The sequence below is a fragment of the Hemitrygon akajei genome, chromosome 3, assembly GCF_048418815.1.
Source record: "Hemitrygon akajei chromosome 3, sHemAka1.3, whole genome shotgun sequence".
NCBI classification, from domain to species: Eukaryota; Metazoa; Chordata; class Chondrichthyes; order Myliobatiformes; family Dasyatidae; genus Hemitrygon; species Hemitrygon akajei.
Window position 1 is genome coordinate 142,156,861 of NC_133126.1, and position 72,089 is coordinate 142,228,949.

The window sequence follows — 72,089 nt, forward strand, 5'->3', positions numbered from 1 at the left end:
CTTCTGTACTTCTTTCCTAATGGTACTAATGAGTGCAAGGCATGCCCTGGGTGAAAGGGGTCTTTAATGATGGATACTGCCGTTCTGAGACATCCTTCCTTGATGATGTCCTGGATACTGCAGAGGTCAGTGCTCATGATGGAGCTGACAAAGTTTACAACTCTCTCCAGCTTATTTCGATCCTGTGCAGTAACCACCAACCCCCCCCCCCCCCCCAAACGCCATACCAGACTGTGATGCAGCTAGTTAAAATGCTTTTCACGGTATAGCTGGAGAAATTTGCAAGTGTCTTTGGTGATACACCAAATCTCCTCAAAAAGGGTGAATACATTAATTCACCCCTTTTCTTCCTGCCTCTGTTTTTTTTTCACTCTTTGTCTCTATTTCTTTGCTCTTCCACTCTCACTCAATGCGCTTGGTTTGGAACTGAATTCGGCTTTCTGACACTTGCTTCCCAATCCACGGCGCCGTTAACGACTCTTCGCTCTGATCGATGCAGACGTCGCCTGCCCGGTTCACACACCTCGGATGCTCTGTAGGGGGCGTCGCGAACAACTGGAGCAAAAGCCCACAGAGAGTCTCCAGGGTCAAGTGCAAAGTAAGAAACGGCGATCAGGAAATCAACTGTGGACGACGCCTCTCGTCGATTGCCGGGTTGTTTGTGGCAGAGGAAGGGGCATTGGAAATCGTCGCCTATTGCACCAGAAATTACCGATCCGATGTGAGTTTGAAGCGAAGTAGTTAGCGTGCCAATAACTCAATGCCTCCTTGTCCTACTGTCACCAACTACATGGAGTTAAACCTCAGTGTCCTGGTTGAAGATGGTAAGTGTTTACACCAAGAGATACATTGAAAGCTATGTATATCATTGGACCATAAGCGTCCGGACAATGAATTCGCTCATTAATTGCCAAACACTGTGTGAGAGATTGCTTATTTGTTAATAATTTTTAAGAAAGACTGGGTGTTATTGTGAATTGATATTTCCTTGACCTGGCGGGTTGTTATTTCGGAGTATGTAAATATATCACGTCTGCAGACATACAGGTCACATCACAACATTCTGTGTGCGATAGATTATATTTGTCCTTTATTAGATGCTGGGGTACATTGTAATGGAAATAATTGCACTTATCACATCGTAGAGTAGAATATCTTGACAGTAATAGAGAGACGTTGTGAATTAACGTTGATCGTTCGATTGTGTTCCGGAATAAAATTTAAATAGGGCACGTGCTTGAAAAACGCAGCCTAAAATGGCGAGCAGAAGAAATGTAAATCGAAAATTAATTTTCCCACAGGCAAGAACTTTCAGATGAAAAATCGCATGATATTATAAATATCAGTTGGAATATAAATGCAGGCAACATAACTAAACGACACTTGCATTGCAGGTTCCGGTGTAAATCTAAAGCTTTTTGACATTTGTACACATTAAAAAGATAGTGACGAGGGTGGTTCATATTTGAATATATTTGATAAAAGCAAATAGAATGTGGACTAAGGTGAATCAGCCGTAAGAGTAAAGGGGCTTGAAGGGTTGTAGCTTCTTATATCGAAATGGTAAGTTATGAAGTACATGTGATTTTCGTTCTTGAAATATAGTTATTTTAACCAATAAAATGCAAAAATAGATTTTTAATGTTAAAATACCTTACGCGATAATTAACTTATACATACACACTTTCTTTTTATAGTATGGATTTATTAACAAATGTTTGAAGTCTTTGATCATAGAAACATTTGGAGAAGAAAGTTGGGAGAAATTAAGGTAATACTTGATGCTGTTACTTTTAAATGAGATATTTATTGTTTTCTTACACTAACCAAAATATAACCACAAACATTGTTGAACTACCATTTTAACATGGGAATGCTGTTTGAAATGGGCAATATTTGTGATTTCCCAGTTTCAGGGCAAATGAGTGTCTCAGACTTCTGTTGATTATTAAAGGCATACTTGTAATCCAAGCCTTTATTGGTTAAAAACAATGTAATCAATGAAACTGAGATCTGTTGAACAGATTCCTGTTTATAGCTTGTGTGTATCTACTCAATTTGCAGACGCAGGGAATTCTTTGAGCTCAGATCATATATAATACGAGAATCTATGAGAGGTACTGCCTCTATGAGAGTCAATATTTTGACGGTATAGGTGAAGCTTTGGCTATTTTTGCTTACACCTTATGGATACAACTACAGTTTTGTGTTAGCTTAAAACAAGACAAGCATTTCTTTCAAGTGGTCCACATACATCTTCAAAGTAAGCCAACAGCATATCTTCAGTTTAGCACAATTTGTATATTTGAATGGTTATGATTAGTGTGAAGATAAAACTCACTTTTCTATTTATTCAGCCCATTGCTTACAATTGTGGATATCACCTGCCTAAGATACCTGTTGTGTGACAGGTCCAGTGGGAAAGTTTAAATATTTCAGCAGGTGGAACTATTCATGGGCTGTGTAATTGTGTGAAACAGGTGACAGACTGCAGTCTCTTGTCAACGTTTCAATCTACAGCTGTGATATCTTTACCTTTCTTAGGCAGCATTGACAGGAGTGCTAATATGTAAGAAGTTTTAATATTGTAACTTTATTTTCAAATTAACATTATTCTCTCTATAGAATAGCAGCTGGAGTGCCAGACAATTTTATGAATTTTAAAGTTTACTCTGATGACAATACAATGCGGATGGTAGAGGAAGCCTGCAAATTATTAGGTACTGTATGTTCTATGTTATTTTTACAGAACTACTACATTATATATTTAACATTGCAATAAGTTCAAATGTATACTTAAAAATAACATATCAGATCCAAATATTGCTCCTAAAAACTGGAAATGTGTATGTTGCGAGTACATGACAAGGAGAATCCTTACTTCCTGAGATTTAAATTTAGGTGATACTTCTCTGAAAAAGCCACAAAGATCCAAATAGACCTCATAAGCACTGTGGAAACCTGATTTGTCACATAACTGGATTTTAACTTGTGCATTTTCATAGCATCATAGTGTTAAACAGCACAAAACATGCCTTTTGGCTCAACTCTTTCTTGCTATACAAGGTGCCTGCCTGAGCCAGTCATATTTGGTTGCATTCATCCCATATTCCTCTAAACTTTTCTTATCCATGAATCTGCAAATGTTTTTTAAATGTTCTAGTTGTACCTGCCTCAACCACTTCTACAGGCACCTTGTTTCATATACCCACTAATATCTGTGTGTAAATCTTGCCCCTCAGGTTCCCTTTAAATCTTACACCCCTCTCATCTTAAATCTGTGCCCTCTAGTTGTTGGCTCCCCTGCCTTGGGAAAAAAGCTGTGACCATCCAATTCCCTCCACTCCAGGGAAAACAGCCTCAGCTCTCTTTTCTTGTAAGTCAAGTCCCCCAGTTCTGGCAACATCCTTGTGAGCATTTTCTGCACCCTCTGTAGGTTAACCAAATACTTGTTACACACAGTAGTCTATTAACAATCTCACCAATATCTCAGAAACATAGAAAACCTACAGCACAATACAGGCCATTTGGCCCACAAAGCTGTGCAGAGCATGTCCCTACCCTAGAACTACCTATGCTTTATCCATAGCCCTCTATTTTTCTAAGCTCCATGTAGCCATCCAGGAGTCTCTTAAAAGACCCTATCAATTCCGCCTCTACCACTGTCGCTGGCAGCCCATTCCATGCACTCACCACTCTTTGCGTAAAAAAACTTACCCCTGACATTTCCTCTGTACCTACTTCCAAGCGCCTTAAAACTATGCCCTTTCGTACTAGCCATTTCAGCCCTGAGGAAAAGCCTCCAATTATCCATATGATTAATGCCTCTCATTATCTTTTACACCTCTATCAGGTCACCTTTCATCCTCCGTCGCTCCAAGGAGAAAAGGCCGAGTTCACTCAACCTTTTCTCATAAGGCATGCTCCCCGATCCAGGCAACATCCCTGTAAATCTCCTCTGCACCCTTTCTATGGTTTCCACGTCCTTCCTGTAGTGAGGTGACCAGAATTGATCACAGTACTCCAAGTGGGGTCTGACCAGGGTCCTATTTAGCTGCAACATTACGTCTCAGCTCTTAAACTCAATCCCATGATTGATGAAGGCCAATGCACCGTATACCTTCTTAATGACAGAGTCAACCTGTATAACGGCTTTGAGTGTCCTATGGACTTGGACCCCAAAATCCCTCTGATCCTCCACACTGCCAAGAGTCTTACCATTAATGCTATATTCTGCCATCATATTTGATCTACCAAAATGAACCATCTCACACTTATCTGAGTTGAACTCCATCTGCCACTTCTCAGCCCAGTTTTCCATCCTATCAATGTCCAGTTTTGCATCCTATCAGGCTCCCTCTGACAGTCCTCCACACTATCCACAACACCTCCAACCTTTGTGTCTTCAGCAAATTTACTAACCCATCCCTCCACTTCCTCATCCCGGAAATATCTTGTAGCATAACAGCCCAACTTGGGTACTCAATGACCCATCCAATGAATGACATACACCTTCTTGATCAGCTTGTCTACCTATGTTGGCACTCTTGTTTCTCTGGATCTCTGTATTCTGCAGCTCTCTCCAGGATGCTCTCGCTCCCTGTGTTAGTCCTACCCCACTTTAAACTCCCAAAGTGCATCACTTTGCACTTAACTGAGTTAAATATTATTTTCCATTCTTTTGCCCATTTTTCTTCAGTTAATCTAATCCTGCTGTAACCTTAGGCAACCTTCTTCACTGTCCTCACATCATCAATTTTGATGTCATTTGGAAATTTACTCATCATTCTATCTGCATTCTCAACTAAATTTTAATATATATGACAAACACTAGGTCAAGATGGGAACTTCAGGTCAGGATGGTGCAGAGCTGCAGTGTCCATCGACGTTGTGGCTCTGACATAGGTTTTTTTGGGGTCAGTGCAGGATGCTAAGAGTCAGGTTAGGGACAAGAATGAGGGAGTATTAGAGGTGGGTAGGATCCTTCATAATATTGCTGGATGTTTTCTGGCACCTTCTGTATACGTGCTCTGATGGTAGGAAGGTTACTTGTTGTAGGGACTTGCTGACCACTGCAGAGTAGTTTCCATAGCATGCAATGGTGCAGCATGTCAGGATGCTCTCTACTGCGCATCTGTAGCAGGTAGTGAGAATTGATGTGCACAGTCCAACTCTCTTCATCCTCCTCAAAGAGAAGAGGTGTTGGCAAGCTTTCTTAATCGTGTGGGATGTACTCTGGGACCATAATGAATTGTGCAAGATGTGTACTCCCATGAGTTTAAATTGCTCGCAGTTTTCACTGTTATAGTACCAGTGTAAAGAGGCGTGTGAGTGGAGCGAGTTCTGCTGAAGCTGATAGTCATCTCTTTTGTCTTACTGACATTGAGGAAGAGGTTTCTTGCCTGACACTCAGTCTGGAGCTCTTCCACCTCCTCTCTATAGGTTGTCTCATTGTTTTTGGTAATGACTCGTACTGTGTGTTCAGTATTTCAGTAGTATTTGAGTAATATTGTAAATACATTGTTTAAGCATTCTTGTTCATTTAAATGATTCATTACGGGTTATATGTAAAAATACATGAATTGCATACATCATGACACTACCGTGTTATATGAGTATGCCTCACTTTAAGTAAAGAACAGAGAGTCCCGGCTCTCTTGTTTTTCTTCTAATTAGTTTAATGATTTGGAGTTACACAGCATAACAAGTCCCACCACTATTATGTCACTGGCAAACGTTACAATATGTTTACTCTGGTGTTTGGCTGTGCAGTCGTGCGTGATCAGTATGTACAGCAGTGGGCTCAGCACACGGCTTATGGGGTGCCCATGTTGAGGATGATGGGAGGGAGGAGCAGTTGTGCATCCTGACTATCTGAGGTCCGTTGGTTAGGAAGTCCAACACCCAGCTGCTCAGTGGTATATTTAGACTGAGGAGTACGAGTTTGTTCACCAAAATCTGTGCAACCATAGTGATGAATGCCGAACTGAAATCCAGAAACTGCATTCTGACATACTGTAAGTGTCCTTGTTTTCTAGGTGTGTCAGGGCCAGGTGCTTGACGGATGCCATAGCATCTGTTACCGAGCAGTTCTGTCGGTAGGCATATTGGTACACGTCCGGTGTGTCAGGATAGGAGTTTCAGATATTTGCCATTCAAAACACTTCTGATGATTGGCATCAATGTCACCGGGTGGTAGTCACTTAGTTCTGAATGTGTAGAGTTCTTTGGTACAGGGGTGATGATGGCTGATTTGAAGCACGTGGGGACAGTAGCCCGGTTGAAGAAGTCCATGAAGACGTCAGTGAGCTACTGTGCACAATCCTGAGTACTTGGCCTCATCCAAACAAAATCCAGTTTGTTTACCCAGTTGGGTGGGGGGAGGGGTGGTGGTTGTGGATGTGCAAAGTATTTTAAAGACATGGATTGTTACATTTTTTTAGATGTTAAGAGAATCAATGGACATAGGATTAGGGAAGGAAAATGATGTCAAAGTAAGAAATCAGCCTTAATCTTATTGTATAGTGGAGCCACCTGAAAGCTTGAATTGGCCTACTTCGACCTCTACTGATATTCATGTGCAAGTTTTCACTCTCTAAATTCTCTCCCCATGACTCAGGGTTTTCTCATTATTTTTACATATTTCCCTTCCTTCTTTAAGTACCTTGGGATATTTATTTTCTGCAATAGGATTATGATAAACAGTAGAAGTTGTTGCTGAAAGCCTTTTGATGTTTTATCTTGTTGTGAACTCCAGGTATGAAGCCAGATGTGTTGCTGAACAAATTTGGGGAACATTTTTTTGTATTTTGCAAAAGATCTGGATATGATCGTATGCTCCGTACCCTGGGAAGTAATCTCATGGAGTTCATCGAGAATCTTGATTTTTTACACCGTTACCTCTCATTGTCATATCAGGCAAGTTTACTGAAGTTTTCTGAGGTTCACTGCGATCAACATGAAGAAATTTGTATATTGAAGAAGAAAGTTTGCAACAAGGTTAACCTTATTGCCGCAGAATAAACTTTTAGTTTTGGGACTGCATGATTAAATTAACTTGCAAGCACTATTAAATCCTTAGTAATTTGTTAGTATTCCATTTATGATGCCTATCCTATTTACAATTAATAATTGCTCTACATGAAAGGATGTCATATAAAAAGATTAAATATTGTGTTTCATTAATACAGACTTTTTACTCTTTTCATCAGCAGTGCTAAGAGAGGAGGTTTGGTTACATCCTGTAAGGGTAAATAGGCTCCAAGATAACAATCTAGCCACTGGAGAACGAACCCCAAACCTAACATTAAATAGAAAATGTTGCACACTATTTTCCCTTTGCTGATAGTTAATCAGACTATGCAGAAAGAAACATAATGTGACCACAGAAAATGTTGGAGGAACTCAACAGGCCAGGCAGCATGTGTAGAAATGAGTAAACAATTGACATTTTAGGCTGAGACCCTTAATCAGTTCTAGCCTGCTGAGTTCTTCCAGCTTTTTGTGTGTTTGCTTTGGATTGTCAGCATCTGCATATTTTTTTCATATTTGTGAAAAAATAATGTGATATGACAAGAAAGATCTGCTAAAGAAAGGCTGGATGCTTTACATTTGAGTCTTTGTAAATATTGTAAAACCCTTTGGATGAAAGTCCTTGAACAATGTGTAGGAACCTGGATTCAATCCTATTCTCAGATGGATCAATTATAGGTTCTCCCTGTAACCACATGGCTTTCCACTGGCTGCTCCAGTTTCCTTTCATGTCCCAACCATGCGCTGGTAGATACTGGAATCTGGAGCAACCACCAATCTGTTGGTAGAGCTTAGGGGGTTGAGCAGCATCTATGGTGGAAGGAGCGGGAGGCGAGGAATTGTTAACATTTCAGGTTGAAAGTCTGCATCAGGGCTAGATGTAGGGTTTCAACCCAAGGCATTAACAATTTCTTTTCCTTTACAAATGCTGCTCAATCTACTGAGCTCATCCAGTAATGTTGTTATATATCTGAGCAACCTGTGAAGCATATGTAATCTCATAATATTCCTTGTGAATTGTTAGATTTGACATTTAATTTATATGTATTAGGAGTGCACTTGATATTCTTTAATCAGAAATGTTTCTTTTGGTAACAAGGAGCAATGTATTAGATTTTAATCCCGACAGTCCTTTGGGATTAAGTATGACTTTATTACTGAGAGTAATGTTGGAATTAATCTAATTAATAAATGCAATCTGACAAATATTCAGTTTTAATACTTTATTCATATTATTAGGAGATGAATGCACCATCCTTCAGGGTGGAAAAAAATGAAGACAATTCCATGCTATTGCACTATTACTCTGACAGGAGAGGACTATATCACATTGTCCCTGGTAAGAATGGTCAGATATTATTTTTTATCACAGTGCACAATTTAATAAAGATTGTATCAATTAATACAAAAATAAAGATGGAAACATTTTTGTCCATACCAATTCACATGAGCATTCTGTTGAGCGTGTATTATATGACACTTTTATGCAGCATTACATTTCAAATGCAAATGAAGTGATGCACTACTTAAAGAATATAGGTTGTACTTATGCTGAAGCATGCAATCTTTTCTCAGCTTTTTAAAAATTTAAACTATTGGCACTAAGATTAGACTGTCACGTGATTTTTCACCACAACCCACTTCCGATCTAAAGGTTTCCTTTATGTCATGGTGATTGGAACTAGCCATTTAAAGAGGTGAGGTTAGAATCTGTCTCTGCACTTAATGAATGGTTAGGTCATTTTAACTATTCAAGACTCTACAGTAAAGTACACTAGTTTATCATTCAGAATGATAAATAGTTGAAAATATTGTTCTACCACCTGTGTTAACTTGGTGACTGCTTTGCAAGAATAGCACCAACCTTCATGCACTTTTAGTGCGTGTGTCACAAAAAGCTGGTAGGCAGAACCAGAAAGTGGTTAAGAAGGCAATTGATATATTCCCTTCACTGCAAAGGAGTAGGAGTTTAAAAATAGGGAGGTTTTATTGCAGTTGTATGTGGTTTTGGTTGGGGCCTCACATGGAATATCTGAATAGTTTTAGTTTTCTAACCAGAAAAGAGATAGATTAATATTGGAGGCAGTACAATGGAGCCTTGTTAACGCAAAACTACAAATTCCATGGCAAACATAGATCAGTGATAATAAACCTGATTCTGATTGTTGTTCCTGAGGTGAGAGGATTGTCTGATCAAGAGAGATTAATAGTTTGTTCATGTATTCCTTGGAACTTGGAAGAATAAGCCGTGACCTTTTTCTGAGCACTTCTGATCTTAAGGGGCTTCATATGGTAGATGTTAGGATGTTTTCACTTATGGGAGGATCTCAAACAAGGGGACATGACTATAAGATCGGGGGCCAATCATTTAAAGCTGAGGTACTGAGAAATGTCTTGCAGAGGTTAGTGAATCTATAGAATTCTCTACCCTGGCAGTTGTGAAACCTGGACTATTAGGAGCAGTTAAAAGTATTTATAGTGGAGCTATTTGGTAGATCAAGGAATAAAGGGATATGGAGAACTGCTGCATGTATACTCTCGGCTCTTAAGTCACACCTGGGTTTTATTTGCTTTGTAACGGGTGAGCAGAGGTCTGCTGGAACTTCAATAAAATTAGGAACGTAACAGATATGCTGAACAGACATTTATTATCTGTGTGCTCTGATCAGCTTTGCTGCAGCAAGGTGTGTTACTCTCGCAAAGAAAACAATGTGCTGTTTCCAGCACACACTACGGAAGAGCACAAGTTGACGTTAAGTCGGTAACTGCTGTTACTGAAGGACTGCACTCCATTACAGTAGTTCTTGCATAAGAAATCCTGTATGAAAATTTTGGGATGACATTTTTTTTGGTACCGCTGCAGGCTTGACTGCTGATCTTGCTTCTTCTGACAAATGCTACAGTGTTACTCCTTTACAGCTTGGTGCTTCAATGAAAAAAGAACTTGGTATAACTCTGGTCAACGCTGGCATCTGCTGCCAGCTTCTCTGGTTTCCAACTTGATGGACAGTGTTAAAATCAAGATTGGGAAAATATCCTGTCAGCTTATTTAGGTATTTGACCTCTGTCTATTGCAAGTGCAGATATGTTCCAATGTCTCCAGGTCATGTGTAAAACTTCTGAGGAGCATGGGAGAAAATTGTGACCAGTTTGCCAACTGGAAACCTATGGGATCAGATGGAATGCCTGCTTTTCTATCCATCCCAATTTTACTTTCCAGTGTCTACTTGGATTAAACTAGTCCAGGACAGTAAATCCATTTTTTGGAGGGAAGTTGGGGGGGGGGGTAGGGTGGGGGTTAGAGAATAGTGATATTGCATATTTGTAGAGTGAATCTTGCTGGATCCCATATTATATGGGCATTATCATGCACAGTGGAGAGTAGACAGATCATCAGTTCACCTCATATACAGCAAGCACACGAGATGCTGGAAATCTTGAGCAACACATGCAAAATGATGGAAGATATCTGCAAATCAAACATCATCTATGGAGGGGAATAAGCAGTCGAGGTTTCGGGCAGAGGCCCTTCATCAGCTGTATAAAAATGGCATTTCTTTGTTCAAACTTCAAAACGGTTTAGTGACATGGGCCATGCTGTTCTTGCGCACAAGTAAATAAAGTATGGTTGAGGAACAAGAGCAAGTGTATACCAGAATATAGTATTAATGGTAAAACTCTTGGCAGTGTGGAGGATCAGAGGGATCTTGGGGTCCGAGTCCATAGGACGCTCAAAGCAGCTGCGCAGGTTGACTCTGTGGTTCAGAAGGCATATGGTGTATTGGCCTTTATCAATTGTGGAATTGAATTTAGGAGCTGATATGTAATGTTGCAGCTACATAGGACCCTGGTCAGACTCCACTTGGAGTACTGTGCTCAGTTCTGGTTGCCTCACTACAGGAAGGATGTGGAAACCATAGAAAGGGTGCAGAGGAGATTTACAAGGATGTTGCCTGGATTGGGGAGCATGCCTTATGAGAATAAGTTGAGTGAACTCGGCCTTTTGTCCTTGGAGTGAAGGAGGATGAGAGGTGAGCTGATAGAGGTGTACAAGATGATGAGAGGCGCTGATTGTGTGGATTGTCAGAGGCTTTTTCCTAGGGCAGAAATGGTTGCAACAAGAGAACACAGGTTTAAGGTGCTGTGGCGTAGGTACAGAGGAGAAATCAGGGGTAAGTTTTTTACTCAGAGAGTGGTGAGTGTGTGGAATGGGCTGCTGGCAACGGTGGTGGAGGTGGATATGATAGGGTCTTTTAAGAGGTTTTTAGATAGGTACATAGAGCTTAGTAAAATAGAGGGCTATAGGTAAGCCTAGTAATTTCTAAGGTAGGGATGTGTTTGGCACAACTTTGTGGGCTGAAAGGCCTGTATTACGTTGTAGGTTTTCTACGTTTCTATGTAAGTGGTCAGAGTCCAGTTGACCGGCGAACACATCACCAAACCTCATAAAAGCAAGCAGCTGAATAAGAGGAACATGAGATTAAATAGAAGAAATAAGAGTGAGGAGTCAACCCAGAAGGTGAGAGTCATAAGGATATGCAGCATAGACACAGGCTCTTCAGCCTGCCAAAATTGTGCGGACTGGGAACTATCTATCTATACTGATGCTTCAATAATCCCAATTTTTATTATCCCCACATTCTCAACAACTACTCCTAGATTATACACTTACATACAGACTAAGAGCAATTTGCTGTGGCCAATTAATCTAACAGCCCATATGTCCTGGGGATGTGTGAAGAAACCAGGGTAAGATAAGGAAAACAACATGGCCACAGAGAGAACATGCAAACACCACACAGACCTGCACTTGGGTTGTTTACTCTGGGGCAGTGGGGGCTGAGGGGAAACCTGACAGAAGTTTACAAGATTATGAGAGACATAGATAGAGTATCTTTTTCCCAGAGTTGAAATGTCTAATATTAGAGGGCATGTCTTGAAGGTGACTGGGGTTAAATTCAGAGAAGTGTGGGACATGTTTATTACACCCACCATAATGGGTGCCTGGATTGTGCTGCCAGGAGCGATAGTGGATGCAAGTACAATAGGGCATTTAAGAGGCTTTTAGATAGGTACATAAATGTGCAAACAGTGGAGGGTTGTCAACATTGTGCAGGCAGAACCGATTAGTATAGTTAGGCATCTAATTACTCGTTTACACAAAGTACACTGCAGATGCTGTGGCCAAATCAAAACATACAAAAAAACTGGATGAACTCAGCAGGTCGGGCAGCATCCGTTGAAATGTGTACATTTCAATGGATGCTGCCCGACCTGCTGAGTTCATCCAGCTTTTTTCTACATCTTAATTACTATTTAATTAGCCTGGGACAACATTGTGTGCCAAAGACCCTGTTCCTGTGCTGTAGTATTCTATGTTGTATAACAACATCCCCACACACACATTCACCTGCCCGTCTTGTTTCATTCTCCCCTTTGTTCACTTCTCCCAAGACTCCTGCCCCCTCCACTGGGCTCCATCCACTCATCATCCCTTCCTCATCCGGTTCCAGATATTATCTACCATCCTCTTATACTGTTAATCTTTCCTCTTTCCTCAGTCCTGAATTGTTAACTCATACCTTATGCCTCCATAGATGCTGCTGGAGCCACTGAGTTTTCCCAGTGTTTTTTTTGTTCTAGAATGACTTTATTTATGCACCAGGCACAATGTCTCTTCTTCAGTCTTGTTCACAAATAACACAAGCTGGCTTTCTAGTCGCTCACTACATTGATCTTGCAGATGCATTCTGCCGACCAACAATGCACTTGAAGCTCTCTCAATGCAGAAATCATTAAAATGAGTATCAAGTAGAAGATAACATATCATCTTCATGGCAACCAACCACTATACGTGAATTTCATGGTATAGATATTCAATCTTTTGCACAACTCAAGATTTCTACATATTGCAAGCATTGGTAATTAGTTTCAACTTGGCTCTGAACAGGCTGAGAAATCCTGGCTAATTTGTACTGGATTTTGACATTTTTCTGTGTCAAATGACATTAAGTTAGGGTTCCCACTGGAAGGTTGAAATCCTAACTCGATGTCAACTGCTTTTGTGGTTCTGCTGAATGCACTCAGAAAGAGATTCCTTGAGGAGTCCAATATGAACTTGCTTCATTTCCATCCCACAAAGACTGGAATGTTTTCCTCTTAAACTTGTGTACGGGAACAGCAAGACTTTCAATGTGAGTGGAGGAAAAAAGATGACGGGCAAGGGTAAATGTTTAGCTTGACTTTTAATTGTTTAATTTAGTTATGTTTATGTCTTTTGGTGACCGTGCTTTTGCTATTGTAGCCCCAGACTGTGGAACAACATTCCCCTCCCTATCAGATCTGCCCCCCCCCCATCGATTCTTGTAAATCCAGGCTCAAAACTTACTTTTATTCACTAGCGTTTGAATCCTCCTGATGTGGTTGATTTTTGGCTGGTGCCTATACCCTTGTGCTGTCTCTTTTGTGCCTATAAGCAGTTTTCTTTGTCGGTTATGTCTCCGTTTCTTGTATTTGTGATTTTAGCTATCTGCTCTGATCTGTACGGCACTATGGTCAATGTGGATTGTTCTTAAATGTGCTATATAAATAAATTTGACTTGACTTGACTTATGATCTTAATTTTTAACATAATCCTGTTTTAAATTTTGAATAGTTTTTGAATGTTTCTGAAAACCAAGGGCCACAAGGAGCACATCTTTAAAACCTATTACAGTCGTAGAAAGCATTGAAACAGGCTTTTTGGCCCAATTGCTCCATGCTGACCACAGCTTTTTCCCTGCTTGTCCTATTTTCTGTGCTAAGCGCATAACCATCCATGTACCTATTCAAATGTATCTTAAATGTTGCAATAGTACCCACTTTGACCACTTCTGGCAGCTCACTCTGAGCACTCATTACTTTCGGTGTAAAGAAGTTGCCTCTCGAGTCTCTTTTAAATCTCTCCTGTCTTATCTTGTAACTGTGTTGTCTTGTTTCAGACTCCCCAACATGAGGTAAAGACTATGGTCAGCCACCTGATGCATACCCCTCATGACTTGCTAAACTTCTATGAGCTCACCTCTTATTCTTGTGAGTAAAAGAATAAGAAATAGAGTCATAGCACAGTAACAGGCCCCTCAGTCCATCTAGTTCTTTCCAACCTGATCTTCTGCCTAGTCCCTTCTACCCGCGTCAACACCATGTCCATCCAAACCCCTCCAAACCATGTATCTATCTCTTAAAGGAAGGGTTAATTTTACAAATGATACCAAAGCAGGTGGGGGGGGGGGGGGGAGTGGTGGAGGGGTGAAGATATCGAAGAGGTACCTAACATTGAGGAAGAATTCATTGGAATACAAGAATTGAAGGTGTTTGGAAATGTAAACAGTCCTTGACAAAACTGACAGACAGTTAAGCCTTGGACTGTGGCTTAGCCAGTTGACTGAAGTTGATTTTGTATGGGTGATAGCCCATCACCTTACATTGTTTCCATTCAAAGCACAAGAAGCAGCATCTTGAGGCATATCATTAGGATGAGAAAGGCATTTGCCAGATAGTTCATAATGATGTACCTACATAATTTATATAAGTACCTTACCAAAAAGTGCAGTAGTTCAAGGTGGCTGCTCACCTTCACCTTCTGAAGGGCAATTAAGGATGGGTAATAAATTTTGGCTTTGCCAACAATGCCCAGATCTTTTAAAAAAGTGAATTTTAAAATGCAATTGATTTAAAAAGATAATTTTTGACGAGCAAACAAATTGCAAACCAAATGAGCATTTTATGGAATTTTAGCTGGGCTACTCTTCTTGTCTCCTAGCAACTTTACTGAAATTTGAGAAGTAAATTCTCCATGATTGTCTAGAAATTTATTTAAATGATAAAACAAAACAGTCATGCCAGAGTTTCAAATAATACTTTTTAGTAGTTGTTCTCCACATCAAAATCAAAGTCAGAAGTTATTGTGTAATAATTTAATAAAATTAGAAAATGTCTGTGATGCACTATGAATTGTTAGAAGGTGATGATTTTATTAGTGTCAAATTCAGTTGCACCTAATAATTATTTAGTGTCAGAAAATAGTTAAAAATAGATAAAAGCTTCAGTTTTTGACATACAGTGACAGCAGCAAGCACGATACAAATAAATGCAGGTAAAATATCTTTTCTGTGACAATGTTCCTTGACACCAATTTTGGAAGGGCAACAGAAAATTAATTTTCATTTTACCCTTTTGTGATTGACATTGCAAATTTAGAAAATTTATTACAACAGGGACAATGTGGTGTATTCAAACAATATCAGTTCAGTTTTCATTAAAGACAAACATAGAGCCTCTTGAGTTCTTCCAGAAGGTCCATGTCCATCTGTATCCTCAGACCCAGTTTACCTTGGGTCTGCTTCTTTATTCAACATGGCCATAGCTGACTGCCCAATTTAGTACTGCTTCCACCTTCCCATGTCCCTTGATAACTTTGGCACTAAAAATTTTTTTCACCTCCTTAAATATGTATCTTGATAGTGTACTCTGCTATCTGTTCTCTGGTGTGAAAAAAAATTCTCCTGTTCTGGTATAAACTGAATCCTGAGAATGTGACCTTTGGTTCTGGACAGCACACCTTCCCACTATCTTGTTTATAAGGCCAATGGTTTTCTATGAAACTCCCACATTCTCTTCTGAAAAGTGAATATAGACCTCATTGATCCAACTCTCTTTGTATGTCAGCGTTTGGGTTATAGAGGTGAACATGTTGGAATGGGCTCATCATGTCTATCATGCCTGCCTATATTCATCCCATTTTCCTGTATTAATCCCATATTTCTCTATGACATGTTTATTTAAGTAATTGTCAGGATGCCACCTAAATGTTGTTACTGTAATTGGCTACATCATTTCTGGCAACTCATTTTAGATACCAAATAATCTTCGTGTGAACAGTTTATCCCTTAAATCCCCTTTAAACATCCCCCCCCCCCAACTCACCTTAAACCTGTAATCTCTAGTCTTAGCTACCTCTACCATGGAATTCAGGCAGTGAGTATCTATCCCGTCTATCTCTCTCATAGTTTTATACACCGCTGTTGATGCACCATCAATAACTCTGAGACGTGGGTTAAGGTAGGTTTTTATTGGCTGGAAGAAAGCACAAGCAGCAAGTGACCACCACACGACATCCTGGAGACTGAGGAAGGGTCTGTGGCTCCAATCGCCTTTATACCGGGGTCTGTGGGAGGAGCCACAGGAGCAGTCAGTGGGGGGGGGGGGGCGTGTCCAGACAGGTATATGTAGTTCACCACACCTGTCTTTTGACCTCTCAGCCCCCTTCACTCTAAGGGAAATAGACCAGGCCTCTCGTACCTTTCCTTTTTCCTATCTATCACCATTTAGATAGTAATTTGCCTTTCTATTTTTAGAATCTAAGTGGATAATCTCATATTTCCACCATACAGTTGTTCATCCACTTGTCCATATCACTTTGGAACGTCCTTGCATCCCCCTCACAGCTCTCGCTCCAGTTTTTTGTCATCTGTAAACTGCAGTATGTATTATTTAGTTTCCTTACTAATCTATTGATGTGTATTGGATGAAAAGTTAGAGCCCAGGCACTGAAGAAAGAATCAATGGTTTTGAAATTTCTTTATTCACAATACTAATTTCCCATCTTTCTGAAGGTAGAAAGTTGCATCGAAAAAGTGCAGCTCCCAACACTCGGAAACGTGGGATATTTTTCTATTCACCTAGTTAAAGATACTTTTGGAGACTTTTAAAATTCTCTGCATGTCTCTTCTCATTCTCCACCTTTCCCCTCTTATTGTGGTTTTTTATCTCTACTGTGCTGAATTCTAAACTTCTCCAGTCCTTAAACCAGCTGGTTTTTTTCTGGAAATTCTATAGTTGAACCCTCTTTCCTGGGACTATTTTATGCCAGATAAGAATGAATCATTGCTGTAATTTACATATGCTCTCTTTAAATATCTATTTCCTACTCATATTCAACTCATTTAGTGAAGTTTCAGAGCCTATCCTCACCAGTTATGCCTTATATTCTATATTTTCTTTTCTTCTGATACAAGAATCCAGTATTTGATTTTAGTACTGCACTCCACTGTAGTGAAGAATTCTATTAACTTATGGTTGTTCCCTGAAGGGCCACACACAACAAGATAGACCATAAGAACATAAGACATATGAGCAAAATTAGGCCACAATTCTCCAAGTGGGGCCTCACCAGTGCCATACAAAGCCCCAGCATTGCATTCTTGCTTGTATATTCTAGTTCTCTCAAAGTGAATGCTGACGTTGCATTTGCCTTCCTCACCACCAGCTCAGCCTTCAAGTTAGACTTTAGGGAATTCTGCACGAGGATTCCAAAATCCTTTTGCCCTCATATTTTTGAATTTTCTCCCCATTTAGTAAATGGTCCACTTTCCTTCTACTAAAGTACATTTCCATACACTTACCAACACTGCATTCCATCTGCCACCTCTTTGCTCATTCTCCTAATCTATCTGACTTCTTCTGCAGCCTCCCTGCTTTCTCAACACTACATGCCACTCCACCTATCTTTGTATTGTCCGCAGACTTGGCCATAAAGCCATCAATTATGTCATTCAAATCATTGGCATACAACTTAAAAAGAAGCGGTCCTAACACCAAGCTCTGGGGAATAACACTAGTCACTGGCAGCCAATCGGAAAAGGCTCCTTTTTATACACACACCTTTTCTCCTGCCATTCAGCCATGCTATATCCATGGTATTATCTTTCCTGCAATACCATGGGTTTTTATCTTATTAAGCAGCCTCATGTGTGGCACATTAACAAAGGCCTTCCGAAAATCCAAGTACACATCATCTTACCGATTCTCCTTTGTCATTCCTACTTGTTTTTCTTTCAAATAATTCCAACAGATTTGTCAGGCAAGACTTTTCCTTAAGGAAATCATGCTGACTTTGGCCTACTTTATTCTGTGCCTCTAAGTACCCAGAAATCATACCTTTAACAATTGACTCCCACATCTTCCCAACTCCTGAGGCCAGATAAATTAACCTGTAACTTCCTTTCTTCTGACTTCCCCCCTTCTTGAAGAGTGAAGTGACACTTGCAATTTTTCAATCCTCTGGAAACATGCCAGAGTCTAGTGATTCTTGAACAATCATTACTAATACCTCCACAATCTTTTCAGCTAACTCTTTCAGTTCATTTGGTCCAGGTGACTTATTTACCTTCAGACCTTTCAGTTTCCTAAGCACTTAGTCCCTAGTAATAGCAACTGTATTCACTTCTGCCTCCTGACACTCTTGAATATCCAACATACTGCTAGTCTCTTCCACAGTGAAGAATGATGCAACATCTTATTCAGTTCATCCACCATTTCCTTGTCTGCCATCACCACTTTGTTTCCAGCAGACTCATATCTCCTCTTGCCTCTCTTTTATTCTTTATAATAGATCTGAAAAAAACTTATGGTATCCTCTTTGATGTTATTGGCTAGCTTACCTTCATATTTCATCTTTTCTTTCCTGATGGCTTTTTAGTTGCCTCCTGTTGATTTTTAAAAGTTGACCAATCCTCTAGCTTCCCACTAATTTTGCTCTACTATTTGCCTTCTCTTTTGTTTTTAATTTGCTTTGACTTCATTTGTCAGCCAGGGTTGTACTATCCTGCCTTTAGAATATTTCTTCCTCTTTGGAATGTATGTATATACCCTGTGTCTTCGGAATTGCTGCCAGAGATTCCAGCCATTGCTGCTCAGCAGTCATCCCTGTAGGTGTCCCCTTCCAGTCAACATTGGCTAGCTCTTGTCTCATGACTCTCTCATCCCTCCTTCGCTTCACTCCACTGTAATACTGACACATCTAACTTTAGTTTCTCCCTCTCAAAATGCAAGATGAATTCTGTGATTTATTTCAGTGAAGAATGAGACAATGATAATTACATTAGGATTGTTTTGGGTGAGACTTAGAGCAGGGCACACCACAAATCAAGAAAATGTGAATGTTAAAAATCACACCTTGAGTGTGCCTGTAGAAAGAAAGTCAGATTTAACTTTAAGAATCTAATGGAAGGTCTTTAACCTGAAATATTATCTCTATCTCTTTCTACAAGTGCTGCTGATATGCTGAATGATCCAACATTATTTGTAATTAACATGTGAGTTTACTGATAATATTCCACCCAAGCTCAGTGGTAGTGTGAATTTTGAGGAGTATCCAGAGGTGAGAAAGGAAAGATGGCTGGTAGAATATAATGCAGTAAAACTTGTTTTGATAGAACAAGATAGAAAAACAGAATTGTCTTTAAATGGTGAGAGATTGAACAATGAAGATATTCAGATGGACTTGACAGTCCTTTTCCATAAAATACTGAATGTGAGCATGCAGGCAGGCAAATAATTAAGCGTGAAACGGATATATGCAAATGCACCTACAAGCAAAAGAGGAAAGAGTAGTTTTTTTTCAAAATTCTGAGCTTATTGTCACATACCCAAATGCACATATGCAGAACTGCAATGGAAGGCTTACTTGTATATGGCATCATATAAGCAGTATTCACATGCAAAACATGAATTACATGTTAATTATACACTATGTATAGAAGGAAACAAAATTAGAACAAAATATAACACACACAAAATGCTGGTGGAACACAGCAGGCCAGGCAGCATCTATAGGGAGAAGCGCTGTCGACGTTTCAGGCCGAGACCCTTCGTCAGGACTAACCGAAAGGAAAGATAGTAAGAGGTTTGAAAGTAGTGGGGGGAAGGGGGAAATGCGAAATGATAGGAGAAGACCGGAGGGGGTGGAATGAAGCTAAGAGCTGGAAAGGTGATTGGCAAAAGTGATACAGAGCTGGAGAAGCGAAAGGATCATGGGACGGGAGGCCTCAGGAGAAAGAAGGAGTGGGGGGAGCACAAGAGGGAGATGGAGAACAGGCAAACAACTAAATATGTCAGGGATGGGGTAAGAAGGGGTGGCCACTGGGAGATCCTGCTTTTTCTGGCAGACCGAGCGTAGGTGTTCTGCGAAAGGGTCTCCCAGTCTGCGTCGGGTCTCACCAATATGTAAAAGGCCACACTGGGAGCACCGGACACAGTATACCACACCAGCCGACTCACAGGTGAAGTGTCGCCTCACCTGGAAGGACTGTCTGGGGCCCTGAATGGTGGTGAGGGAGGAAGTGTAAGGGCAGGTGTAGCACTTGTTCTGTTTACAAGGATAAGTGCCAGGAAGGAGATCGGTGGGAAGGGATGGGGGGGGGGGGCGACAAGGGGAACCCTATCACGAGTGGGGTGTCGGGTGGATGGGGTGAGGGCAGATTTGCGGGAAATGGGGGCGATGCGTTTGAGAGCAGAGTTGATGGTGGAAGAAGGGAAGCCCCTTTGTTTAAAAAAGGAAGACATCTCCTTCATCCTGGAAAGAAAAGCCTCATCCTGAGAGCAGATGCGGCAGAGATGGAGGAATTGTGAGAAGGGGATAACATTTTTGTAAGAGACAGGGTGGGAAGAGGAATAGTCCAGGTAGCTGTGAGAGTCTGTAGGCTTATAGTAGATATAAACGCATCTCTCCCATTTCCCGCACATCTGCCCTCACTCCATCCACCCGCTACCCCACTCGGGATAGGATTCCCCTTGTCCTTACCCACCACCCCACCAGCCTCCAGGTCCAACATATAATTCTCCGTAACTTCCGCCACCTCCAACGGGATCCCACTACTGAACACATTTTTCCCTCCCCCCCCCTTTCTGCTTTTCGCAGGCATCGCTCCCTATGCGACTCCCTTGTCCACTTGACCTCCCCATCCCTTCCCACCGATCTCCCTCCTGGCACTTATCCTTGTAAACAGAACAAGTGCTACACCTGCCCTTACACTTCCTCCCTCACCACCATTCAGGGCCCCAGACAGTCCTTCCAGGTGAGGCGACAATTCACCTGTGAGTCGGCTGGTGTGGTATACTGCGTCCGGTGCTCCTGGTGTGGCCTTTTACATATTGGTGAGACCCGACGCAGACTGGGAGACCGTTTTGCGGAACACCTACGCTCGGTTCGCCAGAAAAAGCAGGATCTCCCAGTGGCCACACATTTTAATTCCACGTCCCATTCCCATTCTGATATGTCTATCCATGGCCTCCTCTATTGTCAAAATGAATCCAAACTCAGGTTGGAGGAACAAAACCTTATATACCGGCTGGGTAGCCTCCAACCTGATGGCATGAACATTGACTTCTCTAACTTCCGTTAATGCCCCTCCTCCCCTTCTTACCCCATTTAGTTGTTTGCCTGTTCTCCATCTCCCTCTGGTGCTCCCCCCCTTTTCTTTCTCCTGAGGCCTCCCGTCCCATGATCCTTTCCCTTCTCCAGCTCTGTATCACTTTTGCCAATCACCTTTCCAGCTCTTAGCTTCATCCCACCCCCTCCAGTCTTCTCCTATCATTTCGCATTTCCCCCTCCCCCCACTACTTTCAAACCTCTTACTATCTTTCCTTTCGGTTAGTCCTGACGAAGGGTCTCGGCCTGAAACGTCGACAACGCTTCTCCCTATAGATGCTGCCTGGCCTGCTGTGTTCCACCAGCATTTTGTGTGTGTTGTTGTTTGAATTTCCAGCATCTGCAGATTTCCTCGTGTTTGCTCTTAAAACAAAATATGCCAAGTTTATATTAGTGCAATTTGCTCCAAATGGTCATAGTTTTATGAAACTGTAGTGATGAGGGTTTGATGGTTGGTTCAAGAATTATTGGTTGAGGGGAAGCAGCTGTTTTCGAACTTGGTGGTGTGTAGCTTCAGGTTTCCATACCTTCTGCCTGATGGCATAGCCTGGTTGGTGAGGATTTTTGATGATAAATGTCGCTTTCTGGATGCAGTGCCTCCTGTAGATATTACCAATGGAGGGCCATGGTTGTGCCCAAAATGTATTGGGCAGAGTCCCTACTCTCTACAGCTTCTTACATTGCATGCATTTGAATTGCCATACCAGATCATGATGCAGCCAGTGAGGATACTCTCAACAGCACCTCTCAATGACAAACCAAACCTCCTTATCCTCATAGGAAAGTAAAGATGCTGGTGAGGTTTCTTTATGATTGCATCTATGTGCTGGGTCTAGGACAGGTTACCCAATATGTTAAAATCCAGGCAATTAAACTTGTTGAATCTCATCACAACTGATCACCCCAATGTAAACTGGTGCATGTCCGCGCTCCTCCCCCTTGCTGAAATCAACAATCAGCTTTTGAGTTTTGCTGACAATGAGTGAGGGATTGTTTTTGTGGCTCCACTCAACCACATGAGTAACACGTTCCGGTAAGCGGATTCAACACTGTTATGTATTTAGTATTGAGATACTGTACGTTCACAGTCTCAAGTCTCACCTGCCAAGCAGAGTGAACCCCCTTGTCAGGAAAGGAGTTATCCATGATGACTAAGAAATCCTCCACAGCAATTAAATCTTTAGGCCTGAATGGGACAACTTAAACTTTACAATGCTGTATAGTAATTGTATAATATGGTGTACTGTGTATATTTTTGAGATGTATTTTCTGTTGAGTTAGAGTTTATAGTTAAGCGGGGAGGAATGTTGTGTATTTAGTATTTAAGTAAAATTTGAGTAATCTATATTTTGGTCAATTAAGTATCCTTGTTCAATTAAATAACTGATTACAAGTTATACTTATAAATATGTGGATTGCATATGTCATCATGCTACCACGTGAAACGTGTGCACCTCCCTTAAAGTAAACATGAAGTTAGACCTGCATTTCAGACTCCCATGTCTTCCTTTGAATTAGTTTAATGTTCTGAGGTTACAACACATTACAATCACCACATGTGATTCATCCATCACCAGCAGTGTCATCAGTGAACTTGAAGATGGCTTTAGAGCTGTGCTTAGCAACACAGTTGTGTGGGTGTAGGGAGTGCTTTTGAAGTGTTCCTTCCAATTGGCAAGACTGCTTCACGATCCGTGATGACCCTATCCCATTCCTGGCTCTCAATAGAATGAGCTCTTAGGATTTAGTCCATAGATGGCCATCTCTATATAATGTGCTATGAGGCAAAAAAAAAAGACAAAAAATAGGGACGTGACTTTTAAGTGTACTGCCTCACAATTTCCTGCTGCTTATTTATTGCTGATATTTATGACAGCTGTTTTGGCTCATCTCAGGATGGTCTTTTGATCTGTGCAAAACTTCGTAGAAGACAGAGTTTAAATATTTTGTACACTATAAGTGTTCTTGAACCTGGGTAATGTAATGTTTGCTGGAAACCCTTGTACCACTTTTATTGTACTTTTCCTTTGTATCCCCAAATTCTTGTTTATTTATGTTTTCAGTTTTTCAGTTTTCAGTTTTCAATTTTCAGTTTTTTTCAAGAGAACATATAGCCTCCATAACATTGCACAAAAATCTGCTTATCTTCCACAGGGATAATCAGAGCAGCAGCAATGGACTTCTTTAACAGTGAAGTCACCATGGAAATTGTGAGACATATGGAAGAAGAAGAGCAAACGGGTAAAAAGGAGCATGTTGTATTTTTGGTTTCTCAGAAGCCAATTTATTCAAAGAAACTTGGCAAATTGTCTACAATCCCACAGCACTTGGCTGAGACTCACAACCAAAGTGAAAAACAGTTAAATAAAATGGTAGGTTCACAGTTCTATTGATATTGCAGTAACAAGCCAATTTAAACTTTGAGTCCGTGAAAGATCCACTTTATGTGTCCACCACTTAGGAAAGACTAAAGGCATTAAGTTCAACTCTGCTGGAAACTTCACATTTTTCCTATCAAACTCACTACACCCCAATCCTTTGCTTTAAGCACAGCCAACTCTTGAGATGCATGGTCAGCTCCATAATCCTCTTTAACATACAGAAGGACAATTTTGACACTTGTATCACTGGGAATGTACACTCAGTGGCCACTTTACTAGCTACAGCAGTACCTAATAAAGTGTCCACTGAACCTCTTGATCATGTCTGCATGCCTTAATGCATTGAGTTGCTGCAACATACAAACACAATTGGCTGATTAGATATTTGCATTATTGTGCAAGTGTAAAGCCATACCTAATAAAATGGCCATGAGTGCTGTGTTTAATTGTATAAATATTGCATGATTTTTTACTGTAGACCTCAAGATAAATAGTGCTTTCCTCACCACTCAGGCATTCTCCACACCAGTAAATATCACTTTACATATACGTTTGCTGTTTATATTCTGGTCCCACCCAAAACCTCTAGAGAGATAAATATGGCACGAATCCCATCTACAATATTGTTAATTAAAGATGAACATTTTTAGATATATTTTCACCAGTGATGTCATTGTTATAACCTCCTTCAGCCTTGATCTTACTATTCCTGTAATTTGGTCTGTGTTTACTCCTCCATTGGTACTCATACCCTCTATCTCTAATTTTCTTTTAGCTACTTTGAGACAACATCTACCTATTTAATGATGGATTTAATACATATTTGTATAACTCAGGCTGCCATTTTCTTCCTTTTTCTTTTCTGTTATTATTCATTCACACATTGTCAATGTTGTCACAAGGCCAGTGTTTTATGCTAGATCTATTCATATACTTGGATTTCAATTCCTCAGTGTGATTCAAATTTATTCTACCTTATCAAAAGTCTGGATCTTTGGATGCTTGCCCAATAATGAGGTCATTATACTCCCATACTCTTGTGTTTTTATGATGTACATTGCAATTTTTGACAGAAAGTATGCTTTAAGTTTACAAGTTTGTTACAGAGGATAGAGAAATAAATCTAATTGTATCACGCAGTTTGATTAACCATTGATTTTTTGTGCCACATATTTAAATGATCAAAAACTTAAAAAATGTATTAAGTGGATATTCAACAAGTCCATGTGTTTCAGGAAGTAGAAAAAACGATGAACAGAGGCACGAACAAAACTTGTAACTCTAGAAGCCCTGCCAAGATAAACCACTGGGATACAATTCGTTGGATTGTCAAATCAGGAAAAGGTAATACTTGTACTGTTGTCCCCCAGTAGAAAGCAACAAGTGGTGTTAAATCTAACCTGTATACAAACAATTACTTTTCATGTGTTGTAAAGCTTTGTTTCAGAAATTGAGGAGTAACGATGTAGTAATGTCTGTCAGTTTCATTCATCTATGTTTTGAGTGATCTCTAATCAGCTTCAGCAATTTTTAATTACGTATTTGTAACTTCAAATGGTTTTACAATATATTATGCAGTAGTCTCTTGAATATTGAATTCCTTTTTCTTCATAGGAAGACTGTTAAGAGATTTTGAACCAGTTTATCCTGACAAACTGTGGATAGAGGCAACAACATTTTGTAATTCTTTTCCTTTTCACATTGTCTTCAACCAGGAGGTGGGTTTTCATTCTATTTGTTCTTTCAATTGTTTCTGAGCAACTCTTTGCATGACTATTAAACCATATTTTCTTCTGAGTTGTCACATTTCTTTTCTGAAGACATAGTTACCTAGAAATTAAGAACATCATACAGTTGTTGGACAGTAGGCCAAGAATATTTCATCTGAAAGCCCAGTAATTGAAATTTCAGTTGTGCACAGGTCCAGAGCTATTGACAAAATCTTGCACCAAGGAAGATGCTCCTCACCTGCTTTGCCATTGCTCAACATGGAAAGATCTAGTAGAAAAAATGGAGATCATGGTCGAGAGAGGTTAGTGGTGGAGGTGGTCAGGATTCAGGACAGGCATGATGTTAAGGGTGATGAGAAGGATAAGGGGTGGGAGATAAATTGTTCGAGGAATTAGGGAAGATGTCAGTTGCCAGGGGCGGGAGAGGGGTTGCTGATGGATAGGCCACCATGTATGTATCGTCACCTTGTGCATTTGGCATCAGGTGTCTGAAAGAGCTGAAATAAAACTGTAGATTGTATGCATTTCACATAAATCTCTACTTATTTTACCTTAACTATATTTAGTTTTTTTAAAACATGCAATTGCATAATAAAGAATAACAAAGCATTACATGATCCAAGTTTAAAGATGACTACTTTCCATGTGTACATGCCATGAAATAATTCACCCTGAATTCTATTATTCTTATGCAAGTTCATGTAGGATCACTTGCTAGCAGCAGCAAAATTAGAAACCCAATTCAACCCTGGAACATCTGGATAGTAGATGCATGCATCAAGATGCTCTTTATCGATTAAAGCTCAGCATTGAATATTCTCATCCTCTCAAAACTAACCAATAAGCTTCAAGACCTTGGCCTCAGTACCTCCTTGTGCAATTGAATCCTCAATTTCCTCACTTGCAGACGACAATCAGTTTGGATTGGCAACAACATCCATCAGCACAGCTCCAATGCGATATTTAAGCTTGCTGATGACTCCACTGTCACTGGCCGAATCAAAGGTGGCGACAAATCAGCATAAAGGATATAGGAGGGAGATCAAAAATCTGGCTGAGTGGTGCCATAACAACAACAACAACAACAATAATGTCAGCAGGACCAAGGAGCTGATTATTGAGTTCAGGAAGAGGAAACCAGAGATCCATGAGCCAGTCCTCAGTGGGGATCAGAAGTGAAGAGGGTCAGCGTCTTTAGATTCCTCGGTGTTATCATCTCAGAGGATTTGACCTGGGCCCAGCGAATAGGTGCAATTACAAAGAAAGCACAGCAGTGCATCTACTTCCTTAGAAGTTTGCCAAGATTCGGCATGAAATCTAAAACTTTGACAAACTTCAATGAAGGTGTGCTGGGGAGTATATTGGCTGGTTGGATCAAGGCCTGGTATAGTAACACCAATGCCCTTGAATGGCGAATCCTACAAAAAGTAGGGAATATGATCCAGTCCATCACAGATAAAGTCCTCCGTGACGGGGAGCACTTGGTAAGCACACTCCTTACACAAATGCATTCACACGCAAGCAAACATTGCCTTATTGTTCTGCTGAGCTGATCTATTCTTTTAATGGGTCCTAAACTGAGCTGATGTGCTTGGGTTGGCTTTATGGTGCCTTTCCCACCAGACACGGGGAATATGCAATTTCTTTAGTAATGGGGATATGTAAATATGTATTATGTTGTTTGAATACTGTATTTAACATAGATACTTCTGATTATTTTGGAATATAATTGTAGCAACATTGTGGGGCACATCATATTCTAATTCATGTCTTAAGTTAACTTTGTTGGCAATTAAAGATGGTATGTTCTTGTGTTAAAACAAAAGGAAGATGATTGCCCTCATCAGGGGAAAGAGATAGGTGCTGCCAAGTGTTCAAGCTGGATAAGAATAAGAATGGAGCTATTATTGTGTTTTCTGGTAGATACCTTTTTGGTAAATATTGGCAGTTTTCACTATTTTCGCTAATTTTTGTAAGTTTGATTTTTGACGCATTGAATAAACATCCTTGCGTGAACGTGCTAAGCAACTCCATTTTTCCTTTGGTCACAACCCATGTATCTAACATATGGTGGCAGTGGTGGGATGGCCAGTTGCAAGATGGTGCATTAACTTGGGGGAAGGTGGAATTGTGGTCCCAACCCAGCCAAACCCCTGAGGCTAAATATGGAGCAGATGCCCAGGAAACAGCAGAGATCTCAGAGGAGGAAGAACTTCAGCCCAGGGCCAAGCTCAGGCCAGAAGCAAAAGGGCCTTCCAGTAGCACCAGCTCTAAACCCTCCCTGGAAAATCTGTACCGAGACTTTCTGTCTGCCCAGCAGAGGAGAGATGATACTATGAGAAAGGAACTTCAAAGCCTGTGGAAGGGTCTCAGGATGCCTTCTTATCAAATAGGGTGATGATTTTGGGAACTTTTCCTCAGGTCGCGAGGGCGTGGCCCGGATATGGGAATGGCCAGAGGAGGAGTGGGTCTGCCAGCTAGTGTCACTTTGGATGGGTAGAGCTTTCATAGCCTGCACTGCAATGGATGAAGAGAGGTCCACAACTATCCTGACCTGAAGGAGGTGCTGCTGGCTAAATTTCAGCAGAAACCTATCACCAATGCTTCTGTTCCAGTACTCTACCACCAGGGGAGTCACCCACCTGAGGTGTCTCTACCGTCAATAGATTCAACCAGAGCAGAAATCCAAGGAGGAGATTAAGGAAGCCATTATTCTGGAGCAGCTGCTGTTGGTTCTTCCTCCAGACAGCAGGACATGGGTTCAAGAGCACGAGCCAGCAGAACGGCTCAGCCTGACTTGCCCTGCAGTACCTCAATGCCCACTAGAGGGCGCCATTATGACCATCATTCTGAAGCACCAGAGACCCTAACCCTCCAAGGACTCTCAGGGCAACTCTTCAGAAGTGGTGGGGGGGGGGGGGGGGGAAGAAGAAAAGAGGGCAAAGAACCTTTGGTAGTTCCTTCTAAGACTTTCATTTGTTACCATTGTCAGCAGCCAGGTCATAAGTCCTCTGTGTGTCCTCTCAAGAAGCCCAAATTTTCAGTTATGTGCAAGGTACCAAGAGACAAAGAACATGATGATGGTGATAATAAATGTAATGATTGTTAGCATGTTAATGGAAAACAAGCAGAATGTGAGGAGAAAGAGCCTATGTTTATAATAGCCAAAGTTAATGGGAAACCAGTCAAAGCTCTTTTCGACTCTGGTAACTCACTGTAATTAAGTAAGAAAAATTATTAACCCTGCCTTTGGTGTTGATTACGATCACCAATGGATAGAAGAGGACAGGTGGATGTTGCATACTTGGATTTCTAGAAGGCATTCAATAAGATGCCACGTAAAAGACTTATGCATAAGATAAAGATGCATAGAGTTGGGTGTAATGTATTAGCATGGGTAGAGGATAGGTTAACCGCTAGAAGGCAGAGAGCTGGGATAAATAGATGTTTCTCTGTTTGGCAGTCAGTGGTGTGTGGAGTGTCACAGGAGTCAGTGGTGGGCCCACAGTTCTTCACAATATACATTAACGATTTGGAATAGAGGACCGAGTGTAGTGTATCTAAGTTTGCTGATGACATTAAATTGAATGGAAAAACATATTGTGCAGAAGATGGGGAGATTCTGCACAGACATATAGATAGATTAAGTGAATGAGCAAGGGTCTGGCAGATGGAGTACAATATTGGTAAATGCAAGGTGATGCACTTTGGAAGGAAAAACAGAAGATATGATTATTATTTAAATAGTGAAAGATTGCAACATGCTGTTGTGCAGAGAAGCTTGGGAATGCATGAATCACGAAAGGCTGGTTTGCAGGTGCAACAGGTTATCAAGAAGGCAAATGGAATGTTGGCCTTCATTGCTCGAGGGAGTAAATTTAAGACAGGGAAGTTATGCTTAACTGTACTGGGTGCTGGCGAGGCCCCGCCTGGAATACTGCATGCAATTCTGGTCTCCTTGCTTGAGGAAAGATATACTACCTTTGGAGGTAGTGCAGGGGAGGTTTATGAGGTTGATTCTAGAGAAGAGGGGGTTAACTTATGAAGAGAGATTGACTCGGCTGGGACTATGCTTACTGAAATTCAGAAGAATAAGACTACTACTATGTTGACTCAGGCCCAGGAGGTCGGCGTTCGGCACTTTCATGCCTTACAAGGTGCGAAACGAAAGACTGTGCGGTGCGCCACTCCTAACACAGACAGTAGGTGGCCGCTGACTCACAAGGAGTTCATCGGCCCTTTGACAGGTTTTGTTTTTAGTCTTGCTCGGCGCTTATGCACCCTTCTCCCTGGTTAACCGAAGTGCACCAGGGGCTGTGCCGGTTTAGTCGCCGACAACCCGACCCGATGAGAGGGGGTCTTGTAGAAACATAAAAAATTATAAAGCAATACGTAACGTAGAGGCAGGAAAGTTGTTTCCACCGGTAGGTGAGATTAGAGCTAGGGAACATAGGTCAAGATTAGCAGGAATCAAATTAGGATGGCAATGAGGACAAACAGCTTTTCCCAGAAAATCGTGTATCTTTGAAATTTGTTTTCCAGGGAAGAAGTAGAAACTACCTCATTAAACATATTTAAGACAAAATTGGTTAGATTTTTTGCACAGCAGGAAAATTAAGGGTTAAAGGGAAAAGGCAAGCGGTGGAGCTGAGTCCACAGCCAGTTCAGCTGCGATCTGATTGCATGGTAGAACAGGTTTGATGACCTAGAGGCCCGACTTCAGCTCCTGTATCTTACATGAGGAGAATAATTGCCACACAGATTGTGGTTAATATCTGAGATTCTGTAACTACCTGATAGTGGTGGAATCATATTCCAGAAAACTTCCAAAGCACAACTGGACACATTGAAAAAAGACTCATTTGTAGGGTCAAGGGAGAAATTTGGTTATGTTCAACAAATTCATCAGTTCTTTCAATGGGCCAGAACAAGTTTTCTACCAAGTACTTTCCTTACAAGATCAAATGTTTTATCATATCCTACTTTTGACAAAACAAGTTGGGAATTTTCATTTCCTGTTAACCAAAATGTATTAAATTTAACTGATTTATCAGTGCTATTGACTTGTGTTATCAGTGCATACTTATTATGCAAATTGTATATGGACTTTTGTAATATATTCTGGTTAATACTTTGCTTGTCTTTTAAGCTTAGAGTAAAGCAAGCAGGAACCAAAATACAGAAGATTGTCCCAGGTCTTGCAACAATGGACATCCAACTTGATGCATATTTCACCATCGTTCACCCAGAAGTAACATTCAACATTTCAACTATACGGAAATTTATTAATAGCCCATTCCTGTTAAGAACGAAACAGGCAATGATGCTAGAATCATGGAAGCATTGTCCAATGCTGGAACTAAGAGGTGTGTGAGAAAAACAAGGAGTAGAAGATATAAGTCTAAAGTTAAATATAGGTTGCAATGTAAGTTTAATGAGAAAAACTATAATTGAATTTACAAATCACAACTCTTCCCAATATAATTTATTTCTGCTATCCTATACCTGATCACATATCTGCACCTCACCTGCTTTCCGATTTTGACATTCTCATATAATCTCTTCCTACATGATGGCTTTTCCTGAATATTGTAATGAGAATTCATCACTATTAATAGGATGAGGTGGAATTTCATTATCCAGAGGGTGGTGAATCTGTGAACTTCTTTGCCATGGGTGGCTGTGGAGGCCAAGTCATTGGGTATATTTAAAGTGTAGGTTGATAGGCTCTTGATAAGTAAGGGTATTAGAAGTTATGGGGAGAAGCAGGAGAATGGAGTTGAGGGGGATAATAACATTGCTATTACGGAATGGTGGAGCGGACACAATGGGCCGAATGGCCTAATTCTACTCCTACGTCTTATGGTGTTTGGGTATCAACCACCTAACTCCTCCTGATTTTAATTCCATTTAATTCAGTGAAATCTAACTCTGGGATGGATATACTTTAGATGGTTGATACTAAAGTCCTTATTTGATAATGACCAAAAATAGTTTCCTACTGCTATGTGTGGCTTCCCTACATTTTGAACCACACTTTGTGTCAAATGTTTGCATTTCCTGTGTCCTAATCACTGCACCATTATGCCTCAGAGCACCTGTCTCTCTTTTTACCTTACACATCCATCTTCTTTGACAAAGGGTTTTATTGTTCTCCTTCTTTTCTTTTCTAGCCTTGTCATATGCTTTCCTTGCCTGAACTTACGAAGAAGTTTGAAGTTTGAGGCGTCTCCAGTTGTTGCTATTGTGATATAAATACATGTTGTTAATATGAGCAAATCAAAAATCTTAAAGCATTTTAAGTTGCAACCAAAGCAATATGTTCTACAAACTGCATTGCCAATGCTCAGTTTTAGAATGCTTTCTTTCTAATTTGATAAGAAGTTAGAGGGATTGCTTTGTCGACAACCTTCGCTCCATATATCATAAAGCCAGGATCTCCCAGTCACCATCCATTTTAATTCCACTTCTTATTCCCACATTGACATGTCAATCTATAACCCCCTCCTCTACTGCCATGTTGAGCCCAGATGTAGACTAGAGGAGAAACACTTCTTATTTTAGGAGATCTAGGCCTCATATGGAGCCAGTGATCATTAATGGAGAATGTGTGGAGCAGGTTAAGACCTACAAGTATCTGGGAGTACAGTTAGACGAGAAGCTAGACTGGACTGCCAACACAGATGCCTTGTGCAGGAAGGCATAGAGTCGACTGTACTTCCTAAGAAGGTTGGCGTCATTCAATGTCTGTAGTGAGATGCTGAAGATGTTCTATAGGTCAGTTGTGGAGAGCGCCCTCTTCTTTGTGGTGGCGTGTTGGGGAGGAAGCATTAAGAAGAGGGACGCCTCACGTCTTAATAAGCTGGTAAGGAAGGCGGGCTCTGTCGTGGGCAAAGTACTGGAGAGTTTAACATCGGTAGCTGAGCGAAGGGCGCTGAGTAGGCTACGGTCAATTATGGATAACTCTGAACATCCTCTACATAGCACCATCCAGAGACAGAGAAGCAGTTTCAGCGACAGGTTACTATCGATGCAATGCTCCTCAGACAGGATGAAGAGGTCAATACTCCCCAATGCCATTAGGCTTTACAATTCTACCGCCAGGACTTAAGAACTTTTTAAAAGCTATTATTAATGCTTTTTGAGATAGTGATTTAGATGCATATCATATTTTTTTTACTGAGTTAAGTATTGTATGTAAGTAGTTTTGCTACAACAAGTGTATGGGACATTGGAAAAAAAAGTTGAATTTCCCCATGGGGATGAATAAAGTATCTATCTATCTATCTATCTATCTATCTATCTATTCCATCTTAGTGGTTTCCACCTAATGGTTTCAACATTGTTTTCTCTAACTTCTGGTAACTACAGTACTCCCTTCTCTCTCTGCACCCACATTTCTTTTCACTTATCCCTCTGGCCCTTTAATGCTTTTTTTCCCCCTTTCTCTCCCTCTTCACTTGCCCATCACCCGCTCTTTTCTCCTTCTCGTTTCCCACCCTGTTCCTTTTATTCCATGACCAACTGTTCTCATCTACCAGATTCCTTCTTCTTCAACCCTTTGCCTCTTCCATCAACAGTCATCCAGTTTTCTACATCATTTCCTTTCCCCCTGCCACCTTAAGTGGATTCACCTATCACCTGTGCTGCTCCCTCTTCCCCACCTGCCCTTTTATTCTTGCTTCTGCCCTCTTTCTTCCCACCCTGATGTAGGACCTCAATTCGAACTGTTGACTTTTTCATTTTCCTCCATAGAGACTGCCTGGCCCACTGAGTTAATCTCATGTAATTTTTTCATTTAGGATGATAAGCATTTTATAAGAACAGATATTTTGCTGATATCCAGACATCAGATTGACTGCCCAGTGCCATTGTGGCATCCTTAAGAACAGGGAGTTCACCAGGCTCATTTTGGAATTGAGAGGGGTTAAGCTATGAGGAAAGATTGATTGCCAATAGTTCTGGAACTCTTTGCATGATTTTATTCTCAAATTCTACTATTCTGGCATTAACGTGTTGCGTAAGCAAGCACTAAAAATACCTTGCACAGAATGCTAACATGTCGCAATCCTGGATAAATCAAGGTTCTGGTGTATCTTGTTTTTAATTCTTTTCACGGTATTTGCAGCAAACGGTGTGTGATGAAAATGTAACAAAATCCACTACGAGAAGCTTTGCATATTGGGAACCTCAAAAGACCAAATGTTAACCAGATTAAGAGCTAGAGCATGGGACACAGCAGTGTACACTGTGGATGAATTCCTCAACTGATAACTATTAAGAAATAGTTTTATAGAACTGTAATATTTTTGCTAGTGTTCTAATTTGTTCTGTATTTCATTAAAATTCATAATTTGTTACTCAGTTAAATGGTAGTTTGTTTTTTTAAAATAATTTTTAAACTATTTCCATGAAACTTCAGCTAATTCAGGCAGCCGCTTGGCTGGGCCAAAATGTACTGATCCTCAAGTATCCCAATTAAGCAGAATCCACTGTACTTGCAAATTTATAGATATTCTTAATTATAGCTATCTTGTAAGTGTAAATTAATGACACTTCTTCTGTAGCAACTTACATGTTAATGAAATTTGAAACTTCATACAATATAAATAACTTATTTATTTAACCCTATTGTTAAATAAATAACATAAAAACTGTAGAAGTTGTCAACCTGAAATAGAATCAGAAAATGCTGGAAATATCCATTGCATTGAATCTTTGATTCCATTTTTCTTTCCTGATTATGCTAATCATGGCAAAATTCTCTGTTTTGATTTCACAGCTTTTAAAAAAATTTGACTGAAGAGCTCCCACCATTTGAAATGGATAATTATAACTTATAATGCATGGTTGGGAACGTACAGCCCATTTTAAACAATGCAACACACACAAAATGCTGGAGGAACTCAGCAGGTCAGGCAGCATCTATGGAAATGGATAGATTGTTGACTTTTCGGGCCAAGCCCCCAAAAACATCGACTATTTATTTCCATAGATGCTAACTGACCTGTTGAGTTCACAGTCAAGTGAACATGATTTGGACCATGTTAGTCACATAGTTATGCTTGTACGCCACAACTTGATCTAATGTGTTCCAGGCTTTGGTTATTTTGTTCTGAGCAGCCTTTGAGTCTGCAAATCAACATTTAACATACTCCACCATTCCTTACAATGCATGAAATAGTTACACATGACTCTTGCCATATTGAAAGGCTTCCACTTCCAACAAAACTGAATGAGAGCATATATTTTACAGTCAACATAATTATTAAATCTGTACTTTTCTCACAAAAAGGTGCCCTGTAATGGGAGATGCTAACAGAAAATATTGGAATGGATTTTGCTTTATTCGACCATTTAAGTCAGAGAACAATCTTGTGAGATTATTTGCAACTACTGAATTGAATTGAATTGAATTGAACTGAATTTATTTCTTACATCCTTCATAAACATGAGGAATAAAAATCTTTATTTTGTGTCTCCATCTGAATGTGCAACGTGCAAATTATAGTAATTTGTAATAGTATGTACAGTAAGATATACAACAGATAACTAATGCCACATTTCAGAATGAGGCAACGTCCTTAATGTGGAAATGCAGAGTTATTTCTTTACTTTGAAGTTTGTGACTCTTAAGTATTCATTAATCCACTTTCACGTGGGCAAGCACTGAACTAGTCATTTTCCTTAAAACTATTTTATGTTGTATTGTTTGTACAGATCTGTTATTTTGTCTGTTTTCTCAAATGACTTTCATCATTTGTTCATTTCTGAGACATCTTTGACTTTGACAGGGTAATTATGATTTCAGCTTTGTTTTAATGCTGTGAGAGACCCATTTGGACTTCCTTCCCCAGGCCACAATCCCTACATATCAAATGTGAGATTGTACGCTCTGATACCACATATGTTACCTCATCAGTGACACCAGTGATTAAAATTTCCCCACTTTCATTCATTCTGCTGCAGCCCATGGAAACTTGCTGGGCAAGCAGAAACATTTCCAATTATACTTAAGCAGGTCTACTTTCATCAACATTCAGTTAACAAGTGAGAAAGTGTTATCCTACAGAACTCATGCACTGTGTTAATGCAAAAAGTGTTAGCTGTTATTAATTAGGTATTCAAACTCAACCCCAATGGTTCTAAGCTTTCACCTTTTAGGTTTATGTATACCATGTATGGATAGTGCCTCTTTATTTTATGTCTTATATAGAAATTAAATATTATTTAAATCTGAAATACATCTCCATCAGATTCTTGTTTGAAATTTGCAAAGCTTTTCCTCTCAATTTACACCATAAATGTACCTTTGACAATGGTCAGTTCTAAAAGAATCTGCCTTTGGCATTATATGTAGCCCGCAGAACGTCGCTGTGGTTCACCGGTGCCATCTTGCACTGAACTCGAGAAATTCTAGAAGTTGCATCGTTAAGTAGAGAGATTTCTGGAATTTTTTACACGTACCACTTTAAAGCACATGTAGAGGAATATACCAACAATTTTAAGGGAGTCAGGCTTAGACACAATATATTTCAATAGACAAATACATCTGAGAGAAATGTACTTAAACCTGGTAAAACCAAAGAGTATTGTGACAGTTACTAAGGTTTAATTCTCATTAGGTAATCGAATAAGTGCTTCTTACACTGATTTTTATCTTTTTTTCCAGGTCAAATGGTGTGGATGGATCACTGTCAATGCATGTTGTATCTGTGCTCTCCTCTTTTGCGCAATTTACAGGAGCTCGAAGAAAGACATATGCACGTTGCGGATATTGCCGCTCATGATGTGACCAGGGATCTTATTCTTCTGAATCAGCAGAGGCTTGCTGAGATGGAATTATCCAATCAGCTCGAAAGAAAGAAAGAAGAACTGCGGATCCTCTCCAAGCATCTAGAGGAAGAGAAAATGAAAACGGAAGCATTGCTCTATGCAATGCTTCCGAAACATGTGGCTAACCAACTCAAAGAAGGCAAAAAAGTCGAGGCAGGTGAATAGATTTGAAGCAGTTAAAATGAATATTAAAGTAATCTATTGACTCTGGGGAGCTAATACACTGTCAAATTTCAAAAATGGTAATTAGAACATCAGGTAATGAGAATAAATCTAGCCCCCCCCCCCCTTCCCCACCTTCTTATTCTGGTACCTCGCCCTTCCTTTTCAGTCCTGAGCAAGGGTCTTGACCCAAAACGTCAATTGTTTATTCATTTCCATAGATGCTGCCTGACCTGCTGAGTTCCTCCAGCATTTTGTGTGTGTTGCTTTAGATTCTCAGCATCTGCAGACATTCTCATGTTTCTGATAATAAATGAAGTAGGCTTCAAATACAAGATTAAAAATGGACTCAGGTTTTATTAATAAAACTACTGCACATGAGCTACCCAACCTCTGATGATTATTAACTGGGATTAAAAATGGACAGCATTATAAAGACAGGTGCCTCATTAATATATATAATGTAAGTTGAGTAACTAAATGTTTGTCAACAGTATTCCTCGCCCATTCTGGTGTAGTTTAAAATGTAAATATGAGAAATTCTGCAGATGCTGGAAATCCAAAGCAACACACACAAAATGCTGGAGGAACTCAACAGGTCAGTTAGCACCTATGGAAATAAATAGTCGATGTTTTTGGGGGCTTGGCCCGAAAAGTCAACAATCTATCCATTTCCATAGATGCTGCCTGACCTGCTGAGTTCCTCCAGCATTTTGTGTGTGTTGCATTGTTTAAAATGGGCTGTATGTTCCCAACCATGCATTATAAGTTAAAATTATCCATTTCAAATAGTGGGAGCTCTTCCGTCAAATTTTTTTAAAAGCTGTGAAATCAAAACAGAGTATTTTGCCATGATTAGCATAATCAGGAAAGAATAATGGAATCAAAGATTCAATGCAATGGATATTTCCAGCATTTTCTGATTCTATTTCAGGTTGACAACTTCTACAGTTTTTATGTTATTTATTTAACAATAGGGTTAAATAAATAAGTTATTTATATTGTATGAAGTTTCAAATTTCATTAACATGTAAGTTGCTACAGAAGAAGTGTCATTAATTTACACTTACAAGATAGCTATAATTAAGAATATCTATAAATTTGCAAGTACAGTGGATTCTGCTTAATTGGGATACTTGAGGATCAGTATATTTTGGCCCAGCCAAGCGGCTGCCTGAATTAGCTGAAGTTTCATGGAAATAGTTTAAAAATTATAAAAAAAACAAACTACCATTTAACTGAGTAACAAATTATGAATTTTAATGAAATACAGAACAAATTAGAACACTAGCAATAATATTACAGTTCTATAAAACTATTTCTTAATAGTTATCAGTTGAGGAATTCATCCACAGTGTACACTGCTGTGTTCTTTTGATTGACCTATTAATATATCAGTGTGTTGGCGCTTGGCCAAGTGGTTAAGGTGTTCGCCTAGTGATCTGAAGGTCACTAGTTAAAGCCTTGGCTGAGGCTGCGTGTGTGTCCTTGAGCAAAGCACTTAACCATACATTGCTCTGTGACGACACCGGTGCCAAGCTGTATGGGTCCTAATGCCCTTCCCTTGGACGACATCAGCAGTGTGGAGAGGGGAGACTTGCAGCTTGGGCAATTGCCAGTCTTCCATAAAAAAATAACCTTCCCAAGGTGCAAATCCATGGTCTATCGAGACTAACGGAGGCCTACTACCTACAATATATCAGTGCTGACATCTGGTGCAGATAACGGACTGCCTTCATATAATGCATTCAAAGTTTGACTCCTCCATTTTCATTGTAATATTCAAGATTGTCAAAACCTTCAAATTCTTTGTAGCTCCTAACTTGATGAAGTAGTGAAATCATTTCATTTTCATTGCCAGCCATTTCTGAAATCTCCAAGCCTGAATGTTTGAAACCACAGTGAGCAAATCAGTTCCAAAATGTTCTTCTGCTTATTTGTTGCCAGCAGTGACAAAACTCACTATATTTGAACAGAAACCTACACAATTGATGCTACTTAGCTAGCGCCTGCCGCTACTTGACTGACACACAACAGACGATATTTGGTGTTAGTGGCGTGCACTTATGAGGCGCTACACATCACGCTGTGCTCTAAGCACACGTGCATGTGACTAATACTAGTTAGAAACTTCAGTGACTTGTGTGATCACTAAACACCATGCTCTAAGCACACATGCATGCAACTGATGCTAGCTGGAAACTTCAGCAACTAGGTAGAGACACCCGGCCGATTAAGTAGCATAGTGTCCCAAAAAAAATGAAGCGAATACCAGCTATTTTGTTGATTAGATTTTGTTCTTTAGTATTTGTGCGAAATAGGCAGCTGCCTCAATTAACCTGAATGACCTGAAAAATTGATAAAAATTGGTGTAAGAAGCACTTATTCAATTACCTCATGAAATTAAACTTTAGTAACTATCACAGTATTCTTCGGTTTTGCCAAGTTGAAGTACATTTCTTTCAGATATATTCTTCCATTGAAATATATTGCAACTATGTCTGTCTCTCAATTAACTATTATAAAGACAAATGAGAAAAATATTAAGCAAATGTCTTTTCAGTAATTTAAGGACTAAATTAAGTAATTTACATAAAAGAATAGTTTAAGGAATAATTTCCAAGGGGGCTTAGTTGAAGCAGACAACTTCCCAGGGAAGTTTCATCCATGGCGCATTTAGAGGGCAGTGTGGTCACTTGGCCTGTCCAATGCCATCAGCGAGAAACCAAACCATCTGAACTTTAACCACCTTGATCAATGCAAATCAATGATAATCACCTTGATCAATGCAAATTAGAACCTGCTAAATAAAAAATTACGATGTGGCTGCACCTTAATTGATCTTATTAGTTATATGAGTACAATGGCCTTCAGCCCCTAGGTTATAAATATAAGAGTTGGATTGTAATTTCTGAGCAGAATATAGAGCGGCTTCAAGCTGATTTAGAGAAGTAGACTGCGAAAGTATATATATGACAAATGCAGTACGTGTTGAAAAAAATATGAAAGGTTGTTGAAAAGGCCATTCCAAAAACCGATATCCAAATTGAATAAATATCAGAAAGAATTTATAAAAATTGCATTGGCAGTAGCCAAAAAGGCTATTGCAGTTACTTGGAAATTGGATACATATTTAAGTATAGATCGTTGGAAGAAAGAAATTTATGGCTGTATTCCACTTGAAAAAAATACTTATAATTTAAGAGATAAATATGAAATATTTTTGAAAATTTGGCGCCCTTATTTACAAAAGATAGGATTAAATATATAAGTGCTCCGAAGATGAAATAATTGGTTACTTGGGGAAAGAAATAAATATATATACTAAAGTTATTACGAACTCCATGGAGCATGTGGGGATCTTCCGATATCCAGGCATTCCTTCTTTTTTTTTTCTTTCTTCTTTTTTTTTCTATAGGGATGTTAGGGGGGAGGAGTTAAGGGGAGGGGGGATGGGTAACATACATTTTCTTTTTCATACACTTTTATTCTGTAACTACTTGAAAACACAATAAAAAAAGTTTAATAAAAAAAAAAGAAAAGGCCATTCCTAGCTAAAGTAGGTAGGGGAAAAATACCTTGATACTGCCTTTGCAGAGAAACAGTCAAACTTCGAGTTTCATGAATGAATAACATAAACATTGTTTTCAGGAACTTAGTGAGATTATTGCTGATGTTATGTTTTTTTTATTCTACTGTAGGTGAATTCAAAGAGTGCACCATACTGTTCAGTGACGTTGTGGCATTCACTAGTATTTGTGCTCAATGTGAACCAATTCAAATAGTGGTTATGCTTAACACCGTGTACCTAAAGTTTGACAGGTTAACCACAGTTCATGATGTTTACAAGGTATCACGATTCTTCATTCATTGATTGTAAAGGAAGGCAATAATATGTGTTATTTCTTCAACAGTAGGGTTAATGCTGTACTGTACAAAGTTAAAATTTCATTAACATCTAAACTGCCACATAAAAAAAGATGTCACTAATTCAGAATGACAATTTTAGTTTAGTCTCATTAGTATATTGAAGTGCCCTGATAAGTGCTTTTGCTGGTGCAAGTAAGGGGAGGAGGAGGACGGTTGATGTTTTTGCTGCTGCTTGTGCGTGGAAGGCGGGGGGGTGGGGAGGTAGTTTTGGGGTTCTGACCTTTTTGTCAGTCATTCTTTGGGCTTTTTTTCCATTTTCTGGACGTCTGCAAAGAGTAAGAATTTCAGGTTGTATACCGTATACATTCTCTGATATTAAGCTGAAACATTAAATATGGTATTAATGAAATATCTTTGTTCCAAATTGCAAAGGTAGAGACAGTAGGAGATGCTTACATGGTAGTCGGAGGAGTTCCTGTTCCAGTTTCTTCTCACGCTGAAAGGGTAGCAAATTTTAGCTTGGCAATGATCATAGCAGCTAAAGGTGTAACAAATCCTGTGACTGGAAAACCTATCCAGGTATCTTATTTTAAATTTGAATTTTATTAAAAATGAAATACTTATTGATCAATACATTGGATTCTGCTAAATATTAGATCATATGAAAGGGGATACTTTTGATTGATCTTATTAGTTATATGAATACAAATGCCTCTCTTTTTTATAAAGATAAGAGTTGGAGTAACAACAGGCCCAGTCTTGGCTGGAGTCGTTGGGGAAAAGATGCCTCGATATTGCCTTTTTGGAGACACAGTCAACACAGCTTCCAGAATGGAAAGTCATGGAGTGCCAAACAAAATTCACCTCAGTCCCAGTGCTTTCAAGTAAGATATGCAATTCAATATATTTGTAGCATAAATGTAATAATATGCATAAGAAGTCCTGCAGTGTTTAAAAAAACCAAAAAGGTAGCTAGCCTTACGGCAAATTTCCATTGAAGCGATGAGGACCCTAGCTTCAATGAAAAACTGAGATTTAATTTTATTTGGTTTCTGTTTCAGTGCACTCAAAGATAAAAGCTTTGAAATACATGAAAGAGGTGAGATTGATGTTAAAGGGAAAGGGAAGATGTGCACTTATTTCCTCATTAGAAATTTGAAGGCATCAGAAAATGAAATCCTGGGAAGGCCACAAAGGGAATCAGATTCCGGCCAAGACTCTGTCTTGTCTCTGTTTGAATCAAACACAGAAGGTGCCAGTCATAAAGGTATATATTAATTCATAAGTCAAAAAATATAAAATATAATATTAACATCCTAAATTAGGGAGGATTGAGGCTTCAGACTTGGAGTTCTCATGCAAAATAAATATAATCCTGGAAATTTGTAGTTATGATTGTAAAAATGTCTGTGTTTTATGTTGATAAACTTTGCAATTGACATCAACTGGGCTGTTAAATATATCTGGATGTTGCTGTCAGTACTGTCATAGTCTTCGCTAAGACATTAATTGCAGAATTTGTACAATAGCATAAATTTCATCCTCTTTCACTCTTCATTGTAAAAAACAACAATGTTATGTCTTATTAAATAATGATATGTAACCTCATAATTATGGTGATCATATCCTTACCCTTAGAAAAGGTAGTTTCATACTTTTGAGCTGTTTCTAAGAACTCTTCCAGGAGAAGCACTTTTTAGTTGCTCAGTTTCTAGAATTTATGTTTGAATATATGGTATTGCCTTTTTCAGAAGTATTTTTCTTTTGGTTAGTTGCTAAATGCAGTGAATCCCAGGATCGGCAATCCACAGTTTTAATGAAATACAACAGTACACACGAGGATGTCCCTGAAAACTATTATCCAGCAACAAAACACTGCACAGGTACACTGCAGCTTTTTCAATAAACCATCGACTTGTTGGAAAGGCATGACATATTGAGATTTATTTCTCATTCACAGGAAGGACACATGACTCAGAAAGTTACGGGAGCTTCCACAGTGTCCATATCACTCAGCAGTCATGTGATGTGAATCAGATTCCAAAAGATCTCAATGAACAAGCAACAGGGAAACACAATCAGAAGAAAGTGAAGTCAAACTTATGTATTTTACAATAAATGCTCCAAATAAGAACAAAATATTACTACGACTTCTTAGTTTTCACAAAGCTATGTGTTGTGCGAAATCGTCAGTCTAAATTTTCCAAATGTCAAATAAAAAATGGATCATGATATACAAATTCACAGCTAGAGTTTTAACATTTGTTTAATATTGTTAGTTAAATTGCAATTTTTAATGAACAGCACATTCTGACACCGTGTGAATTTTAAAAATGTAATACACAGTATTTATGTTTCAAGAATCCAGAGACGGCCATGTATATACAGCCAGATGACAATGCAATTTTAATATTTTTAGAAACTTTAAACAATTTTAACTGAAGACATTATGTAAAATGAACATTCATATTTATGCAGCATTAAAAATGTTCCACATGTTAAAGACTGTGTTGTCCCAGTTCAACATGACTCCCAGATATAATGGTTTCCTCCTTCTTCTATAGCAAGGGTTGATGATCCTGAGGCTGAGGTGGTTTAAGTCACTTCCTTGAAAGTGTAATGCAATTATTCTCTTTCCACTGAACTCTCAAAGGTTTTGTCTGCCTTTTAAATATACAACCCACCTTTGAAAATTTAGTCACATCTGCTTTACTATGCTGTTCGGCAAGTGTGCTAAACATCATTATTACCTCAGCTTAAAAACTAACATTTCTCTTGTTGACCCATTAATGCGTAGTGTGTTTGACTCACCAGTATTCAGAAAATACATTCATTATTTCAATTTTGGAAGGAGAAAGTACGTCTGGCTATGCAAGTGCCACAGTTCCTAAAAATAATGCAAATGTTTTTCTAATGCCATTTTCCCAACATACACTTACAGAAATAATTTTGAATGGTAAATAAAAGGCACATATATGGTGTAATCACAGAATTCTCCTCAACTGAATTGAATAATTATATTTTGGGCTTCTTATTCACACTTTACCACAGCTTTAGTAAATTTGAAATTCTTATCAGTGGCATCACACATAAAGAATTTCCTTAGTACATTGTATACTGAAGATGTACATTTGAACCATGTTAAATCAGTCATGGAAATGCATGTATCACAGACCTAATAACGGCATCTTGACCTTTATGAAAACCATTAGTAAAAAAACAGAATAATTCTTTGCAAACATGTTTGTAAAACAGTTCAAATGGAAAATAAATCACTTAGAAGTCGACTTCCTGAATAGGAGGCAGCTGATCACAATTCTGATACCCTGAACACTGGGAAGAGCCTTGATTTTCAGAATGGGATACAACATCAACTGGCAAAAGGAATGTTACCGACTTCATTTTATACCTGTTGAAAAAATACCAATAAATCTGATTAGGACTCTATATAGAATAGACTGCTTTTCTTTACTTTGCGACGATAATCTATTTGTGGTTGTCTCTGAACAGGTGTCAGTGTATATCTAACAGATTTAAGTTGGATCATAACATTTAAACAAGTTTGAAATTAGAAAATTCTAGGTTGGAAATATGAAATTAAAACAGAAAATGCGGGGAACTTTGTTGAAGGGTCTTCAATCTAAAACTTTGCTTCTTTCCAGAGGAACTGCCTGTTTGCTGAGCGCTTTTTTAAAAAAAATAATGGCTGAACATAAATACAGACTTACATTAGGATTGTGTAAATTCAAGGCAATGGTTGTATTTTTGTATATTTCAAATGGTTGAATTTGCTCCATATCTTTTCTAACTACTACTGTACACAGTTCATTTAACAATTATGCTTTTGCATGCTAATCTACGTTGTGTTATCATCTGATAAGTGGCATGTGCTTAAAAGTGAAATAGTGAGAGTTCAGAGTCAGAATTTCACTGCAAGAGTTAGGAGCAAAGATGATAAGTTTAGGGACCCTTGGTTAAGAAAGAATGTTAATGGTTTAAAGTCTATAGGGGATTTAAGAAAGAACTTACTGCAGTTCTATATCCTATATTCCTTCATAAGAAATTAGAAGGGCTAAAAAGGACCATAAATTGACCTTGATAGGTTGGATTAAGGAGAAACTGAAAACTTTTCATAAGTGTATTAGAAGCAAGACGTTAGCTGAGGCAGAAATGGGTCTCATCAGGAACCAAAGGGTAGTCTATGAGTGGAGCCTGGGGATATAAGCAAGGAGCTAAATGAATACCATTGGTATTCACCAGAGAGAAGGCTGTGGAGGATGAAGCAAGGGGAATGCTGATATTCTGGAACAGTCTATGTAAGGAAGAAGGAAGTATTCGAAATACTGGAGCACTTTAGAGCAGATAAATCTGCTCTGCCTTATAGGGTCTACCCAGGATGCTAAGGGAAGCAAGGGAGAGGAGTGCTATGTCTTGACAGAGGTTTTTGCATCTTCTTTAGCCTGGGATGAGGTATCAGAAGACTGGAGAATAGCTAATACTATACTCAGTAAGGATATGTAAACCACAGGCTGGAAGCTTTACAACCATGGTAGGAATGTTGTTGGAGAAGATTCTGAGAGACAGGATGTATGATTACTTGGAAAGAAAGAGACTGAATAGAAGGTGACAGCATGATTTTGTGCAGGGGATCTAACTGGAAGTCTGTAATAGATGACATACGTCTAGGATGCTTTTATTGTAGTATATATATAAATTAGATGGTTCGAATGCAGGTGATTCGACATAGTTGGCAGATGGTACAAAAGCTGGTGGAATCAGATATAACAAAGGTATTTGTCCAAGAATATAGTGGGACAGATCAGTGGGACAGTTGGACAGAGTGGCAGCAAATGGAATTTAATCCAGACAAGTGTGATGTATTACTATTTGGCAAGTAAATTCTGGTAGGCACATAGAGTAAATGGCAAGAATCTTAGGAATACTGATGGATCCCGGGGTGAAATCTATCACTCAGTGAAGGTAGTGACACAAATGGATTAGGTAGTAAAAAGAAGCATTTTTGTATGCTCATCTTCATAGCTTGAATCAGCCAGGAGCTGGCACATGATGTTGAATCTGTACAGATCACATGTTGGATCACATCTCGAGTACTGTGTACAGTTCTGCTTGCCAGACCACAGGGAGAATGTGGTAGCCACAGAAAGAGTGCAGAAGCTTCACCTGGATGCTGCCTGGAATGAAGGGCTGTAGTTATAGGGAGGGACTGGATAAACAGGGTTTATCTAGTGGAATGTAGGAGGCCAAAAGGTGACCAGACTAGAGGTTTAATAAATTATAAAGGGCAGAGGTAGAATAAATAGTCTTTTTCTCCAGGGTAGGGGAATCTAGAAATAGACAACACAGGTTTAAGGTGAAAGGAGAGAAACTTAAAGGAGATCTGATGGGTCAGATTTCATGCAGATGGTGGTGGTTATCTGAAATGAACCACCTGAAGAGGAGTTAGAGGCAGAAGCAATTAAAACCTTTAAAGTACACTTGCACAGGAGAGGTATTGGGGCATACAGGCATAATATCATAATAATGGCAATAGTGTGCATAGGAATCACCAGAAGGGCCTGTTTCTGTGCTGTATATTTCTGTGGTTGTATGTTTGTTTGCTTATTGCAGACATTTTGAATAAAAATTTGATTTACAAGAGGAAACATATGCAAAATGTGAATTAACTGTCACCTACTTTTGCTGCTCCACAGCTACTGATTGAGTTGGTGTGTGTCTGGAGCATTTTCTGCTAGATTTCCAGTTTCAACATACCCACTCAAGACACAACTAACTTCAGCTCTACATCATTATTTGAATGCATGTTTCATATTTACTGTAGATACCTTTTTTAAATATACAAACTTAACTAATATTATATAGACTCTAATTGATTTATTTTATGAAATCATTACATTCTTCTGAACTTTATATGCAAAAATTGGTCTAATATGAAGAGTTATTTTTGCAACATTGTTTATATCTTTGATCTAAGGAGCATTGTCTTTTAATGCTTACTTGCACTTATGTTCATATTCTTGGAATGGTGCATCTTGAGGACGTTTCTCTTCAGAGCTTTCAGCAGTTGGCAATTCAGCAAGAATCCCCTGGCCTTTCATGACTTTCATTATTGTGCAAGAGTGATTGTTTGCAGCTGAATCTGGTCCCTCTTGTTCACTCCTTTGATGGGTTTGATTTTGATCGGGAGCTTTGTGACATTTATTACCAATTGTGAAGGCATGTAAAGAAGATATGGAGTAGCGTCGCACTGTCATCCTGTTATCTGTAAACGAATATCAGTTATATCCAATGCAATAACTAGACTTGTTGAAACACACAAGTGGATCCTGCTGTCATTCCTCTTGTGTTCGAAGACAAGTAATACTCTGTAGGTACAGGTGTCCCCCGCTTAACGAATGTTTGTTTTATTTTATGTTTTGATTTTTGATTTGTAAAATCTTTTGATTTTACAAAAGACCTACATTTAGTAACCTGTTTTTGCATTACAAAGAGGATTTTCACTTTTACAAAAATTTTTCCCATATAAGTTAATGGTTCTTCGCTTTACGCCATTTCGGCTTAAGAAATGTTTCATAGGAGCACTCTACCTTTGTAAGGTGGAGGACACCTGTAATAGCAATTTACTAACTGGTATTGACCCCTTATACACTTTGAGTGTAAACCTTCTGAAAGAGACACTATTGTTCTGTATGCTGTGCTCTAAACATTCCCAGGATCAGAATGTGCATCATTTTAATGAGATCACTTTATTTCACACTGGAATAGATTTTTTTGGAGAATTCTAGGAAAACATTTTCATAATATAACTACATAGATGGGCAACGAATGCAGCGTCTGATTCTGGAAGGTAAACCATTCTTTTGACTCCATGGATGCTGCTTCAGCCATAGAATTCCTCCAGCACATTTTTACTCCGGATTCCAGCGTTAGCAATCTCTTGTGTCTCCAGAGTACAATTCATTGCATCTAAGAATACCAGAATGTATTCTGGTAAAACATGTTTCTTTTTAACATAAATCATACATCTGTTCCACTTTTGTTTGTCTGCTTATATTAGAATGAAGCAAATTACCAAATTTGTTGAAGATGGAAGAATATTGGAATATGCTGATAATGTTGATAAACAGCACAAGGTTTAGAAACTGAGATAGTAAGTGGACAGGAAATCAAACCCCCTACAGATGCTGGAAATCTGAAAATTTAATAAAAAACAGAAGTGACTGGAAATACTCAGCAAGTTAGGCAGGGTGAGTGGGAAGAGAAACAATGCTACCATTTCAGGTTGAGGAACCTTCCTCAGAACTGGGGAAGGGAAAAAAGAGTTTTTAGTTGATAAGAAGGTGGGGAGGAAGGAATTGAGCAGAGGAAATAGATCTGATACGATAGGACCAAAAGGAGTAATCCAGTAGTTAGTGGAACATAATTCTTCTTTGCCCAGATTATTTGATGCTGGGATTTGTCCAGCAGGCCCGGCTACATTAGTGTAGAGAAAAAAAAGAACTAAAATCACAGACTGACGTAAGTGGCCATCTATTGCAGGGGTAAAAGGAAAGCGTTACTTGACTTAATAAATTTAAGTTGGTGTACAGTACTAGCCGGAAAATTTTCACATGGAATCTACACATCTTCAAACTGAGGAATGGCGTTTAAGTATGGAAAGTTAGGAAATAGCCGAACATTGAAAATGATAGCGACCATGAGTAAATGCAGAATAAAATATTTCCCATTTCACTTGTTCTGTGTACCTCGGGGTTCTTCTTCCAGTACGGGGGCCGAGATATTCCTGCGCAGGTTAGCGTGCGTTAACGCCTCCTCGGATTTTAGCTGCTGGTGCAGAGCCGAAATTGTTGCTTCATCCAACGTTTCTGTTCGTTTACCGTTCTGACTTAACTTCACTCGGAGGGCCTTGTTTTCTGACTCCAATTTTTTCAAGTCGGAGCGCATTTCTTTGATGATCTGCCTGAGGCGCTTGTTGCTTTCCATGGTGCTGAAACCTGACAGCGCACCAGGCGGCTACACATTCAAACTCGCGTCCCTATGGCTGTGTTCGTTCACACTGAGCAATTTTCAATATTCACTCCTCGTCCAACCTATCAATGAATCCAGCTTCACACGCCAGAAGGTCACATTTATCAGCTGGTGATCAATAGGTTCGAGTAAAGAGACACAAAACCTTTTCAATAATTTATTTGCGAATTCAGATGGTTTCAGTTTTCAGTCTGACACTGGTTTGTAAGTTTAACCAAATGACAAGTGTAACGTGACACGCAGCATTGTTGGACTTGTCTTTTTATTTACAAATTTGATGCATTTCTCTGATAACTTCGCTGCTCTGTAAAAATCTACCGTGTCAGAGAGCAGCCACATTGTACACGTCAGGTTTCCATTTTTGTTTTCCACGTGGTAACTTCCATTTTAGTACTTCATCACTCAAATGCCTTTATAAATCTTGACAGGAAAATGGACCATTCCGTATGTCAAAGTGTTTCTTTTCTCCAACTCAGATTCTCAATTATTCATACTTTCCAAGGATCCAATGCAACCCTGTGTATTTATATTATGCAACAATACCTTGCTATAAACTGATTTAGGACGTATGAAGTACCTACTCTTTAAGCTATTCACCGTGCTACTTCATGATCAATGCTACCTTCCATATATTCACTAAGACATGAGAATAGAAAAGTGGTGGGTAAATTTGAGATGCCACGTTCCGGCGTTTAATATTGCATGCTCTGTTTGTTTGCAGTGCAGACGTCAGTGACTATGATCTGTGTTTCATGCTCTGTACAGACATGGTGCTTAACGTTTCTTGCAGAATAGATTGCCCGTGCACCAAAGGAGATGGCAAGTTCACTTTCGAATTTGGAAAGCATCTGAAGCAATTGATAAAGTATCAGAGCAAATAAATGAATCATTCTGCTCATTATTTACAAACTGAATTGGTGATATCAAACTAAAGAGACGAGATATTTCATTGCTTTCCTCTGGAATGTGAGATCTTCCGATTTTTACAACCACAGAGAAAGATATAGCTATTGCATGCTACCAGGATTTTTTGAAGTAAACCCAAGAGCATTATACCCCATTGGAACAACATGTTTGGTGGCATATAAGGGTATTTGCATTTAAAGAAAACATTCTGCACCCCAATCCTCTAAAGTTTAGGTACCAATATAAACTAATGAGAACGATTTAGCCTTCAGCAACATGAAAAAGAACAACTTTGATTTTACCAATTAAGCTATATCAGTTTTTCCACCTCAAAAATGAACACACCTGCTTAATAATGTTGCCAAATATTACACTGAACTGAAACATGATTCCTATTCTCTTTGCATAGATGCTGCCAGTACTTTTTGATTTTGGTTTTGATTTCTAGCATTTACAGTTTTTGATTTCCATTGCAAGGTATTAAATTTGAATTAAATGGATTACTTCAACATCACCATAGAACAATCGTATACTTCTCTCATACTGCAACTACATTTAGCCTCTTCAGTCATCAGTCAGTATAACAAGAACAATTTCAACGTGATTTGGATTAACAGTCTGGTGCACCATTTAATACAATTCAAGGGAAAACAATTTCTTATGTTAATAAAATTTCAATCTTTAAAACAAAGGTATTTTAGCCATAATTATCTGGCAATTGTTTCATGTATGTAATCATCCATTAAGTGGGAGTTTAAAAAAAATAGTCAAAACAGGAGGTGTCACTGTTATGACCATCATTAACTTTTCACCTGTAATTGGCCTTGAGAAGTAAACTACCTTCTCTGGGAGGAGGAGATGTTTCTCTGACTGCAGACTGGAACTGCAAGGGTGAAGAGTGAAGAAAGTTGCCTGCTGAGCAATTTTGCAGATGATACAAAAATTGGTGGAGTGGAGAATAGTGAGGAAGGTTGTCAAAAGATAAAACAGAACAAGGGTCATTTAGAAACTTGGGCAGAAAAATGGCAGGTGGAAATTAATTCAGATAAGTGGGAGGTATTGCATTTCAGATTGACATAGCTTGCAACATTTAAGAAGTATGTAGATGGAAACAGGAATAGGCAGGGGGCAAAGGAATATTGTCCATGCGTGGGTAGATGGGATCAGTTAGAGAGGAAGTTTTGTAGTACAAGAAATTCATACCTTCCTCCTGCTTCAGGCAAGAGGCAAGCATAACATGTTCTCTGCAGTGCAACCTCTTTCCATAAGTAGATCAAAGAAGTTGTAGTGTCAGATAGACATAAATAGAGGAGCATCAGCTGCTGGAAGAGCTGGTAAGTAGCGAGCATACAAATATTGAATGATATTAAATATGTACCAATTTAATGAAATATAAAATAGCTGACAGCTTAGCAAGAAGAAAATATCAAGTTAATTTTCATATATTTTATTTACTTTAGCTTGATGGAGCTCAATAAGGAAGAAAACATCCAATAGTTGAAAGGATGATGTTAGCTGATATGTGGGACTGTTAACAAACTGATGGAATGGTTCACTTAAATGGACTTTTTCCCCATAATATTTTTGCCTTAGAGTTCTGGAAGTTTACAGCTCTGGCTAAACCTCGAAGTTATAATAAAAAGGATTGATTGTATATGATCAAACATATACAATTAATCCCTTTTCTCTTCTCAACTTGCAGGGCAAATTCACTTTATCTTCATCCCATTTTCACCAAGGTTTTAATGAAATATCAACTTAGAACATGTTAGAATAATGAGTAGCTTTCATGCCCAATAGGAACTAATCTGAGATTGCATCAACTCATTTCATTTAAAACCCTTTGTGCTGAAAAAGGAATGATAATTTCCATTCCATCAATCTAGATTTAATGCAAGCAGAGGTGAAAAAAAATGCTCCAAATCACATTACTAGCCATTTCCTCACTAACACTTTATATTATTTCTTCCTTAATCCTGCTGTAGTGATATAATTTATATTAATGACATTTATGATCGTATACTAAAGATTATAGTAATTCTTGCAGAGAACTCACTTTATTTCAGTAGCAGAAGATTAATGATTCATGCATTATTTCTCTTTGTCAAAGAAAATTAGGATACACTTCAGAAATACATCATGATAAGAAGTTTGAAATTCAAAATTCCTCATTTAGAGGACTGCGGCAGCAATCAAGAATGGTGCTTTAAGAAGGCTACAAATTCCCGTGATATAAAACTTGGTGATAAAAGTGATTAATCTTTTATTCCACTGACAGAATTCAATACCAGAGTGTGCTGAGAGTCAAATGAACTCCTGATTGGAAATATTGTGGGTGTGGGGCCAATGTGTACCCTGTTTACATACTCATTAGGAAATAGGACCATGATTATAAAATTAAGGCATAACACATAGTATTTTGAAATTACATTGATGAACAAAATAGTTGTTACATTTTAAAAGCATGCATATTTATCTCAGACTCACCAAGCATCATTGTAGATAACATTTAGGAAAATCTAAATGAGGCAAAGAAAGAGCTTGTTGATATCTAGTTTCACTTAAGAAATATCGCAAATGATTAGGAAGTTAGGTAGGGCCTGAGGAGAAAGAAACAAAGTTAATAGTTCAGATCAATGACTCTTTATCAGACTAAGAATAGTGAAAGTGGACATTTTTAAAAGTTGCATAGAGTAGAGCCGTAGAGAGAACAAATATATGTTTATGAAGGAAAGGAGAGTAAAGATGCACAGGTGACCCAATGCTTTTGGTATGTTCAAGATAATAGAGGAATAACCTGTCCTCACTCATACATCAAAAAGGGCGTAGAAAGTATTTACCAATATTAATCCAGAGATGACGGACTTCAGCTATGTAGATCAACTGGAATAGATTTGATTCTTTTCTGTGGATTAGAGGAGATTGCAGGGAGTCATTTAAGATCATGAAGAGTGCAGACAAAGCAGATGGAGGGAAATTGCTCCCCGCTGCGGAAGAATCAAGAACTAGGGAACATGGAAGAAGAATGATAAAGAACAAAAGATAAAAGATAAAAAAATAAAATTTCTGAATGAGAGGTTAAGTTCTGGATTGAAGGCAAGGTCAGTAGTGGAGGCAGATTCATCTATAGCTTCAGGAATTTACAGGCTATGAGGAGAGGGCAGGAGTACAGAATCAGATGGATTGTTATTGCAAATAACTGGTATGAAATTGATTAGTCAAGTGGCCTCCTTCATTGCTGTAACCATTCCGAATCCAGTTTAACATCACAGGCAAATGTCCTCATTGGAGGATCAGAGTTGGAGAGGGTCAGCAACTTTAAATACCTCGGTGCTATCATTTTGGAGAATTTGTCTTAGGCCCAGCCTGTAAATGCAATTATGAAGAAAGCACAGCAGCACCTCTACTTCCTTAGGAGTTTGCAAAGATCCAGCATGACATCTAAAACTTTGACCAACTTCTATAGTTGTGTGGTGGAGACTTTATTGACTGCCTGCATCAGAGCCTAGTAAGGAAACACCAATGCCCTTGAGCAGAAAATCTTACAAAAAGTACTAGATAAGGCCCAGTCCATGATGGTAAAGCTCTCCCCACCACTGAGCACTCCACATGATGTGCTGTTGCAGGAAAGCTGCATACATCATCATGGATCCTCACCACCCATGTCATGCTCTTTTCTCACTGCTGCCATCAAGAAGAGGGTACAGGAGCCTTAGGACTCACACTACCAGATACAGGAACAGTTATTAGCCTTCAAACATGAGGCTTTTGAACCAAAGGGGATAACCACTCAACTTCACTTGCCCCATCATTGAAATTCTCCCACAACCAATGGACTCATTTTCAAGGAATTCTCATCTCATGTTCTTGATATTTATTGTTATTTATTTAAAAAGAGCCTTGACCAACAGCCAATCCAGACATTTGAAGTTTGGAGAGGAGCTAACTTGAATTGGGTCCACTGCCCGAGCAGAAACAGCAGCAGTGGGTCACTGCAGCAAAATAGAGTTTTGACCAGCAGCCAATCCAGACATCGGAAGTTTTGGGATGGGGAGAATTCAGTCAGGTCACCACCAAAGTACAAATGGCAGCAGCAGGTCTTTATAGTGAAAACGAGCTTTGACTAGTGGCCAGTCAATGTTTAGAATTGATTAGCAAGAGCAAATTAAAGGAAGGCAAGCACAGTGGCCATCAAATGAGTAGAGAGAGTCAGAGTGGTGATCTAGGCCAGGGGTGTCAAACTCATTTTAGGTCACGGGCCGGATTGAGCAAAATGCAGCTTCATGCGGGCCGGATCAGTAAGACGCGTGCGAACGCAGCTTTCGTTGCCTCCGTTTTTTCAGCCTGCTCTCATGTGTCTCAGTCTCTGCTATAACTACAAAGTGTTTCACTTTACAAATTCCGTTTCTTATGAAGAAGACTGCTGAGCAAGACTGCCGAATAAACACTAAAAACCCTGAAAACCTGGTACCTGAATAAACTCAGCATTAGCCATATCATACGCCATAGGCGCTTCGATTACTGGGGCCAGCTTTAATAGTAATTAGATATTATCTCGCGGGCCAAAGATAATTCCACCGCGGGCCGGATTTGGCCCGCGGGCCTTGAGTTTGACATATATGATCTAGAAGCTTAAACTCTTTGAGACTTCAATGAAGAGCAGCTTCAATCAGAGAAGGCAAAGAAAAGCAAAGCTCAAGGTTAAGTTTTTCCCCTTCCTTTCTTTATATCTGCTTAGCTAGGATAGTAGAAATTCTAGGTAGGATAGTTGAATGTTCCTCTTGCGGGATGCTGGCAGGTAGGGAGACCGCCAGTGTCCCTGACGACTATAACTGCGAGAAGTGCATCCAGCTTCAGCTTCTAACAATCTGCGTTAAGGAGTTGAAGCTTGAACTGGAAGATTTCCAGATCATTGGCGAGGCTGAGAGGATGACAGATAGGACATATAGAGATGTAGTTACACCCAAGGTGCAGGACCCAGGAAACTGGGTGTCAGCTAGGAAGGAGAAAGGGGTTGAGGAGCCAGTGCAGAATGCCCATGTGCCCATCCGCCTCAACAACAGGTATATCTCTTTGGATTATGTCGGATGGAATGACCTAACAAAGGAAAGTCACAGTGATCAGGTCGGAAGGAAGGGAAAAGAAGCACATTGTGGTTATAGGGGATTCATTAGTAGGGGAATGGACAGTAGATTCTGTGGATGAGAATGAGAGTCCTGAATGGTATGATGCCACCCAGGTGCTGGAGTCTGGGATATCTCAGGTCAAGTCCTTGGCATTCTTAAGTGGAAGAGTGAACAGCTTGAAGCTGTGGTCCATGTAGGTATCAATGACATGGGTAGGACAAGTGATGAGGTGCTACATAGGGAGTTCAGCGTGTTAGGTGCTAAATTCAAGAGCAGGACCTCCAAGGTTGTGATCTCATGCCACACGTTAGTAAGGCCAGGTCTAGAAAGATTACACAGTTTAATATGTGGCTAAGGAGATGTTGTAGCAGGGAAGGCATAAGATTTTTGGATCATTGGGCTCTCTTACAGAGAAGGTTGGACCTGTATTGAAAGCACAAATTGCTCCTAAACTGGAGGGGGACTAATATCCTGGTGGGGAAGTTTGTTAATGATGCACAATGGGGTTTCAATTAGAGTTGCAGGTGGATAGGAAGCAGCGTGCCAGAACAGTTAGTGGAGAGGTTGTGAAGGCAGATATTGGTAAGACCTCAGACAAAGTTAGTAATCAAAAGGTTGTTCATGGTGTGACTAGTGTCCTGAGCTGCGTATACTTCAATGCAAGAAGTATCATAGGAAAGGCGGATAATAGTGTTGAAGATGAGGTGAGCTGGCTTACCAGCAGAGGCAGTGTGTAGTGAGGAGAGGCAAAATTGTACTCAGCAGGATGAGTTGCAGTGTAAAAGGCAGACAAAATCGAAAAAAGTGAACACAGGACTGAAGGTGTAATATCTGAATGAGCACAGTATACAGAAAAAGACAGATGAACTTGCAGTACAGTTGCAGATTGGCAGGTATGACTTTGTGGCATCACTGAATCCATGGCTGAAAGAAGATTATAGCTGGGAGCTTAACGTCCAAGAACACATATTTTTTCAAAAGGATGGGCAGGATGGCAGAGGGGGTGGTGATGCTCTGTTGGTAAAAATGAAATCAAATCATTAGAAAGTGGTGACATAGGGTTGGAAGGTATTGAATTATTATGGATGGAGCTAACGAACTGCAAGGGTAAAAAGACCCTGATGGAAGATGTATGCAGACCTCCAAACAACAGTAAAGGTGTGATCTACAACTTACAATGGGAGATAGAAAATGCATGCCAAAAAGGGCAATGTTGCAGTAGTCATGGGGGACTTCAATCTGGTAGATTGGGAAAATCAGGTTGGTGCTGGATTACAAGAGATGGCTTTTTAGAACAGCTCATTGTTGAGCCCACTAGAGGATCAGCTATTCTGGATTGGGTGTTGTGCAATTAAGTGGAATTGATTAAAGAGCTGAAGGTGAAAGGATCCTGATGGGAAACTGATCAAATATGATCGAATACACTATGAAATTTGAGAAGGCGTAGCTAAAGTCAGATGTATCAGTTATACAGTGGAGTAATGGGAATTACAGAGGCATGAGAGAGGAGTTGGCCAGAATTGATTGGAAAACAACATTGGCAGGAATGATAGCAGAGCAGCAATGGCTGGAATTTCTGGAAGCAATTCAGAAGGTACAGAACAGATACACCCCAAAGAGGAAGAAGTATTCTAAAGGAAAGATGACACAAGTGTAGCTTACAGGAGAAACCAAAGCCAACATAAAAGCCAAAGGAGGGAATATAATAGAGCAAAAGTGGGAAGTTAGAGGAACCAACAGAAGGCAATGCCATGGTCCCATCTGGCAATTCCCCATCTTGCTATTACCTCCTTAATGGGGCCTTAATCCCCTCGTCTAATTTCCAATCATTTCCAGTTCCACTAAATACAGGACACCTGGTTCCCATTAGCGAACATAGGATAAAACTCGGGAGTCACAACCATGCTTTGCCAGTTCGTTGGTTGACTCTAGTGTGAGTAAACCTCGTTTCCTGATTGTCAGTTCTAAGCACTGCATCATTTTCTGGATAATCTACATAAACCTTGTCTCTGTGTGAAGGCTCTCCTGGATACCGGTTCCTCATTTGTGACGGTGCTAATGCCTCATGACTCTGCCTCCGTGCCTGTGTCCTGCACTTAGGTTTGTCTTCAGCCTCGTCCTTGCAACAGGCAACTAAAAAAGTCATTAAGATGGTAAATATGGAATGTGAAATTAAGCTAACCAACCATAGTAAAGAGGGTAATAAAGATTTCTTCAGGTACATGAAGTGTAAAAGGAAAGTGAAAGTGGATATTGGAACACTGGAAGATGATCCTGAAGAGATAGTAATGGGGACAATGAAATAGTGGATGAACTGAATAAGTATTTTGCACTAGTCTTCACTCTGGAAGACACTAGAACTATGGTGGAAGTTCCAGGGTGTTAGGGATCATGAAGTGTGTGAAGTTACCATTACTAGAGAGAAGTTTCCTAGGAAATTGAAAGGTCTGAAGGTAGTTAAGTCACCTGGACCAGATGGTGTACACCTCAGGGATCTGAAAGATGTGGCTGAAGAGATCGTGGAGGCATTAGTAATGATCTTTCAAGAATCACTAGGTTCTGTAATAGTTCTAGAAGGCTGGAAAATTGCAAATGATACTCTACTCCAAGAAGAGACAGAGATAGAAGAAAGGAAACTTCAATGGTTGGGAAGATGTTGGAGTTGATTAATAAAGATAAGGTCTCATGGTACTTGGAGGCACATGATAAAATAAGCTGTAGTCAGCATGGTATCCTCAAGGAAAAATTGTGCCTGGCAAATCTGTTGGAAAGCAGGATAGACAAAGAAGAATCACTTGATATTGTGTACTTGGATTTTCAGAAGGCCTTTGACAAGATGCTACACATGTCAGTACATAACAAGCTACGAGCCCATGATATTACAGGAAAGATTCTTGCATGTATAAAGCAGATGCTGATTGGCAGAAGGCAAAGGGAATAAAGGGAGCCTTTTCTGATTGGCTGCCAGTGACTAGTGGAGTTCCACAGGGGTCTGTGTTGGGACAGATTCTTTTAACATTATATGTCAGTAACTTAGATGATGAAATTGATGGCTTTGTTGCAAGGTTTGCAGATGATATGAAGATAGGTGGTGGGGCAGGTAGTTTTGAAGAAGTAGAGAGGCTACAGAAGGACTTGCACAGATTAGGAGAATGGGCAAAGAAATGGCAGATGGAATGCAGTGTCAGGAAGTGTATGGTCATGCACTTCTGTAGAAAAAATGAAAGGTTTGACTATTCTCTAAATGGAGAGAAAATACAGAAAAAAAACTGATGTGCAATGGGACTCGGCAGCCCTTGTGCAGGATTTCCTAAAGCTTAATTTGTAGGTTGAGTCTATGGCAAGGAAAGCAAATACAATATTAACATTCATTTCAAGAGGACTAGAATATAAAAGCAAGGATGTAAAGCACTGGTGAGGCCTCACTTGGAGTAATGTGAGCAGTTTTAAGCCCCTTATATTTGAAAGGATGTGCTGAAACTGGAGAAGGTTTAAAGGATGTTCATGATAATGATTCCAGGATTGAATAGCTTGTTATATGAAGAGTGTTTGATTGCTCTGGCCTATATTCACTAGAATTCAGAACAATAAGGGGTGACCTCATTGAAACCTATTGAATGATGAAAGGCCTTGATGGTGAGGATGTGGCGAGGATGTTTCCTATGGTGGGGGAGTCTAAGACAAGAACCTTAGAATAGAGGGTCATCCTTTTAGAACAGAGATGAGGAGGAATTTCTTTAGCCAGGGAGTGGTGGATCTGTGGAATCCTTTGCCTGCCACAGGCAGCCGTGGAGTTCAAGTCTTTATGAATATTTAAAGCAGAGGTTGATAGATTCTTGACTAGTCAGAGCATGAAAGGATATGGGGAGAAGGCAGGAGACTGGGGCTGAGAGGAAAATTAGATCAGCCATGATGAGATGGCAGAGCAGGCTTGAAGGGCCAAATAGCTGAATTCTGCTCCTATATCTTATGGTCTTATTTATCATTATTTATATTTGTAATTATGCAGTTTGTTCTCTTTTGCCCACTGGTGTAACAGCCAAGTTGGTGTAGTCTTTCATTGATTCTGTTATGGTTATTATTTTATTATGGATTTATTGAGTATGCCCACAAGAAAATGAATCTTTGGGTTGTATACAGTGACATACAAATTTACTTCAAACTTGTTTTGCTGCAGCAGTATATTTCAATACATACTAATAAAAACTATAAACAGTAAGTGCGTGTGTGTATATAGTAAACAAGTAGTGCAAAACGAGAGGGAAAATATACTGAGGAAGTGCTCATGGGTTGATTGTCCATTCAGAAATCTGATGTCATTGGGAAAGAAACTGTCCCTGAAACATTGAAATTATGTCTTCAGGTTCCTGTACCTCGTCCTTGAAGGCAGCAATGAGAGCAGGGCATGTCTTAGGTGATGGGGATCCTTAATGATACATACCTCCTTTTTATGAGCATCAACTTTTGAAGATGTATGGGATGCTGGGGAGGCTAGTGCCCATAATGGAGCTGACTGAGTTTACAATTTTCTTCAACTTTTTCCAATCCTGTACAGTGGCCACTCCATACTAGACAGTGATAGATCTAGTTAGAATGCTCTCCATGAAATATCTGTAGAAATTTGCAAGTATCTTTGGTGACATACTAAGTCTCCTCAAACTCCTAATGAAATATAGCCACTGTTGTGCTTTCTTTGTAAATGCATCAATATGCTGGGCCTAGGATAGATCCTCAGCTATTCAGTGATTCTATACCCAAACTATCAGGAAACCAGCAATGCCCAAACACCATGTCTTTGAAAATCTAAGCCTCTGTCTGTTTCTTCTCAAAAGAAGTAACAACAATACACTTTAAATACCTGGGGAGAGATTATGCCAAATCCTTTCTCTTGCTCCTTCAAGCTTGGAAAGGTTACTTGAAAACAAACCAAACTGCGCAGAGACTGAGTGAGGGAATCAACACTGTATGATGCCCCTCCAAGTAGTTCCAAGTTGAAAGAAAATATGTTTAATCCATTATTACAAAACCAGCAAAGGTAAATGATCTTGTAGTGGTATTAAAAATAAGCATAACCAAAATCAGCGAAATGACAAAATAAGCAGAAGAGTAATTAACCTTCAACCAAAAAAAATTAGCCATGTCCCTGGCTGCCTCTAACTAACTAGGACAAAGTGTGGATAGTTAACCTCATTCATTTGCTTCTATCATGCCTGAAGCCATGTAATAAACTACCACAGCCCATAAAACATGCATCACAAAATACAATACAGAGAGACAAAAAATAGATACATGGCTCCTACAAAGCTCTTGTGAGGAAGACTTCCATCTCCTCCTATTCTCAGTGTACAGAAGATTAAACTCAGGTTCTAGAATTGCTTTCTACTTCTGAGACCTGATCTGCAAAACATGGCAAGTATTGAGTGTCCATTACACCTGCCTAATCAATTTGATAGAAGTATTATTGAACCGCAAGAAATTTGCTCTCCAGTGATGAACTCTAATGTTACAGCACAGGTGGGTACTTGCCAATAAAAATCTGTTAGGATATTCTGCATTTTCATGTTTGTTAACAGCTCCTGAGCTTATAGGTGTTAAGAAGGGGAATTCCATAATTTCATGCTAAATTATTGCCATGTTTCTGAAAAAATCTTCCAGAGATTGAATTACAATCCATTTAATGCACTCCTTCCTAACAATGTTTTTAAAAAAACATCTGTTTAATGATCAAGTTTCTAAACCTGCATGTTTTCCTCTTACTTCGACTTACTGTAATTCACCCTTTACTGCATTGATAACTTAATATATTCAATAAGAATGAAGTATCTAATATAAAAATTACTACTTCTGATCATTTATCCATTAAATCAAAACACCATTAAACAGAATGGAACATTCGTCACTACCATGTTCTTTTATGTTCATCTGAGCTGCTTTAGTAGGAAGAGTGAACCAATTTACCTGGTTATGGCTCTCACACTGCCACACAAGGGACAGACATAACAGAATTCGAGGTACTGAGATTACTGTGTCTGAGAAACGCTTACAACAAATATTTACCTTGGGAAACTTATTCATCAGTGGGAAAATATAGATACACAATTCAAAATCAGACCTGTTATTAGTTTCTTGGTAACAACCTCTTAACAGTCAGTAAGAAAGGTGTCCATGAAAGACCATAAATACATCTTGAAATTAATTAATTTAATATCCCAACAAGTCAATTTAAGACAAACAAGATTCAGGAAATTGCTAATCTTGCTCCTGGCCTGTTCTGATTACCCTCAATGGATTTGTTCCCCCATAAGGACAAAGGCTTGCAGTTAGTTTTGCTTCTTGAAGAAGAGTCTCACTCTGGAGCATAGTGCACAAAACCCCAGGAAATGAACATTCCCTATTAGTTTTAAAGAGGACAAATGACTGAAGTTGCAAGTGTAACAATTACATTTCTCAAGAAGCTCCAAGCATTTGTAATACACATTATAAGTGTAAATTCACAAGAATATTTTTAACACTTTCTCAGACCATTATATTGGTTTATCATGGAAAAAACAAAAGGTATGCTCACTACCAGCCTACAATCACTCAGAATTAATCTATGTCTAGCATTTATTTGTCCAATATTAAGTAAATCTTTAAGAAAATTTTTTATTCCTTTGACTCTCACTCCAAAGAAGCACAAGTAAGAAAATCCATTCTGAAGTTACAATTAAGATAAGCAAAGAAAATGTGCAAACAATAATGTTATTTTATCACCTAGAGATAAGTTCCAGAATTATTAAATTTAAGTTTTAGTACCTTCTTATTGCAGAAATGGAAACTGTTTCTAATTGTCAAATTGCATTTAGATTAACATGAAAAGAAGGAAAGTGTCAATTTAAAGGCTTAGTTATTTACATATATATTGTTCAAGTTAATAGGGGTATCAGTGATTTTTTTTCTGAGAAATAGGGAAGTATTTAGAGCATGGAGCGTTCAGAAATTGGAAAGGAAATAGGTTCAGGTAGCACATTCCTTTCTGACTGATAATGTTCTGGCTTTTATTCCCATATTCCTAATTATCAACTTGTATCAAAATTGTTCAGAAATTTCTTTTTTTATAACATCAAACTCCAACAGTCAAGTCGAGCTGATTGGGTAAGAATGGTCTCTCCATTGCATTTAGGTGTATTGCTTTAGAGTTTAATTTCTATTTCAACACACACAGAGTGGGCTGGAGGAATTCAGCAGGTCAGGCAGCATCTATGGAAATAAATAAATAGTCTATGTTTCGGGCCAAGACCCTTCATCAGGACTGGAAAGGAAGATGCTAGAATAAAGAGGTGGGGGGAGGGGAAGTAGAATCGCCAGAAGGTGATCGTTGAAGCCAGGTGGGTATGAAAGGTAAAGGGCTGGAGATGGAGGCATCTTATAAGAGAGGCGAGTGGACCATAGGAGAAAAGGAAGGAGGAGGGGACCCGGAGGAGATGATAGGCAGGTGAGAAGAGATAAGAGGTCAGAGCGTTTAGGATTCATTCCTATTTGTTCACTTTCAGTCAGTAATTGTCACATTGTCTTATTTTTTGTTTATGTTTAATCCATCAAAACAGTCACAGACAATAAACATTGTCTGTTTCTATTATCCTTGAAAAATGATGGTGAGCCATCTTGTCCATGAGTTTATGGTGGGCCTACCATGCTGTCTGAGGGAACTTAAGAGTTTAGCAAAATTTTGCTGAAGTAATGGTGATCCATTTTTCAAGTCAGATTGGTGTGTAACTTGGGAAAGGATATAAAGGGGATAAATTTTCTATTGCATTTGTCTTGCTCAAGCTAGGGAGCTTGTTTCTCAAGAAGTCTTAGTGAAATAATGGCAAGAACTACAGCCATTGCATGTCATTTGTAGAGGGAATGAAGGATTGAGTTGATCAAGTAAACAGTTTTGTCTTGGATAGATTCAGGCCTTGTTAGTATTATTAGAGCTCAAATCATCCAGATAATTGGAGAATATTCCATCAGAATGCTGGCTTGTGCCTTATAGATATCTTGAAAACTAGACTGTATGATGACCTTTGATCACTTTAACCTGCTTTGTGTTTTCATCAATATTTCAGTCTTATTGCAATAGCTTTATAATGCCAGATTTTCATAACATATTGAATATTAGTAAGTAAGGGAAGGTGATGATGAAAAGCCTGCCAGCAGTGGGTAGATACTGATGCCACACAGTGTTGTATATGAATGAAGTATTTGTATGTGTATTCTTCTGAAATATATGCAGAGCTTGAGAGATTAGGGCAACAAAGAGGCAGATGCACGAGGGAGACGAGCAGTTATGGAATTGCCTTGTGTCAGTAGACTGGGCATTCTTCAAGCACTCATCTGTGGATCTGAATGAATACATCATGGTTGTAACAAACCTCATTACAATGGCTGTAGATGAATGTAGAGTCATTCAGAGTCTTCCCCTATCAGGGGCCCAGGATGAACCAGGAGATCCAAAATCTGAGGACCAGATCAGAGGCACTGAAGTGTAGAGACCAAGAAAGTTACAAGAGGACTAGGTATGATCTCTGGAAAGTTATCTCATGGGCAAAGTGGAAATTCCGTACCAAATCTGAATTAACAACGGATGCTCAGCAGTTGTGACAGGGCCTGAATGCTATCATCTTCTATAAAGTTAATTCAAGTAACATGGAGCCAGCAGGGCCTTACTCCCAGCTGAGCTCAATGGCTTCAATGCTCGGGTTGACCACCAGAATATCGAGGAACCATCGCAAACTCCTATGATTCTAGGATCTCAGACTCTGAAGTCAAAGTGCGGGCTGTTTTCAGGAGGGTGAAACTATGGAAAGCATCTGGAATGAAGAGGTACCTGACCACATACTAAAGACCTGTGCTAATCAGCTGACTGGTGTGTGCACTGAGATCTTTAACCTCTTACTTTGGCAGTGTGTGGTACCCACCTGCTTCAAGCAGGCTTTAAATATACTGGTACCCAAGAAGAGAGTGCTGTCCTGCCTCAATGACTATCATCCGATTACACTTACATCCTCAGTAATGAGTTGTTTTCAAAGGTTGATGATAAAATTTATCAACTCCTGTCTGATAAGCAACTTGGATCTGTTCAAATTTGTCTACTGGAGCAACACGTCTACAGTACATGATATCTATTGGCTCTTCACTCAACCCTAGAACATCTGGACAACAAAGATGCATACATCGGGATGCTCCCTATCAACTGCAGATCAGCATTCAATACTATCATTCCCTCAAAACTAATCAATGAGCTTCAAGATGTTGGCCTTAGTACTTCCTTGCAAAATAGAATCTGTATTTTCCTCACTTGCAGTCCCCACTCAGTTTGAATTGGCAACAACAGCTCTTCCAGAATATCTATCAACAGAGGTACACCACAAGGCTGTGTGCTTAGCCCCCTGCTCTGCTCTCTTTATACTTATGAATGTGTGGCTAAGCACAGCTCCAATGCCATATTGAATTTTGCTGGTGGCACCACTGTCCTAGACCGAATCAAAGATGGTGATGAATCAGTACATAGAAGGGAGGTTGACAATCTGCTGAGTGATGTCATAACAACAACCTCTCACTTAATGTCAGCAAGACCAAGGAACTGATTGTAGACTTCAGGAGAGGGAGACCAGAGGTCCACGAGCCAGTCCTCATCAGAAGATCAGAGGTGTGAGGGTTTGCAACTTTAAATTTCTAGGTTTTACTATTTCAGAGGACCTGTCCTGGGCCGAACATGTAAGTGCAATTATGAATAAAGTACGGCAGCAACTCTACTTCCTTAGGAGTTTGTGGAGATTCGGCATGACATCTAAAGCTTTGATAAACATCTATATATGTGTAGTAGAGAGCTTACTGACTGGCCACATCAGAGCCGGGTATGGAAACACCAATGTGCTCGATTGGAAAATCCTGCAAAAAATAGTGGATTCAGCCCTGACTAGCACAGGAAAAGCCTTCCTAACCACTGAGCACATCTACATGAAACACTGATGTAGGAAAACAGCATCCATCATCAGGGATCCCCCACACCTAGGGCATGATATCTTCTCACTGCTGCCTTCAGGAAGAAGGTACCAGACCCTCAGGACTCACACCACCATGTTTAAGAACAGTTACTACCCCTCAACCATTAGGCTCTTGAACCAAAGGGGATGAATTCACTCATCTTCACTTGCCTTGTCATTGAAATGTTCCCACAACCAACGGATACACTTTCAAGGACTCTTCATCTCAACATTCTTGCCATTTATTGCTATTTATTTTTATTTTCATTTGCAGTTTGTTTTCTTCTGCACTCTGGTCAAACGCTCTAGTTGGCCGGTCTTTCATTCTGTTAGAGTTACTATTCTATAGATTTGTTGTGTATGGCCACAAGAAAATGAACCTTAGAGTTGTATATGGTGATATATGTGTATTTTGATACTAACATTTACTTTGATCTTTTGAAATAGAGCTGCAACTTACTTAGTATTCTCCTGACTGTTTTATAAGGCTATGTGCTTCTCATCACTAATTCACCGGATCTCATATTTACATTTTAGTTAACAATGACCAAGAAAAAAATAAAGACCTGGTGAAAGCATTGCATCTATTTAATTATTTTTGAACTCAGTTCTAGACAAACAACAGATGACAGACTAATTACAACAATAAAGTACAAAATATAGATAAATATCTAAATTGCAATTTCCTTTTTGCACATTCGTTGTTTTGATACCTCCTTTTAAAGACACTTCTCAACAAAAAAACAACCGACTTAAAGTTGGTAAAGATAATGTACAAAGGTGTAAAGTGATACAATGCGATTTTCACACCCAAATAAACCTTGCAAATTCAGTCTGCAATGGAAAATATGCAACTTACATTTGGGAATTAATTTATTGCTACATATAAATACTCTTCAAGCTTCCTGAAAACAAAATACATCAAAAGCGAAGCTGAGTTTATTTTCATATGCACAAGTCCATGCATGCACAGGTGTAATGAAAAATATACTTGCAACAGCATCACAGGCAGATGAGGTGCATTTACATGAAAAACATAAATTGAATATAAATTATACATGAAAATACAATCGGAACAAAAAAGTCCATCTTTGTGTTCAAAGTAGTTATAGTGTTACTAAACTATAGTGATTAGGGTTTTGTCCATTGGTTCAAGTGAAGTGCCTTTAGGCCTCTGTACATCCTGCTCAATGGTGACTGAGAAAAGATGGCATGTCCTGGATGGAGGGGATCTCCGATGATAGATATTGCCTTCTAGATTGCATTTCTCCCATAGATACTGCCTGCTAGGTGAGGAATGTGCCTTTGATGTACTGGGCATTTAACTAAGCAAATCCTCTTCAAAAGAAAATATACTTGGAATTTTGGTGACACAATGAATGAAGTATTCTTTCAGATTAAGCTTTGAAATCTGTTTAAGCTCATGAGCTTTAAATAGGTCATATTGTTTCTGTGATATGCAGTATGAGCTACTTTTTGAGTGTATCAGATGTGGGAACAATACAACCAACAAAAGAAGGTAATATTTGAAATAAACAAAATAACTAAAGATAAATCTGATAATTTTGTTACTGAAACAAAAAGATCAATTTATTTGTGCTTTATGCCCAGAGAATATTTAAACATTCTATTTTTGATTATGTTGATACAAGTTAAAATGGGGCACCAAATGTACTGGAGGTCTAACTTAGGATAGTGGAGGGATGTACTTCACAAGTTATTTGGTCAGTCATTTACATAGATTTAAGAATATTGTGATAAAAGTTAACTCCACATTTATAGAAGGGTTGCATTCCTAGGCAATTGTCCATAAAACAATTTTCTATAGTACAAATCCCCTTTTCTAATTGAATCCCTTATTATAAGTACACATGCTTTCCTATGAGATGTTTTTCTCTCACATTAAACTATTTTATTGGTGATGACAAGGCATCTCACACCATTAAGCTGAGGCGTATATTGGACCTGGGAGATGAACAAAGTACATGAATTAGGAAAGGGTTTAGGAAGTGGGGATATGAAGGAAAGGGATGAATTCACAGATCAGTATTCATGAAAGAAAGCAGGTGTAGAAGGAGATGGAGCAACAGAGGATGAGAGGTGACCTGATAGAGGTGTATAAGATGATAAGAGGCTTTTTCCCAGGGCTGAAATGGCTAACGTGAGAGGGCATCGTTTTAAGGTGCCTGGAAGTAGATACAGAGGAGTTGTTGGGGTAAGTTTTTTTACACAGAGTGGTGAGTGCGTGGAATGGGCTTCCGGCAATGGTGGTGGAGGCGGATACGAGAGAGTCTTTTAAGAGACTCCTGGATAGGTATATGGAGCTCAGGAAAATAGAGGGCTATGGGTAACCCTAGGTAATTTCTCAGGTAAAGACATGTCCGTCACAGCTTTGTGGGCTGAAGGGCCTGTATTGCGCTGTGGGTTTTCTATGTTTCTATGAGATCAAGGGATAATTGGTTAAATTGCCGTGACAAGCGAGGGATTACTTTAGGGAGCACGTAAGAGCTGGCCATGGCTACTGTGGCTCCCCAAGCAGGGGTGTAACATTGTATCCGAAAAATGCCTTGCAGCACTGCTACACTCTGGACTGTCCGTTTTTTAATATATGTTGGTTTCATTCGTTTCCATCTATGATGACCATTGAACTATTAAAATGCCATAAAATTAAACAATTGTTTGGAGAATGAAATCTGATACATGACTCCAGACCCACAGCAGTAAGGTTCACTGTTAACAGCTCCCTGATAAGATCTAGTGTGATACTCTTGTTTTAGGTTACTCTGGGACGAACACAAATATTATTTTTGCTTACAATACTTTCCTTCCATAGATAAATAAATGACATTTCAAGGATCGTATTGCAGATATTAAATCTCTTAAATTTTCATTTTGAATGATCAGACTGGGTTAAATATATGTGAGAAATATAATTTAGAGCAATGAAGCAGTAAAGGATATATTTTGTCTCAATACTGCTTACCGTACAGCTACGACATATATCTATTTCAGGAAAATGCCTCTTTAAAAGCTTTTGATTTTTTTGAATGACATTTCAAAAGCAGAACCTTATACTTCTCAAGTGGCTGTCAACCTCATCCTTGTTCATCCTCTTCATTTATTTAAGTCAGCCTTTATAGGCAAACATTATTGAAGCTGAATTAGTTGCTTTGCAGCAGCGCACGTGTCTGGTGTCTTCTGTCAATATCCATTATCAAAGATACCCTTCCACCCAGATAATATGCACTGCTCGTCAATCTTAATAGCAGCAAAGAGATGAGCTTTTGTTTTCACTTGAACATTAAATTACAGTTTGTCTTTCATCCATTTCGGCAGTTTATTTCAAAATTAAAGCAGCTGCACTTCCTAAATTGGATTCATAATAATAGAAAAAAAAATTGAGAGTCAAATGGGCTGCAAAAATGTAGAATCTGAGTTCAGCTCTTATACATATTTCATTCTATTTCACTGAGAAATTAGAGAGTTACTGGAACTGATCAAATTGATCATAGTATGTGCTGGTGCTTATATAAGAATCACATAATCATTTTTTGCTATATTTATTTAAATAAATATGTGCATGTGCGAATGAGTACACATACCTATATATTTAAATAGAAAGAGCAAATAGATAATTATGATGCTTATCACTATTACAACTGTATTGAAAAGATAACATGATGACAGAACCTTGAACTTCCATTTTTTAAAAATATAGCAGTGATATTCATCCATGGATTCATTGACTTTTTCTTCCAGGGTTTACGTGTTAGATTTTTCATGTATTTATCAGCAGAGTGTTTTGCTAATATCATTTCATTGGGTGCCAGTCAGGAAGGGAAAGAGGTTAAACAGCCAGTGCAGAGTACCTTTGTGGGTAAACACAAAGTGCACTGCAGATGCTGGGGTCAAATAAACATGTACAAACAAGCTGGATGAACTCAGCAGGTCGGACAGCATCCGTTGAAACGAGCAGTCAACGTTTCGGGCCGAGACCCTTCGTCAGGACTGAAGAAGGAGGGGGCAGGGCCCCTTTAAAGAAGGTGGGGGGAGGTTGAAAAACCAATCTGAGGAAAGATCAAGGGGTGGGGGTGAGGAAGCAGGGAGGGGATAGGCAGGAGAGGTGAAGAAGGAATGTAAGGGGAAAGCACTATGGGTAGTAGAAGAAGGCAGAATCATTAGAGAGGTGATAGGCAGCTAGAAGAGGAGGCAGAGTGAAAGTGGGATGGAGGGAGAGGGAGGGAATTACCGGAAGTTTGAGAATTTGATGTTCATACCATGGAGATGGAGACTACCCAGACGGAGTTTGGCCTCATCATGGCAGTAGTGGAGGCCATGTATGGACGAATCTGAATGGGAATGTGAAGCAGAGTTGAAGTGGGTGGCAACCGGGAGATCCTGTCTGTTGTGGTGGACGGAGCGGAGGTGCTCGACGAAGCGGCCCCCCAATCTGCGTCGGGTCTCGCCAATGTAGAGGAGGCCGTACCGGGAGCACCGGATGGAATAGATTACCCTAACAGACTCACAAGAGAAGTGTTGCCTCACCTGGAAGGACTGTTTGGGGCCCTGAATGGTGGTAAGAGAGGAGGTGTAGGGACAAGTGTAGCACTTACGCTTGCAGGGGTAAGTACCAGGTGGGAGATCTGTGGGGAGGGACGTGTGGACCAGGCAGTCACGGAGGGAATGATCCCTGCGAAAAGCAGAGAGGGGTAGAGAGGGAAAGATGTCCTTAGTGGTGGGGTCCTGTTGAAGGTGGCGGAAGTTGCGGAGGATAATATGCTGGATCTGGAGGCTGGTGGGGTGGTAGGTGAGGACAATGAGAACACGGTAGCTGTTGTGGTGACGGGAGGATGGGGTGAGGGTTGAAGTGCGGGGAATGGAGGAGATGCGGGTGAGGGCATCATTGATGATACTTTTGTGGGTATCCGCCTCAACAACAGGTATACTGCTTTGGGGGGAGATGTCCTGGTGGACAAAAGTCACAGGGGTCAGGTCTCTGCCACTGAGTCTGGCTCTGTGACTCAGAAGGGAAGGGGAAAGAAGAGGTGGGCTGTGGTGATAGCTGTTTGGGGAACAGAAAAGTGGTTCTGTGGACGAGAATGAGATTCCCAGATAGTACGTTGCCTCCTAGGGTCCAAGACATCTCGGATCAAGTCCTCAGTATTCTTATGTAGGCGGGTGAACAGCCAGAGGTTGTGGTCAATTTAGGTACCAATGGCATGGGTAGGACGAGATTCTGTAAAGTGAGTTCAGCAAGTTAGGTGTTAAGTTAAGGGGCAGGACCTCCAGGATTGTGATCTCAGGATTGCTACACATGCTACGAGCTAGTGAGACCAGAAACAGGAAGATTATACAGTTTAATATGTGGCTAAGGAGTTGGGATAGGAGGGAGGATGTCAGATTTTTTGGATCATTGGTCTCTCTTCCAGGGAAGGTGGGACCTGTACAGAAGAGACAGTTTGCACCTGAACTAGGGGGAACTAGTATCCTGGCAGGGATTGTTTACTCGTGCTGCACCGGGGTTTTAAACTAGAGATGCGGGGGGCGGGAACCAGAGTGCTAGAAAAATTGTAGCGACAGATGTTAAGACCTCAGACAAAGTCAGGAATCAAAAGATGTTACTAATGTCGTGAATTGTATATATTTCAATGCTAGAAGTATCGTAGGAAAGACAAATGCACTCAGAGCATGGATCAATACATGGAATTTTGATAATGTAGCCATTAGGGAGACTTGGTTGCAGGATGGGCAGGACTATCAGCTCAAAATTCTGGGGTTCCCTTGTTTTAGACATGACAAAGCAGAAAGGATTAAAGGAGGAGAGATGGCTTTATTTGTCAGGGAAAATGTCACAGCAGTGCTCAGTCAGGAGAGACTGGAGAACGTGTGATGAGTTATGGAGGAACCGTTGAATAAAAAAGGCATGAGCAGCCAAGTTAATGGGGCTATTTTACAGACCACCAAAAGTCAGAAAGTTTGAGAGGAACAAATTTGCAGAGAGATCACAGACAGTTGCAAGAAATGCTGTTATAGTGGTGATTTTAACTTTCCACATATCGACTGGTACTCCTATACTGTACATCTAGGACTAGATGGGATTGAGTTTGTCAAATGTGTTCAGGAAAGTTTCCTTAATCAGCACATAGAAGCCCTAATGAGAGAGTGTGCAATATTTGATCTGCTATTCGGAATGAGACAGGGCATGTGACAGAAGTTTGTGTAGGGGAACACTTTGCATCTAATAATCGCAATGCCATTAAAGGTAAATATGGAAAAATAGGTCTGGTACGTGGATTGAGAATCTAAGTTGGAGAAAGGCCAATTTTGATGATATCTAAAAGGATCTGTCAAGTGTGGATTGGAACAGGCTGTTTCCAGGCAACGGTGTACATGGTAATTGGGAGGCCGTCAAAAGTGAACTTTTGAGTGTACAAAGCTTGTATATGCCGGTCAGAATTAAAGGTAAAGATAACAGGTTCAGGGAACTTTGGTTTTCAAGAGATACTGAGGAGGTGCATAGCAGGCATTGGCATGTAGGAACAAATGAGGTACTTAGGGAGTATAAGAAATGCAAGAAAACACTTGGGGATAAAATCAGGAGGGCTAAAAGAAGACAGGAGGTTCCCCTAGCAGAGAAGGTGAAGGAGAATCTTAAGGGCTCCTACAGATATGTTCAGAGCAAAAGGATTACAAGGGATAAAATTGGTCCTTCTGGATGATCAGAATGGTAATCCATGTGTGATGCCAAAAGATATGGGGGAGATCTTAAATGGATTTTTTGCATCTGCATTTATTCAGGAAATGGGCATAAAGTCCATACAAGTTAGGCAAAGCAGCATCAAATTCATAGACCCTATACAGATCATAGGGGAGGATGTGTTTGCAATCCTGAAGCAAATTAGCGTGGATAAACCCCAGGCCTGACGAGATGTTCTCTCAGACACTGTAGGAGGTGTGCAGAAATTGCAGCGGCCTGATCAGAGATATTTAAATCATTCTTAGCGACAGGTGAGGTACCAGAGGATTTAAGGATAGTAAATGTTGCTTCACTGTTTAAGCAAACCTCTAAAAGTAAACCAGGAAATTAGAGGCTCAGTGGCTGGAGGCCTGTGACTAGTGGTGTGCCACAGGAATCAGTGCTGGGTTTGTTGTTTGTTATCTATCTCAATGATCTGGATGATAAGATGGTTAACTAGATCAGCAAATTTGCAGATAACACCAGAACTGCGGGTTGTAGTGGACAGAAAGGAAGACTATCAGATCTGGACCAGCTTGAAAAATGGGCTACAAAATGGCAGATGGAACTTAATGCAGACCAACCAGAGTAGGTCTTACACAGTGAAGGGTAGGGCATTGAGAAGTGCTATGGAACAAAGGGATCTGGAAATATAGGTCTATAATTCATTGAAAGTGGTATCACAGCTAGATAGGGTTGTAAAGAATGCTTTTGGCTCATTGGCCTTCATAAATCAAAGTACTGAGTACTAGAGATCTGATGCTATGTTGAAGTTGTGTAAGAAGTTGATGAGGTCTATTCTGGAGTGTTGTGTGCAGTTTTGGTCACCTACTTACAGGAAAGATGCAAATGTGGTTGAAAGAGTAAATAACGTTACAAAGCTGTTGCTGGGTTTGGAGGATGTGAGTTATGAGGAAAGATTGAATAAGTTAGGACTTTATTCCTTGGAACATAGAAGACTGAGGGGGGATTTGATAGAGGTTTGCAAAATTATGAGGGGTATAGA

At 39.5% G+C, this 72,089-nt stretch overlaps 2 protein-coding genes across 4 annotated transcripts; one reads left to right on the top strand and one right to left on the bottom strand.

Annotated features, from left to right (window-relative positions):
• Window positions 1-576: 576 nt before the first annotated feature.
• On the top strand, window positions 577-43,416 carry LOC140724038 (guanylate cyclase soluble subunit beta-2-like). Of its 2 annotated transcripts, none has more exons than XM_073038536.1 (16): window positions 577-824; window positions 1,698-1,771; window positions 2,626-2,720; window positions 6,758-6,918; window positions 8,272-8,371; window positions 23,435-23,652; window positions 24,897-25,005; window positions 25,276-25,379; window positions 30,541-30,757; window positions 36,064-36,384; window positions 40,091-40,239; window positions 40,692-40,838; window positions 40,989-41,143; window positions 41,321-41,526; window positions 42,032-42,142; window positions 42,220-43,416. In XM_073038536.1, the coding sequence occupies exons 1-16, from the start codon at window positions 822-824 to the stop codon at window positions 42,375-42,377; spliced, it is 2,328 nt and encodes a 775-aa protein (XP_072894637.1). In that variant the 5' UTR covers window positions 577-821; the 3' UTR covers window positions 42,378-43,416. The 2 variants fall into 2 exon arrangements, with proteins under 2 accessions (XP_072894637.1, XP_072894638.1); XM_073038537.1 differs by having other exon boundaries at window positions 2,631-2,720.
• Window positions 43,417-43,515: 99 nt separating this feature from the next.
• On the bottom strand, window positions 43,516-48,260 carry LOC140724059 (putative coiled-coil domain-containing protein 195). Of its 2 annotated transcripts, none has more exons than XM_073038546.1 (3): window positions 48,023-48,260; window positions 46,275-46,539; window positions 43,516-43,668 (listed from the first exon to the last, which is right to left on the bottom strand). In XM_073038546.1, exons 1-3 carry the CDS (start codon window positions 48,258-48,260, stop codon window positions 43,536-43,538), a joined length of 636 nt encoding a protein of 211 aa, XP_072894647.1. In that variant the 3' UTR covers window positions 43,516-43,535. The 2 variants fall into 2 exon arrangements, with proteins under 2 accessions (XP_072894647.1, XP_072894654.1); XM_073038553.1 differs by having other exon boundaries at window positions 46,275-46,532; window positions 48,010-48,260.
• Window positions 48,261-72,089: the final 23,829 nt, after the last annotated feature.

What these genes read in the sequence shown, in the direction of transcription:
- LOC140724038 (XM_073038536.1), top strand. An exon ending in ACCTCTCATTGTCATATCAG is followed by an intron (nt 6,919 to 8,271) that starts GCAAGTTTACTG and finishes TCATATTATTAG; the next exon opens with GAGATGAATGCACCATCCTT. An exon ending in AGCAACAAAACACTGCACAG is followed by an intron (nt 42,143 to 42,219) that starts GTACACTGCAGC and finishes TCTCATTCACAG; the next exon opens with GAAGGACACATGACTCAGAA.
- LOC140724059 (XM_073038553.1), bottom strand. Translation starts at nt 48,260, where the DNA reads ATGGAAAGCAACAAGCGCCTCAGGCAGATCATCAAAGAAATGCGCTCC. An exon ending in CCCCGAGGTACACAGAACAA is followed by an intron (nt 46,533 to 48,009) that starts GTGAAATGGGAA and finishes TACAGATAACAG; the next exon opens with GATGACAGTGCGACGCTACT. An exon ending in GAATATGAACATAAGTGCAA is followed by an intron (nt 43,669 to 46,274) that starts GTAAGCATTAAA and finishes TTTTTTCAACAG; the next exon opens with GTATAAAATGAAGTCGGTAA.